Source organism: Artemia sp. Qi Xiang Cuo, chromosome 5, assembly GCF_049724085.1.
Source record: "Artemia sp. Qi Xiang Cuo chromosome 5, ASM4972408v1, whole genome shotgun sequence".
NCBI classification, from domain to species: Eukaryota; Metazoa; Arthropoda; class Branchiopoda; order Anostraca; family Artemiidae; genus Artemia; species Artemia sp. Qi Xiang Cuo.
Window position 1 is genome coordinate 50761656 of NC_142798.1, and position 72089 is coordinate 50833744.

Genomic DNA, 72089 nt, shown 5'->3' on the forward strand with positions numbered 1-72089 from the left:
AAATGGCTATCTCAAAATTTTGATTGGATGTGTTTGGGGAAATGGTGGGCGTGGAAGGGGTGATAGTTGCTTTCCAATCACTTCCGACTATTAAAAATGGCACAAGCCACTCCGCTCGAATGAGCCCTTTTCGAGGTTTCTACGACAACTCCTTCGATATATATATATATATATATATACATATATATATATATATATATATATATATATATATATATATATATATATATATATATATATATATCATCGTTGTGTCTCGCAATAGTTCTACCAAGAGATCTATTGGGTTACGAAAGATCCCATAATTTAAAGGTATGGGCAAGACGTTTTTTATTCTTCACTCTCCTTTTGACTCATAGTAAATTTCGCTACCGCGTATCTTTTAACCGCATATTTTTTTTGTTCTTCAATTTCATTTCTGAGTCGTTGTAACTGTCGTTTTCGCAAGTATTCTAACTACACACATCTTTATTCTTCAGTTTCGCTTATTAATATTTCGGACAATTTTCAATGCCCTTTGTCTTAGCTTCTCGAATTGGTTTTATCACATTTGATCGTCTACATTGTTCATTTTCACCTGCAAATTTAAATTTTTCAGACCGAACTCTTGATCTTGTCTCCTTTGATAGTCCAGTTTGTTCATTCTGAGCAATTGTTAATTTATATTTTTATCCTCTAGGTATTATGAAACTGCTTAAAACACCTTCTTTGTTCTTCACTTTCATTTTTTATTCGTTCTGATCCTCGTGGCCGCTTGTCTTGTAATCGCATATTTCTTTGTTCTTCAGTTTCATTTTTGACTCGCTGTAATTTTCACTGCCGCTTGTAATTTTTCATGCGTAATAGATACTAAAAACGATACAATCACTTTTGAGGCGGAAATGACGTATTTATGCTCTTGAAATGATCTCATATATATGCCGTTGCTCATATGAATTTTGTGTCCAAAATAAAGGGCCTTAACGGATTTTCTCGAACTCGTGAGCTATCTAATTCGTTTTTTCAGACCAGAAAATCCTAGGATGCCAATTTTTCACAGAAAAATAGGGAACCGTTTTTGAAAAAACGTTTTTGCATTAATGTTGCACCTAATAATACAATAATTTTTTAAATATATAATAAAACAGACGATTTTAATTTTGAAATAGTTAATTTTCCATTTCCTAAAAGTAATATACATTCGAATATAACATATTCATCGTATTTTTTCCAACTATTTAGGTATGCAAGAATTTTTACTAATTACATCGATTTTAAAAACAGAAGTAAATTACTTAGCAATAAGCTAATCGTAAGAGGTTTTTCCGCCAATAAACTTGCTTGGCAATTTAAAAAGCTTTGTTTTCAGTGCATTCAACTTTTACATAAGTATAATAAAAGTTATCGAGATATCTTGAACGATATTTTGCGGTATCCTTTCGGATGAATATCGTTTCTCTTCCCGGCAGTTTTGGGTTGGTTGCGACATATGTGTAAAGGCTAAAGTATGATATTTAGAATTTAATTCTTAGAATTTAATTGAAAGAGGAACTTTTCCGGGGGATGGCTGGTGCTATGTAATTATTTGGAGTTAAATTGGCTGAAGGTTTGGCTCTCAGTGTTAAATGAAGGTTGATTATGGATACTTGGAAAAAAAATGTTTTTGGGGTATTTTTTTATATTTTTGGGGTATTTTGAATTTTATTTATAGTTACTCCATAGGTGTCGCTACATAGGGGTATGCCAGATTATTGCATGGCGCGCTCGTTTTGCCTGGGTAATGAAATTTAAGCGCCGAAACCCATTTAGGCAATGAGTTTTCATCTGATGAGCCACGATATGTGGTGATCACCTGGGAAATATAATGTTTTTGTAGATTTAAGGTGCTATAGCTTGGTTTTGGAACATTGACCTATACTTATTGATGTTGATGTTGCTCTATTTTGGACTGGATTTTCGGATTATCGGATTGGATATACTGTTTGGTCCTAGGGAACTGGATGGATGAGTAAGGTCTATACCTTGTTCAAGTGCTCATTTATTTCAGTTGCTAAAGTATGAAGACAGTTTTTTTTTTTTCTTTAGCCAAGTAATTACCGTAATACATTATACATATATACTATCTTTATAAACGAGCATTAATTGCATAATTATGTCTGTATTTTTTCTCAACAACGCCTCCATAATGTTTTCGGAAAAATTGACATCTTAGGATATTCCGGCCTTAAAAATACGATCTAGATAGGTCAGAAGTTTGAGAAAATTCGTTAAAAGCCTTAATTCTGGAAAAAAATATTTATATGAGCGACGTCATTTTTATAAATCAGTATTGCAATGACATTGTCGAACTAGTCATACTCATGGGGAAAAATTGAAGATTTTCATGCATGGAGAAGTTTATATTAAATGGCTTAAAGAGCGAAAAACTTCAGCGACTTAAAGAGCGAATAATTGCAAAAAATATTTGCATATGTTTTAACAAGGGATTACAACAATTCAAAAACCTTAAAAAAGAAAATCGAAAGTTAGAAGCTTATTAGAAGTCTTTGTTAGAAATCGGACTTCCTGTAATAATCAAACATCTTTGAATGGACTTTGCATGTAAAAGATATTAAATTGCGTAAAGAGCAAAAAACTGGTAATTGCAAAAATATTAGAAGTTTATGTTAAATTGCTTAAATAGCAAAAAACTGTTATTTGCAAAAATATTTGCATATATTTTAACAAGGGATTAGAGCAATTCAAAAACCTTAAAAAAGAAAACCAAAAGTTTGAAGCTTAGTAGAAATCGTTGTTAGAAAAACATCATTACCGAATTTCTTTTCTTATAAGAATACAAAATTTCCCTTCAAATGAGCCACTAAGCTCTCTATGATGCTCCAGTGCCCTGCTAGCTGAGGAGGAAGAACGGGAAAAAAAGATACCTCTGATGCAGAAGCAACTTTTCCTGTTTTTCAAGCCAATAGATTTTCCTCGTTATTCAAGCCAAGGGACGGTAAGTTTCCTATATAAGGGTTTCGGACAAGGCGGTTCTAATAATTGTACTTCTTGTTTTGATCGGACACTATTTTCTATGATTTATGGGCTACTGCATTTTTTAATTTTGGACGTGATCGTCTCAAACTAGATTGCTAGCTACCGCTGCAATACAGATAAGCAATGTCTTTTCAAGACATGAAAAAATTGGAATTTTTTTTAAGTTGAGTTCAGAATCGCTAAAGTTATTATGTAAACTGCAAAAATATTTATGGTGCCTGAGCAATGGCTTTAATGCTTTAATTCAAAAAAGAGAAATACCTGAAAAGTTTAAAATTATTTTGTTTTTTTGTTAGACAAAATCAGCTCGCTACGCGATTAAGCTTATAGGTTTGAACGCGACTAGTTACATAATGTCAGTAGGAAGGCCCCAAAAACGAAAATTTGCAATTTTTACAAATGATGATTCTCTATTTTGACAAGGGATTATTTTGACAAACTTTTGGTTTAAAAAAGAAAACCAAAAGCTTGAAGCTTAGTACATATCGTTGTTAGAAATCGGACTAGCTTCAATAAATAAATATCTTTGAACAGACAGTAGTAGGAAAAGACATTAAATTGCGTAAAGAGCAAAAAACTGGTAATTGCAAAAATATTTGCATATATTTTAACAACGGCTTACAAGAATTCAAAAACCTTAAAAAAGGAAACCTTTTTGAGCGCAACCAGTTATATAATGTAAGTAAGAAGGCCCAAAAAATGAAACTGCGATTTTTACAAATGCTGATTCTCTATTTTGACAAGGGATTATTTTGACAAACTTTTGGTTTAAAAAAGAAAACCAAAAGCTTGAAGCTTAGTACATATCGTTGTTAGAAATCGGACTAGCTTCAATAAAGAAATATCTTTGAACAGACCGCAGTATAAAAAGACATTAAATAGCGTAAAGAGCAAAAAAACTGGTAATTGCAAAAATATTTATATATATTTTAACAAGGGATACAACTATTCAAATACCTTAAAAAAGAAAACCAAAAGTTTGAAGCTTGGTAGAAATCGTTGTTAGAAATTGGACTTGCTTTAATAATCAAATATCTTTGGAAAGACATTAGTATGAAAAGACACCAAATTGTCTGCGGTTAGAACTCGAGCGGGAATGAGAATCTATATATAGAAGCCTTTCGCGTGCCGAGTGCCGGAGCCCGGTGGCTGGAAATTGCAAAAATATTAGTATATATTTTAACAAGGGATACAACTATTCAAAAACCTTAAAAAAGAAAACTACAAGTTTGAACCTTAGTAGATATCGTTGTTAAAAGTCGAACCTGCTTTAACAATTAAATATCTTTGAAAAGGCCGCAGCAGGGAAAGACAGCAATTGGTCTCAAATTATCTGCGGTTAGAAGACAAGAGACAATGAGAATCCATATATAGAAGCCTGCCGCGTGCCAAATGCCGGGGCCCGGCGGTGAAGCTGCCGGGCTCCCTGTATTAAATAAATATATACATATAATTATTACTCGGTTGAAGAGGTAAGATATATATAGATTACTATCTCAATCAGTAGTAAAAAAATTCCAAATGGAAATACAAAATTATTATTCACTTTAACATCCAGAACATTGTTACCTTATAAGAAACGTTACCCAGGTTAAACATAAAACCAAGTAACCTAATACAAAAATAATTAGTAGGCTAAATTGAAGTTTAGAAGGTCTTTTAGTATCATAAGTCATCATCACCAATGTCATCGTAAACTGAATTGCCAAAACTAATCCGGTCGCGACTTTCATCTCGCTTGAAAGTTACTCTAGATGGTGTTGCATGATCATTTGTGTCATTAGCCTAAAAAATAGAACCATTTTATATCAGAATACTGTCTATGCTTCAGGAAATTCTTGAATCGGTTATAACTAAACATAAGTATGTGCAGAAAAATTAGTTTGAAGGAGGATGAGAGATATTTCAAGGGGGCATTCAAAAACGTATAAAACAAAGAAAAGAAAAATAATTAATGAAAAATAATATCAAATAGCCAAAAGAACGTGGGTAGTTGTCAGCCAAAGGACAATATCAAGTGAAAATAAGCAGATATTTCGATAAGGCCGAATCGTCTTCAGTGCTCCAAAAAAAAAATAATACTAAAATCTAACCTTTTGAAGTAAACCTCGCACAAGGAAAAAACACACTGAATCAAAACAGCCAAGATAAACAAAAGACCATTCACCAATTTGATTGAGCAAGAATTCTTTGCTTAGCAATAGATTTAGCGTGTCTGAAAACTCGATTTTTCTTAGATATGCAAACTGGTGGTTTTAAGTTAAACTGAGATATGCAAACTTCCCATGAACACGGGACTCACGGAACCCGGAAAGAAGATCTTTAAAACATAGAAAATTTCGGTGAAAATCAGAATTAATACACGATTTCGGAAGCGGTAAAACAAATGGTTTAGTAAGGTATATGAGGTATGCTTTTCATTATCCTTTCCCTTATCATTACCCAAGATTAGATCACGTAGATATTTCAAGAGTATTACATCATGCACTGGAGATGATTGTCGTGTTCTAAAAAAAAAAAAAACATTCGTGACATCAACTGATCACCTGAAAAATCTTACTTGGCAAAATCATGCGATAGTGTAAGAAAGTGAAATGTAAAACTAGTAAGAAAGTTGAAATGATCAAAGGACTTCTTCAAACTAATTCTGATTCAAAAAAGAGAGCTTAAAGTTTCTCAATAAATTCTATTTTCATTTATTTTCCTATTCATCTACAGGTAACATGTAAATACTATCATTCAATTTATTTTCACCAATATCATAGTACAATACGTCGTATTTCAGTCATTTTTGAACGTCGCTTAACCGTAGGTTTGGCCTTTAAACGCGTCATCCACGACACAGGGTTATCAAGAATCTTGTTGTTTGTTCTGTCAAATTGTGTTCTCTATAGTGGACAAGCAATTTTAGAAAAAAAATTGGTTCACACTTATTAACAGTTTTTATTATATTGCGAAATAGCACGTTGGCGCATTTTGGTTACTTAGTACTACCCTTTCCGTGTAATAAGAGACAAATGCACAAATTTAAAATTTACACAACAGCGCAAATAAATTTTGACGGTAGTTTCGCGCATTAAACTGTTCAGGAGAAAGACCCCTCTAATTTCTGCCAGTTTTCAACATTTAGTTGCAGGTATTCCAGGAACTTTACCTCAAGAAAAATAGCTTTGCATATTTCAATCTTTCTCATTCGAATAACTTTCGTGATTGCCAAACTCATACTATGGTCTACTGCTCTGAGACCCAGAGCAAAAAAGAGCAAACAAACCTTCCAATGACCTCCCAAATCATAAAAAAGGCACTAAAACTAGCCATTTATGCTTGAAAGAACGTTCATACAAAATTCTTTGACCATCGGTTCGATTTGATCAATCCTCAAAATCGTAGCTCTAAGGCTAACATGAAGACAAAGGTCATAGTCATTGAAGCTCACTAGACTATATTTATTCTCAATGTTCAAATCAAAATATTGCTTATCGCTCACCTTTCTCAAAAGCTTATCAACTAGCCCTTAAAGTTTATCAATTATATAATTTGGAGAGCAATACATTATTTAGGTACTTGGACAAATTAAGGCACTGGCATAATTTGTTCATTTCCACAAAAAAGGGGAGGGCCCTGGAATCTTGAAATTAATTCGGCTAAAATTTATGCGATCCAAACTCATACCTTCATTCTCACTTTTTTATTTATTTGAAAACCTGTTTGACGAGTTTAGAGAAGGATTTGAATGTCTTGCTGCGAAGTAAAATAGATCTAGACAACAGTTTCTATGCATGGGAGATTTTAATTTTTATTTGTTAAACACGCACGGAATTCAGATTCCTTAAGGCTGATGAGGTCAAATTTTGCCGTACCTGACCGTCAGTATTCCAACGACAATCATGGATCATTCGGAAACACTACTTGGTATTGTTTTCGTCCTTTTAGTATTTTAAATAAACTATGTTTTTCTACTGTGATAAGCCAAGTTTCTGACCATTTTTCAGTTGCACTAAATTCGAATTCTGAATTGAAGAAAAATAATAGACAGAATAAGACACTGGTGTGTGACCTGAAACAAGTTAATTTGAGAAATTTTAAGGAAAACATTAGTGTTATTAATTGAGAAACAGTATAGAGTAAAGATCAGCCGTCTGAAATATTTGAAAAATTTCATAAAATAATGTTAAATATTTATGATAGCACATGCCCGCTTAAAGAAATAAACTTAAGAAAGAATAAACCAAGAAAGCCATGGTGAGATGATGAATTGCTCAATTGGTTCAAAATGAAGAATATGGCATGTAAAGAGCATGTGAAGGATCCGCAGAATAATGATACAGATACAGATATATATATTTTTATTTATGAAATATACATAATGCTACAAATTACACCTGCGCACATGCCTGGTGGCACAATTGAGCGCATTAAAAATTACAACAAATTATTAAACACCGTTAGCAAATTAAATGAAAAAGCAACAAGCTTCTTGGACAACTGCCCAAATACAAACAAGGAAAATAAAACCAAAGTCAACCACCAGAGATAAACTTCCCCACCATTCTGCGAAACTGCTGGTAATCAGCACACTCTCTAATATCCTGGGGAATAGAATTCCACACCTTTGGACCAATATGCCTCAAACTAAATCTTGCTCTAGTTGGTCGCCTAAACTCCTGCAAGAAATTAAATCTGAGTGATGTTGGATATAAATGACGCTGTAAGTTAAGAAGAAATATTCCATGGAAATCTAATGCTAACTGACCAAAAACGTAATTGTGACATATCTGGGATATTGCAACGAAATGAAGTTTATGTAAAGAAAAAATCCCAGCTGATCCAAAAAGATGAGTAACAGAAGACCCATTATCAATCTGAAAAAGTATCCTTATCCCTTTATTTTGTAAAATTTGAAGGGGTTTATAAACTGAAGAAAAAGTTGAAGCGCACACAGAACCACAATATAGAAAAAAGGGTGGACCAGAGAAAAGTAAATTCATTTAAGCATATTAAACGGAAAAACATGGCGGAGACGGCACATAATCCCAACATTCCTAGAAACTTTTAACGATAGAGTTTTAACTTGTTCATGGAACGACAAATTTTTTTATTTATAATTATCCCAAGATATCTAAACTGTTGTACCTGTTTCAGTTCCACATTATTTAAATAAACAGAAAAAAACATCAGAATTGACTGAACCAACTCGTGAAAATAGAATATACTGGCATTTCCTTTCATTTAATAGAAGAAGGTTTCAACAATACCACTCTGAAGTAGTTGATAGAGTACTTTGGATGTTCAGGAACAGCTGTGTTAAATCTGAATGGGGAGAAAAAATCACATCATCTACAAACATAGCAATTTTGCAGATTGGAAGAAACTCAGGCAAATCATTAATAAAAAGAAGAAATAGGGTAGGACACAAAACAGAGCCCAGAGGAACCCCACAATTTACGAAAAATGACTTAGATCGGATTCCATTTTTACAATCATGGCATTCAATTTTTCTTTCAGCAAGGTAAGATGTAAAAAAATTTAAAGATTTTGAAGAAAATCCATTTTTTTTAGTTTATTTAGTAAAAGACGGTGATCAACCGAGTCGAACGCCTTGGCCACATCCAAGAATTTAGCCAAGGCGTTATGACCAGTGGCCAGCGCATTATTTATTTCAATTAAAAGCTGATGTATTGCTAGTTCTGCTGATTTTCCTTTAATGAATCCATACTGCGAAGGATGCAATATTTTATTATTACATAAATAATTTTGAAGTTATTTATGAGCAATTTTTTCCAAAATTTTACTAAAAACAGATAACAGTGAAACTCCTCTATAGTTTGAAGGGTCCGTAGAAGCATCACCTTTATACAAAGGTAATACATGGGCATTTATTAAAAGATCAGGAAAAACTCCATTTAGTAAAGACAAATTAAAAATATCTGCCAACAGTGGGGCTATATTAGGAGCTATTTGTTTCACAATTTGTATAGAGAACCCAAAACCATCCAATGAAAAACTTCGCTTTAGTTTCATTACAGGTTTTTTAACATCCTGAGATGCAATTTCAGAAAAATCAAATGAGTTTGGTGCTTCATCGTCAACAACAAAATCAGTAGACTGACTCTCTTGCCTATTTGTACTCGATACAATCCTAGACCCAATAGTACTGAAATGCTTGCCAAAAATATCCAAAATTTCTTTTGTATCCGCCACTTTTGAACCATCAAGTTCAAGAAAATTAACTCTAGAACTCGAACGATGATTGGGGCGGATTTTATCATTGATTACCTGCCATGTCTTTTTCATATTTGACTTATACTGTAAAAATTAATCGGAAAAATACTTTCTTTTAGCATATCTTATAATAGAATTCAGTTTATTTCTATAAGTTCTATATTCCTCATAAAATACATCAGATTTGGGCAGCCAGATACTGTCGATGTTTTTTCCTTTTCATCGTAAGTGACGTCAAAATACCACGCGTAATCCACGGGTCAAATTTTTTTGAAAACTTTCCGCGCAAAATTCTTGTCGATGTTGCTTGATCTCGGAGTTGTATCATATCATGGATAAATTTCGAAAAAGCATCATTAGCATCCATTTGAATCAAAAATGGGGGTCCAGTCATTATTATCAATCAATTCACGCAGAAGCTTAAAATCAATCAATTTTTTCTGTCGGTAAGAATTTTTATTTCCATGTTTTTTAAATGCAGGTTAAGATAAACTTTGGGCTAAATCTAAAACAACACTAACTGGAAAATGATCAGACATGTCACATATACTAACAGAAGCCTTTATCGCTTTAAAAGAAACACCACAAATGAAACTCAGAGAGGAAAGACAATAACAAAATGAAAAATAAAATAAACAAAAGGGTGAAAAAACGAGGATTTTGTCAGCCAGTGGCGAACCATGAAGACGAAGAAACAAGCAAATATTTCGACAAGGACCTCCGCTCAGTCGTCCTCAGTGCTAAACAAAAAAGAAAAAAAAAGAAAAAAGAAACCAACATAAAACGAACCTTTCGAAGTTTGCTTGACAACGATGAACTAAACTCTAACGAATAATCAGGTTGGAGCCAATGGAAAAGAAATTTACCAAGAAGATTTAGCAGTAGTTTAATTTTTTGATATAGCTTTACATGGTCTGTCAATTTGGTCTTTATTTCATGTGCTAATAGGTTTTCTCGAGTTAGATCGGGCGAAAATATTGATTGAGTCCTTCAAAATTAAATTGTTATAAATTGGGCTTAATAAAATATCTCCATTGTCTCTATTTATTGTTAAATTTTGGTTTATGTATTTTTTTATCTCAATTACCTCTTTAAAAGATTTTGGCAGACCATTTATACAAAATATTAAGGAAGCCTCGTCAAAAGGAACCAGATGTGTTGGATTTCCAAAAATATGCAGGGCCAGTGCCGAATCAAAGTTGTCATTTTTATTTTCAAATCTCAGGGACTTTCCAATCTATTGAAATGTTGTGTTTAGGAAAACGTTTACCTAGTTGTTGATGGGTCCTACCAATGTAAAATTTCCCACATGAACACGGGATTCTGTAGACACCACTACCCAGTACAGGGTCAGTTTTATCTTTTCCTGAGTTGAAAAAATGTTCAACTTTTTGTTCGGTTTTGAAAGAAACAGAGAGATTAAAACAGAGAGATTAATGTTTTGTTTAAAATTTTTCCAAGTTTATCGCTAAGTTTTGGGATGTGTGGTAAAGTGATGAAAGTATCTTTCTCAATTGCCGGGGTAACTGAATCAAGGGGAACGGGCTCCCTATTTTCTTGTTTTATCTTTTTTGATCGTCTATCTATGATATTTTCAATAAGTTTTATTGGGTAACCATTGCAGAATAGAATATATTTGATGTAGTTTAATTAAAAATTTATATGATTACGATAACAGATTTTTTTTAAACTCTGTCGACTAAAGAGATTATTACCCCTCTTTTCAAAGAAGGACGGTGAAATGAAGAGAAATTTAGATTTCGATCATTATGGGTCAGCTTTCTGTATATAGAAAATTCAAAGCTAGGAGCAGTTTTTATAATCAAAACATCCAAGAAAGGCAGCTTACCTGAATCTTCGAGTTCCAATGTGAACTGGAGATTCGAATCAAAAGAGTTCAAATGTGCCAAAAAATCTCATTAGAGAGTCTTTTCCATGTTCCCAAACAGAAAGGATATCATGAACGAATGTATAAAACGAATGGGTGGTCTTAGAATGTATAAAAGAAACACCAGAAAAGAAAATATTGTTCAGCAAAGTTGCAGTAGTCTTTGTTAGTCTCGTAGATAGCGAAATACTTGGAAAAAGCCCTGAACATAGCATAATGTTCAGAAACTCTTTATGAACAGCCACATCTAAATTCAACAAATCAAAATTGAAATCACCTGAAATTATTACTGGTTTTTTACATCCACCAAGTTTTACAACTAGGGGCACAAAATCTCAAAAAACCCTTTGGGGTTACTTGATGGCGGTCTATATACTGATCCAAAAATCCAAGGTTCACAGTCAATGGGGCGTAATTCAACAAATAGAGTCTCACATAAACCTTCTTCCCAAACTGAAAAAATCATCAGTATATTAACAGACCAATCCTGTCGGACATAGATTAATTGACCACCTTTCGCACTGTCAGACCTACACCTTGAAACAGACTTCATACTCGAAAGGGACAGCATAGACATGTCTTTGGGCAACGGGACATGAAAATTATCATTTACAAAGGCATAAAAACTTCTCCGACCTGTGCATACATAACTTACGAGCGCCATCCGTCTCCCGAACGAAAAGATCCATCTGAAGTTTAATGGATACATAGCTTAAGGCGAGAAGACTTCCCCAAGGACATTTTTGCTGAATCTTTCTAGTTAAGGCCTCAGTTTCAAAAATCTAGGATTGCTCGATCTATGAAACATTCAAGCCTGCTAGAACCTAAACTGCCAAGATCAATGATTTAACATTTCGCAAGTACTCTTTACACCTCTTCACAAACATCCGTTGGGTGGCTTTGACACTCAGAGAAAGAAACCCGAAATCACACAGTTTTAGTTGGGATCATCCTCCATTATGAATGCAAAACATGACCGATAACAAAGTAAATAGTTTTAAGCCGTTTGTGAACAGTTGCCTACGAAGCATACTTGTCATGTGTTTTTATCAACGGATGAAACGCTGAATTACGTCAAAGGAGCGCCATCAAAAGAGACCTTCTTTCCATATTAAAGCATAACGTTTCAAGTGGCTATCGTGTTAATTAGACTATAGACTAGACCAGGAAGTTCCAATGAAACAAGTAAAAGAAAAAAAGTTGAGAATTTGTAAATTCATCGCACAAGAGCATCATTCTGACGGTCAATGTATAGGAAACGGGGAAACCTTAACTATCTTGAACCAGACTAAACCTTACCAACAACATTCTTTGCTCAATAATTCCACGACAAACTTATAGTATCATAAAATAAAAGACTTTGTTTCGAAAAATACTCTTAGGTAAGTATCATCAATGCAACAACTTGATAGGACTTTATACGTGGTAAATATTGTTTAACTTAACATCAGTTGTCCTTCTACGTATTTCCAGTACGACAAATAATGCAACCAAACTAATATCATTCTTATTATTCAATATTAGAATCAAGCACAATATGTTGATATTATCACTCTAACAAAAGACCCGTATCGGCACTTACCAGAGATGAACTAGATGACGATATTTCTTGTTTGCTACCGTCCATGCGAATATAAGGCGAAGTGTTTCGTGTTACTATTTTACCAGCCTATAAGACACCATACGTGTGTAAATATAATTATTTACATAAACGATCAAAAAAAAAAAAACAACAAAGAAAGAAAAGAGAAACTATGGGCGAAAAACCCTAGTGATAAATTAGTAGTGACATATGTAAACTGGACATGCATATATGTATGTCCAGCTTTTTTTCCTGACGGAAGATGTTTTCAAGTAATATCCCGTTTATGCTATTTTAATGCTTTAAACAAGTTGAAAACCACAACAACATGAATATTTGTCTCAAAATGAACGCCGACGAGTAAATTATCCTTAAAGCAGAAGTACGTCAGAAATAGTTGATCATTCTATATAGCAAAAACCACGTAACTGAATTCTTAAGATTTTGATTTTGTTATATGTCAAGGTTTAATTTTTTCAATCTTAATTAAAGTAAATTAGATCCAAATAAAAGTCTCTCGGCTACCCTTTCAACAAGAAGATTTTTAAGGTAGTCCATCAAATTCAACAATTTAAATTCCGCTAGTACAGTACAGACAAAACCACAATCTCTGGTTACCACTATTTACAAGCTTAAAACGTCACTGAGCGAAAAGAAAAATATACTGCATAGACAGGGGGAGGGGAGACCAACAAAAGAAGCAAATTCAGCACGACACGGGAAATTATGAGAGGACCGTCCAGTTTCAGAACTTGCTTAAAGCTGTATAGAATGGTTAACAAAATCTAAGACACTTGACAAGGCTAAAAGAAGGGTACGACCATTATGGCAAGGTTTTAGAGGAAACATGCTGCTGCACATACATACAGACTAAAAAGCCTAGGACAAAGGGTACCGCAGATATCACAGGACAAATAGATCACCGGAAAACAAGAAAAATTTGTAGCAGAAAAAATTAATTGTAAATATTTCCGACATAATTACATACAAGGACATAGCAAAGTGATTGATAGTACAAGTTTAAGAATCTTTCTTAAGACCTGTAACAACCTTGTGTTATTTATATATACAGGAAAATTTGCTAGAACAAGTTAGCACCATGAGATATTAGCTGACAAACATTCACTAGGTAATATTAGCATTATTTGCTTAGTTAATAAAATGAGAAAACAATTTTTTTTTTTAAATAAAATTAATACAATTAAAATTAGTGGTTTTGAATTGTTTCTAAATTTATAATTTTAACATATGAAATATGTCCACGTATTGGATATATTTCAGCATAACATATCAGTGTAATATATCTATTTACAGATATATTATTTTCCGATTTCTGCCAGTTTCTCTCTATAAGCAACTTACGCTGAAGTACTTTCCTAAGCAGGATGAGCTGCTTACAGTTAGCTCAGTTAATTACTTAACTTACTTGTTTAACTCCCATCTGGCCCGGATGGTCAATTCGGGGCTTCTCTAATGGCATCATAGAAGTATTTTCTGGTATACCTCCCTGTTTGTCGGAGTCCCCAGCAGTACCGGGAAGTTGCTCTTAGGCGAGAGGCATTAATTCTTCCTTCAAACGCTATTTTGGGCAGTTGGACTAAGGACGGATAGGATAGACTGAACGAGTCCAAACCATCGAAGCTGTTGGAGATCGATGGTCTGCGTGATGGTTTGAGGGTAATCCAACGAGGACAGTAGTTGTTCCTTTTGTACTCAGTCAAGGTAAGCAATGCCGGTGAGCTTTCGGAGCGATTTAGTTTCAAATGCCACCAGTCAGTGCTTGTCATCGCCTTTTGGAGTCCATATCTCTGCATAATATGTTGCAGCTGGAACCACCAAGGCACTGAAAATTCAGTTTCTTCAGTTTTAAGGGCAGGTGTTGTTTATGTTTTCCAAATAGAGCGCAGTGACTTGGAGCATGCGAAGGCAAGGGCCAGGCGTCGTTTGATGTCTCTTGTTGAGTCATTTATGGATGTCAGCACACTCCCTAGGTAAATAAACTGATCGACTCAGTTAATTCTAACTTTTTTTTGTTACTATTCATTAGTGAGTTAATGTTTGGAGTCTAAAGCGGTTGATGGTACAGTTAGCATCGGAAGACATTCTCATAACCACTACTCGGTGCAAATTTAATTTTTGAACAGTTTAATTTTTGAGCAAACTTAATTTTTGAGCAAACTCAATTTTGAACAAAGTCATCAAACAATCATTTATGTCGCTAAGGTTGTTTATTGTAACATATATGGTTGATTTTCAAAATAATTCAAACCCCCCACATGTTCGATATTGTAGGTAGACGTGCTGCTTGTCCTGAAAAAAGTTCGCTTTTCACCACAGTTATTAAAAAGATGCATTACTCATCAACTTAAATCCAAGGTTAGGTTAAGAAGTAGTTTTATTTTCCAGATGTTTTGAAGATATATAGTTAAGTTTACAGGAAACTACTGAAGTCTGGATAAAATTTTTTAAGCCAAGTTCATATCTCTTCCTTTAGCTGTCCTTTAGGTAAAAATACTCTTTATAAATGCCACTTTAGTTTTACTAAGTGAAAATCTTAAAAAAAAATAGTGGAAAAACTGAAGTTTTCCTGGAATAATTGTAGAATCATTGTTTCCTTATGCTATTCGTACATTCGGATAACACAGAGTTGGGTCTCAGTATCACCATATATTTACCTTCAGCCAGGGATTTTCTTAAAGTAAGGAAAATGATTATCAATACCAATCCAGAAACTACAAGAACACTACTGGACTTGAAGTTAATTTACAGTTTGCCTATTTCTTTTCTCCAAGAACTGTTTTCCCAGCAAAGCAAAAAACATCATTTTGACGAGTGGGTACAAAGAAAGTACAAGAATCATACAGCTTTCTTTCCTTTCTAGTTAACAATATTAACAGTTATCTCAAAGAAAGTAGAAAAATGCATAGAAGGGAATCGATGGTGCTTTAATACGGGCATAACAAGAATTACAACTACAAGCACGACTGACAGAGCAGCAGCTATAAAACTCAGAACAACCTTAATCAAAATTCAAATTTAATTTACTGATATTCGAGTTTCAAAAAATAATCCAAAAAACGGACGGCAAAACCAAAGTAAAATCAGACCTTAAAGAAAGTCTTTTGTTCCCTTTTGGGGAACGTCAGCCTTTTACCAGTACCTGATGATGGAAGTAAGTCTTTTGGCAGCGCCAATATTACACAAATAAAAGAAACATATACAGTATATTTACTTTGTCTTTTAAGATGAGCTTGAGGATTTGGTTCGGCACTGCTAGATAGCACCTTTAACCAGAAATAAAGTTAAGGCAACCTCTCCTACCTCCTCGGCTATCCAGAATAGCGACTGGTCCTAACATTGCAAATATCGCCGTGGTATTTGATTAATACTTCTGAGAATGGATCAACTAGCTTAAGATTAATCAAGAGGTACTATGGACTGGACACATAATAGCTATCTCTTTTTTATATAATTTTTCGTTTTTTTGTAAGATGGCTAAATTTTGTTTAGTTTCTTTTTTCTGTAAGTATGTTTGTTTGGAAGAGTCTTGCCTGTTCAGATTTGTCCCCATTGGCTTTCTTCACAAGCTCTTCAACCATCTTTTGAAGGGTAAGAGACATGAGAACACCTTGACTACTTCGTACCGTAATCCATCGATGCTTATTTTTGCTCATCAGGTATTCAAAAGACAGTTCTAACTGTGCAGCATTACTTGAGTTTGTCCCATTTAATACATCCTAAAATTAATCAAATGAGCTAAACATAATTTTAAAATGAAGCTTTCTTCTTTATTTCAAAAAATTAATTGTATTGTTCAGAAACCTTTCAAGAAGTCTTAAAAAACGAAAATTTTTACTAAGAGAATTGACCATAATAAATTTGAACTCCAGATTAGAAACATTTACAACAATAAACATACATTTCCTTTCTGCAAAATAATCTTACAAAAACACAATTATTATATTAATATCAAGTTTTATTCTTTTCTTGCTTTTATGTATAGGTAGTTTTTCCCTAAGAAGAAAAGAATAATTTAACGGTTGAAATCCTCAACATTATTGGCAATACTTGTCCATTACAGTTGAACTCACTGATGCGAAGTATTGCGACAAATGGCAGCCATTAGTGCCATTTTTTCCCTCCAGCTTGTTGTTGCAACAATTCAGGAGTTGAGTCAGTTTTGAGAACAGTCATTATCCAATTTATTCTTCCAGTGTGTACCAAATATGGAAGTTGTCAGCCACTTGAAATTCTTAAAATAGCGTATCCTATGAACAAATTTCACACAAAAAAAGCTGACAAATATACATTTATCAGCTCTTCAGGAGTTTTAATCAACGTTAAACACAAAATTGTATCCCTTAGTTCAAAAGCTGATTTTCTTGCCGAGGGCCAACTTTCAAATATTACTACTGAGAAAGGAGCAAGCGGAGACCTTGAATTCCTTCTGCACAAAAGGAATGATACAGATGCCCAAACCACATATAAACTACTAAGCACAGACAGGCTCATGAACGTTCCAAAATAAATGTGTATAATGGTCCCCAAACAAGGTCATCAAACTTGTTATTTATAACTCTCCGACGAACTTTCCTACCCATGTGTTACTTCACGAGTTATTAAGTGGGAATAATTCTATTCCCCTATCCGACATCCGAAGACTAGAAAATCTCAATACTAGCAGGCAAATATCAAGCAAAACTTACCTCTTTCACTCTAAATGACAATAGAGATCCCACACAGCAACTCTTTCAATGCGCCACAAGAACGCACACGAGCCATGCAAAAGAAATCCTATTTAACATAAAAATTCTTGAAACAAGATTTTCATAGGATTTTGCAAAGATACAGCACCGAAAATCATCAAATTTGCCAAAAATACCACAGCCAACACACCATACACTAAGGTGCATCGAGGCAGTCTATAGCCTGAACTTAACTCGCTTTGCATTGAAGTTCCTTGCATGATTCCTGTTTAAACAAGCTGCAACATACCTACTTTTCAGCTAAAAAGTTAGCGGTTGAGGAGAATGGGGCCTGGAAGAGTCATAGACCCATTTTCACATCTAATCATGTACATTTCTACTACTTGCATGATGTTAGTTTCAACCAAGTACAACATGCCCACTTTTTCTACTAAACTCTGTCTGTAAAGGATTAAAAAACGCCTTTTTTTGGGAAACATTGTGTTTTGGGCTTAATTAGCTCTGCTCCCGGAAAATATTTGTTCGGCCTTTTCTTCTTCAGGGTGAAATGGCTGCTCATAAGTGTGATCCAATGGTATTATGGACTAAGAGGGTAATAAAGGACAAGAGATGGAGGTTGAGTCCTCTGATCAGTTTTTGCCAAGAAGAAGTGCACAAGATATTTTGGTTTCTGAGCGAATGAGCTCTCAAGTTGCTCACTACGAAATGACCACAAAAAAAAAAAAAAATAACATAGGAGACGAAGCGCTGTTTAACAAGTGAAGGTTACTGCGCTGAACTGTCATATCCCACTGAAATGAACCATTAAATACTGATGAAGGAAGGTATACCCTTGAAACTTGTCCCAGTAGTTTAAAAGGTTATACTGATTTATGCAATAGGCTTCGTAAAATTATTTTCGTCCGTTTACATGCTTGTATGCACCAAGACTCCTACCCATATTTGGAATCACCGTGATCGATTTAGTGTAAAAGCACTCTAACCGACTATTTTACATTAGTCAGATATTGTAAGACTCCAATTCACCTTCTTAAGTTTTAATGGACGTATACGTTATCAAGGGCGTCGTGCATACAAATTCCATCCATATCCAGAATCATTAGAGTCAATTTACCCGGAAACCACACCCACGGCCTCTGCCTCAAAATGTCCAACCTGCTGTCACATATTGGGCTCCTAGGGTTCAGATGAATAGGAAAATGTTTAAGATAGAATAGAAGTGCTTGTTGATACATCTTTATTTTAGGGCTTTGGGGGATATTTGTGAGGCTGAAATGAAAAGGGATTGCTGGTTGGGGTTCCTGTATTTAACATTAACACTACAATAGTTTTTACTTCAGAAATTTCGTTGGGACAATTTCTATGTTTACTGAATTTATACATTTTACACACACTATTGGTTCTCATATTTATTCGAGTTTATAAACAACACACAGTATATTTTAACACTTTTTGGACACATCCCAAACACCTGAATTCAAGCATAAATAAAAATTGAGTTCTTGCATAGGCCACCAACATATATGGTTCGTCTGATATAAAACAGCTTGTTTTCTTGGATACTTCTAATTTCTTAATGTCGATTCTAAATTAGAGGTCTTGATGTGTCTATGTGGAATCATCAAATCCTAATACGATCCTTTTTTCGTTTTCAGGCAGGTATTCTACCTCATGTGGTTAATTTTCGCGCTAAAAACTGGATATATTTTACTTACTTACTTGAACTTTTATCGGGATCAGACTTGAACGCCTTACCCGGCATCTAGAAGACTCCGTATGATTGACTCCCACTTGTCAAGATCTTGTGCCAGCTCTTCAGCAAACTGGAGCCAGCAGCTCTCCCACTTTCTGCCAAATTTCCGAAAACCAGCAATGGTATTAAGGTCGTTTTTGACAGTTGCTCACCAATTCTTCAATTAACCTCCAGGACGTCTACGCCAATCTGACAGAGGAGCAGCTAGAGGCACTTGCTTGATGATAGGGTCATTGGGTCTTCCCAGAACATGGCCAAGCCAAAGCAGTCTTCTCTTTTTGACAATCCTGGCTGTGGGTTGGATATTACAGTAGCGGTGACGCACATCAGCATTTGAGATTATGTTGGAGTATCGAATCATCATGATTTGTCGTAAACAGCGGTGGTCAAAGACTTCCATACCGTGGAGATGAAGCGCCTTCAGTGGCTAAATCTCAACTGCATAGAAGAGAACAAATCTACCAGCCGCTTTATAGACACAAATTTTTTCTTCAAACTGATATACCGTCGGTTCCACAAATGGCGGCGAGGCTTAGAGAATATGGACTGGGCTTTGTTGATTCTGTCCTATTCATCAAGGTCACAGCTTCCACGAGAGTCTATTAGCAAGCCAAAATAAGTGAAGCTATCGACTTTTTCCAATTCCTGTCCGTGAAGCACAAGCTGATAATCCGACTTTATATTCCGGTCCATGACTTTACTTTTGATTTTCCCTAGTTGGGTTTTATTCAATGTAGGTTTTCCTGGATATTTCTTTCTGTGTTTCACTTTAGAAAATAAGAGAGAGAGAGAAAGAGAAGAGAGAGAGAGAGAAAAAAAAAAGTCTAGTTAGTTTTATATATCGAGTGTACAGAATATGGCATTAGACCGAACAAAAAAGAGTACTCAAACGGGAAAGTTTCTTATTAAAAAAAAAGAAAAAAAAGTTATAGCTTACTCCTAATGTTGTTATACGCCAGCATCTAATCCTTGTAACCTTAAAGCACCATTCCTGAACTATGTCACCTGTGGCATCACAGATCTGAAAACACAACTCTTTGTTTCCAGCAGATACTATGGCCATAGAATTAGGTTCAGGAAAATCACAGCTACAGGGCATAAACTGAACGTAATTATAATGTTTCAGGTTTCGAGCAAATTCCAAAAACTAAAAGAGGAAAAGAACTTAAGTGAGCTTCAAACTGATATATAATGATACTGATTGTATTCCCTAATGTCACAAAATCACTTTTACGGTCACAGCCATACCAAATAAAATCACCGCATCCATCGTAAGTCAAAACTAAGATGGAAGATCTCCGGGTTTCAACCCAATATTTATTTTATTACATTTTTTTATTGTTTCCCAATGTGTAAGAGATTATGTAATCAGGCAAGAAATAATATTTTCGGTCCTCCCCAATACTTTTTTTGTAGCAAACTGAACCTTCCTAATGAAAATATGAGGCTTTTCCAAACCTAAATTATGGTAGGTGAGCCTCAGGAACTGTCTTCGACAGACACAGAGCTGATGCGATCTCTTTATTACTGCAAATATTATGTTTTTCTGGTTTTTTTCTTTAGCTAAAGTAAATACTTAAATTTTAGTATAAAAAAAGCTGTTGCTTCGGTGCTTTACTTATTCGTTCTGGAAAAAAAAGAGGAAACCAAGAACGACTTCCCCTTGTCGACTCTGCTATGAATCAGCTCAATCTTTTATATTCCTTCATCTTTCCACGCATTTCCCAACAAAGAGCCTCAACCACGCTTTGTAATAAGGCTAATCCCACACAGTTTTTTGAAATCTATGTTGTTTGTTTCAGCTCAAATGAAAATCAAAAATTCAAAATAAAATAAACAACGATTGTAGAATTAATTTTCGGATAATCGGATTGAATATAATGTTTTGTCCTAGGGAACTGGATGGATGAGTAAGGTCTAGACCTTGTTCAAGTGCTCATTTATTTCAGTTACTAAAGTAGGAAGACAGTTTTTTTTGTTTTTTTTTAGCCAAGTAATTACCGTAATACATTATGTATTTTTTATGAATGTTATGTCCAACATAAAGGCTACATTCCATATGAAATTTTAGCTCTATGGGAGACAAAAAGTGCCAAAACTATTTTGGGTCCCACCCCGCACAGTCGTTTTCAGATGTTCTTACGCATTAGTATCTCCTAGACAGAGATTATCTTCTATTAAAACTTCAGCTCTATGGGAGACAAAAATACCAACCTTCAAAATATTCTCCCTCGCGCCCCATCCCCCAAATTTCCCTCCGCACACCAAGAATTCAGTGTTCCCACAACATAAAGAACATATCCCAGAAAGAATGAAGCCGACCGGCCCATTGCCAAGGTCTAACTTTTTCTGCAAATAATGTTCTTTGATATTGAATAGTCCAAAAAACAACCACTCCATGTTACTTTGATAGACTCTTCACTTTGTACGTTCGCAAGAATATTCCCCTAAAAGTAAGTATCTATTTAAAAAAATACAAGAAAAATTTCAACAATCAAATGCTAAATCATTTTTTAGGAACCTAGACAGAATGCATACTAGAACGTACTTCAGCCCATTTTACATACCCAAAAAGACCAAGTAACTCGAAATCTGATCATTTTTTCTTTTCATTATTCTATTTACTCAGTCAATTTGGCCTTTCGATACTTCAAATAAAGTAAAGGTGAATCATGTGCATCTACCTTAAGCCGATCACCTCTTCCTTGATAAAGACGAAGCTTAATGTCCTGGTCTTCAGTTGCGTGAAGCCAACCATTCTCGAAGTCGGCAACAGTCTGAGCGTACAACAAATCTAAGGCCGAGGTATTTAATAAAAATCGTGCATCTGCCGAGAGGTCCCAGGTACTGTCAATAGAACAAAGATATTACCACTAAACATTACTATTATCATGTTTGGATAACTTAAATAAAAAGGATTACTGTTATTTATATTTTTACAGATAAAGCTCAATAAATATATGAATGAACTTTTATCATCTATCATATAGGTCTATACAGGAAAACGAAGTAATATACAAAAAAAGAGAAAAACTAAATCAACCGTAAATCACACAGTGCATATATGTCAAATGCATCGGCTTAAAATCAAGTCTTCCACGGATATCCAGACGGTTGGTTTAAAAACTGTGAATCACCCGCAAGGAGGGGCTTCACGATCCGAAAACGTCAAGCAACATAGAAATTCTTAAGCCAAATCGAGAGTTGGAGGAGATACTTAGCAAACTTACAATGCGATTTGCGCAATGAAGACTTATCAACATCCGAAAAATACCACCCAAAATTAGGCTAGGTAGGGGATATGGGACAGTGCCACAATATTGAACAACTTTGCTACAAGCTTGCGCTTTAAACTAGCTTGCGAATAAACAAAACGCATAGGAAACACATAGTTTATTTCCATGGTGCTTAATGAGTAGCTTTTTTGTATCCTTCAGGGAGGATCCGGTGGGTTGACCGAGAAAAGTCAGCTCTGACACCGGGTTGATCACCGACTTATAGTTGTAGACTTTCAGGGAACATACTGTTAGGGCATTTGAAAAATATCTCTTCCTGTTTAGCCGGGATAATGGGTAGACTTAGTCAACAGTAAACGACTGCCTGCTCATTAAAGTGAAGTCACAAACTTGCAATAGAACGGCACACATTCAGAAGTTCATCAACACAACAATGGAGTGGAAGGATGCTAGCTGATAGTGCTGAACTCTCAAAAGAAATGTACTTGGTGCAAATTATTCAAAAAAATCTTATTTGACAACCTTTCACAAACGCTTACTCTCTACTCGGGGGAGTATCATACAACGACCACAAAAATCTAACATTTTCATTTTAATGTCTCAAGAAAACCTTGCATGATAGGCATTTTATTTTGCACAAAAATAATAATAAATTCAGCCAATAAAACTAAAAAATCATGAGTTTTTTTTTTTAACCCAGCGTTATCAGCGATTTTCTCAGCTTTAGTATTTTCATTTCGACTAAGTTCGTACAGAGTTTATTATGCCCAACCTAGATTTTCCAGACTCAATGCACAGGCGCAACCACTCGGCGTTAGAGCCCGTCACAACCGAGATCGAATTACTGGACCAACCGCGTTTTTCTGTATTTCTCTGAACATTTTTCACCGATATAGCAGCTCTGTCAGAGCATTTCAACACATGCATAATTTGCTCACAGAATAGATTCATTAGTAATCGCTATTTACTTAGATTTGTTTATTTACAAGATTTATTTGAAGAAGAAGCGGAATTTTAATCTTATTCAGAATGTGGTCGCAAAGCACAACATAAACAATAATCCGTTAAAGAAAATTAAATTTCAAGATTGTGTTATAACCACTGACATCGATGCAAAATAAAGAAAACAAGAAGTCACGAATTGTGCGTAGAGATTGTCAAATCTTCCTCTTTTTTTTAATTCGCTAACCAAGTTATAGAGAATCGTAAAATCAGGAGAGTTAGATCATGAACTATCAAAAAAAGCCATACTTTTTTCTTTATGACAAAGAGAAAAAAATAAAAATAAAAACAACATTTTGATAGGTAAAAGATATTTATCAAGACCAGTAAACTCTACACTGCGGAGCATTTTTTGAACACTTCAAAAGCATAAATTGCCGAGTTTTACTTCAACAACTTGCATAGTAGCTTTTTAAAAGACTTCAGTGTACCCCAAGTCCCAACAATCTAGTGATCAAGATAAAAAGGTTTAGACGATGATTGAACACACTAGCCGACTTTATCAAGGAGGAACAAAGCGATTTCTAGTAGCCAGTTATATGGAGATGTGTTTTCACCCAGAAGGTTCACGAATTCAATTTTGGCGTTTTACCAGGATAAAAATAATTTTTACACTCAGTCAAGACTTGTTTTTACACTTCAGTCAAGACAGTCAAGCTCGTACTTACATCATATATGGATTTACCTTATTTTACACTGAATAAGGACCTAAGTCGTTCTCGTCCTGGGTCAAAACTTCAGCGTTTCTTACCCGCATCAGGACATAACGTGTTTTCACACAGGACTTCGCTAGTTTTTACACTGGGTGACCGATATTCTACAGCATAAATTTAGTTCGTTTTGCACCAAGTCTGGTTTCAGCTCGTTTTTGCAACAAATCAAGGCTTGGCTAATTTTCGTTTTGAACCAAGACTTAACTAATTTTCGCGCCAAGGATGGAAGTTGATCGATTTTTCACCACGTCACCAAAATTCTCCAGTTACACCTTTTCAGAACTTCAAGTCCCTGTGGCATCGAATCAGGGCTTGCCATGTTTTGGTACCTAGTCAAGTTTTGCGGCACCCAAAGTACAGGAGGAGGGTGCTAGGGATGGTTCATGAGCCCATTTGATACCTCTAATTATGCAAATGCAAGTTCTTTTCATGGTTCCGGGTTTGACAGGGTGCAACATTCCCAACTTTTCTATCAATATGTATTTGTGAAGGATGGGCTATTTACACAATCCGGGGCCTCTGCACTTGGCACTACGTGGGTTAAATTCCCCTGGAAAATATTTTGGTCCTTTCGATCATGCGAATTGAAATCATTAGCCAAAAAATCTTGACCTGATGCCATCGGAGTTTCTGGGGGTGTCCACGTTAAAAAATTATACTGAAGGGGGACTGGTCCCCCTTCAAACACCTTCAGCCCTTAAAAGGGTACTTTTTAGTAGCACCATACAGATCAGCAGAACGCAAAATCTAAGCTCGCAAGGGCAAGTTGCGAAAACAATGACAAAAAAAGAAGAAAATAATAATAAATAGAACAACTAAAACTTTCAATTTAAGATCCAGCGACCCCCGTGCCAATTTTCTACCACAGTCTCTTCTATGCAGTGGCCCAAAGAAAAAGAAAATATTTCGTAGGAGATAGATCGTTCTTCACTCAATCAACGCTGTTCCGTAGACTCTTCTCTGCAAGGAAGAAAACAGTGACATAAATCAGGGTCATTTCCTAAAACAAATCTAAAATAATTGTCAAAGATGGTTTGTATCTGGAAATTGTTACCAATATTAATTGTGATGTTAAATGTAAACCCCCTAAAAGGGTGGTGTTGAATGAGACTTTGCTGAAAACGGAATAGATAGCTTAAATGGATTTTTGTATTACGCTGATGGATCTTTTATACGTTTGATAGGGTTGGATTACAAAAAAAAAATATTTATGAAAATATATTGCATATAAGACTACTAAACTAAAGAGATGCAACATGTCAGTATGTACAATATTGGCAGACGAGGATATCTGACAGGGAACGGACTTAGGGGCACATTTGGCCCTCTACGCATACATATTGGAAATTTTATAGAAGCCATATTTCAACAAGGTGTGACAAGTCAACCATTTCTGAAATGCTGGATTTGACATCCTTTGATTTTTGACGTATATATTGCATTTTTTTCCAGGAAATGTATTCAGCAAGCTGAGAAATCCACAATATTGAGTTCGAGGGATATCAAACAAGATTTGCAAAATATTTATTAAGTGTGCTTTGGTTTAGGACACACGCATTGCGATCTTAATTGATTTTTGAAAAATTTATAATTATTTATTTAGGACCGCTTAAATTCTTTTTTAACTGTCTCATCTTGGAGTGTATATTTCTTATGCAAGCTAATCATGGCTGCTAGACAACGGGAAGAACTAGCAAGACTAGCACAGATATTTTTAAATTTTGAGAATTTCTAAGTCCACGTTACGATTATGCTTTTGGGCAATTATATTATTTTTGAATGGCTCATTTCTTATGCAAGTTATACGTTACATACACAACGAATTTTATACATTTTATCCTTATAACGTAAACACTACAATGACCGTTCTATGCCTGTTTTAAAGGCCTAGAGACAATCTTACCAGTGTCTTGACTTACCATAATTAAAAACTGGTAAGTTTTAAAAATAGGCTTAATATTAAGGCTAGCAATCAAATATTGTACTATTTTTCTATTCGAAAAACTCAGCAGTTTCCCTCACAATGAACATTCGAAAATTTTTAACAAAGAGACATGAAACGTCAGTTGGCGTATCTCCCCATGATTTTCAGAATTGGAGACGAAATTTCAATGAAACCACAGTCACAAGTCTAGCAAAGTATATGTGCTTAAATCCCGGGATTCCCTTACATTGTGACATAAGTGGATGGAAGTGAATGAGAATGAATAAATGAACTGCTTAGTTAAAAGCAAAGAAATTAGAAATTAACACTCACTATTTTCGAATGACTAAAAGTACAGCTCCAAAAACAGAACGAAGCGCTAGGTAAGGCGATTCAAAATCCTGCAGTTGCTTTACTAATGAAAAACTTCCATTATCTTCTCTTCGCAAGATAAAAAGGGATAAATCACCAAAAACTTCGGCTGGTATCCCAAGTTGCTCGCAGGCTTTCTACGGAAAAAAAAATTGCAATTCAAAATAGTCAATAACTAAATAATTTGGCAAATTAATCAATAAAGATACTATATTATCCATACCATATCAATTAATTATCTAACAAGTATCATCTAACATAGCAATAGACTAAGTTCGATTGTAAACATGGAGTGACCTCACAACATCTTTAAGTCATCTGGCACCAACAATTTATGTGGCGGGGAGCCACCAGTACCACTACTGATGGTACTAGAGTATGGTGTCACGGTCGGGACGGCGCCAAGGATTCTACAAGTCTGCCCTCGTTATGCTTAGTGCTGTGGGCTTGCCACAGCTGTAACCAGTAGGGATACGACAAGTGTATTTTCCGTGGTATGTATGTGCCATGGGCTGGGCCCACGGTATCATGCCCCAAATTATCCTTCTTAAATTCTTAATTTGCCTCAGCAATTAAATCTATATTAATACAAGACCCTCTCTCTGTACCAAAACCCTAACCTCTTGCTCTTTCTAGACTCTACCTAGACTAGTCGAAAAGAAGTCAAAAGTAAAAGTAGAAAAAAAAACTTACGATTCAGATCAAACTGACAAAACGAACTAAAACTAAAAATCAGCTCAAACGACCAAAGGCAATGAATAACCTCTTCAAATTGAAGTACAAAATTTACCCTCGGCGTTTCAAGCTATTTTTGTCTCCTGTACAAGTCACTCGTAGCCTGCATTTTTCAGAGGCTACCTAGTTAGCAAATTTTTAACACATGTCGTAATCAGTTAAACAAGAGAGTAATTTGCACTTTACTGAAAACAAAATACATTTTAAATATTTTACTTTTTTAACTTTAATAAATAAAATATTATTAGAATTTTAAGGAACAAATATCAGTATATGTATATTTAACTGATAATCCACGGTCATTTGTTTTTTTGTTGTTGTTTTTTTTTTTTTTGGTCAGTAAAGCGAAAATTATTTTCTGGTCTTGAGAAGGCATGGGGGTTCTCAGTCCTACTCATTTTAATTTTTGCTCGATTTGTTTTAATTCGGTTATTTACTGTAATTTCTATTCGTTTTTTGGTTTCATTTATCTATCGATGCTGATTTGTGGTAGTTTTACGCTTGGAAGATCATTTGACTTTATTTCTGTTCATTTTTGGCCTAATGGAGCTCTTTACTTTTGTTTGAAAAACGTGTTTTGTGCAAAAGTTTTTTTAAATTAATAACTGTTCGTTTTTTATTGACATAGTCTATTTCATGAAAAAAATAATATTTTATATTTTTCGTTTCTTTCTATAAGAATCCATAGTTTGGCTTACTATTTGTATGTCGGAGAAACTTCTCCAACAATTTTTAGTCCTGACACAGAGAGCATTGTTTAATTTAATTTTATACCACCTCAAGTTGACCTGAAAAATAAATCTTAATACCAATCACAAAAATTCTGTTGATGCTCTTTGATAACCTGGATACACTTTCACCCTTTTGATTTATTTGAATTGTAAAGGCAGAAGTAGTAATAATAGTAGCCCTAAAAGTTTCAACTTAATACCCCCAGTCGTTCTCGAGATATTGCTGGAGCGTATTATTGGCAACAAGCATACACACAGTGCCTTTTGATTAAGTTTTAAAGCAACATTTAGTTTTAAAGCATAACGGACAAATTGCATAACTGTGGGGATTGACATACCCAATATCCCAAGAGACATAGTTACTGGACCCTTCAACAATGCTGAACAAAATGGTTGTCTCAAATTTTGATTGAATGTGTTTGGTAAATGAATGGGGCTGGAAGGAGGGTCCTCCAATCACTTTTGACTTAAAAAAGGCGCTAGAACTTTTAAGTTCAAGTTGAATTAGCTCCTTTAAAAGTGTCAATGATATTACTAGCTATTATAGAGCGGCGCTGCCTATGATATTGCTTATATGCCCTTCAGAAAACCTGCATGCATATAGTTTTTTCGTCTAATTGAAACTCCCCTAAACATTTCCTTAACGTATCACCTTAACACCTTTGGCGTTATTAGTCACATTAACTGTTGTGGTAGTATTAAATTATACACATACTGCCTTCTGGCTAGTTCAAAACCCGCCGCAACTTACTCTTAAAGCTCTAGCTTAATAATGTAAGCCGTTCTTGAGATATTGCTTTGTCACCTTTTTGAAAATTTACATGCTCATAATTCGTTATGATATAGTTCATCATCAGCCTAAACATTCTTTGAAAGCTTCACATTAATACCCTTAGCTTGCGCAGTAGCAACAGTTGTAGTAGCAATAGTAAAATGCGCATAACACCTTTGGTTTCTTTAACATACCCTTCAATACATGCTGAAAGTTTCACCTTAATACCATCAACTATTCCTAAAACATTTCTGATACGTCCTCTTGACAGCCTGTCTGGGCATGATGTGTTTCGATTTAGTTCAATACAGTTTCAATATTTCCCAAATTGTTCACCTTAATACCATTAGCTTTAGTAGCAGTAATAATAGTAACAGCAGTAATAGTAGTAGCAGTAGAATTAATTTTAGTAGCCTTAGCTTTAGTGGCAGTAGTAGTAGTAGTAGTAATAGAAGTAGCAAAAATAGTAGCAGTAGTAGTAGTATGAGTAGAAGCAGTAGCATTAGGATGCAAATATTTTCTTCTGGCCAGTTCAACATCCCGCACAACAAGCCCTGTTAGTTTCAATTTCACACACCAAACTGTTCCTAAGATATTGCTGATACGCCCTTTTGACAACCTGCTGACAGACGGCGTGTTGTGATTCAGTTCACCTTCCCCCTCAAAATTCCCTAAAAGTATCACCTTCATACCTTCTGCATAGTTGTAGTAGTAGTCACAGTAGTAGTTTTAGTATCACTAGTAGTAGTATTAATAGTAATAGCAATAGAATTAGTAACAGCTGTAGTGTTAACGTATTGCCTTTTGGTCAGTTGAACATCCCTCTCATCAAGTCCTGGAAGTTTCAACTTTATATACTTAGCCGTTGCTATGAGATTGCTGATATGTCCTTTTGATAACTTGTATAATTATATACGTCTTGAAATTTTTACCTTAATGCTCTAAGCCTTACAAGTAATTGTTACACAGAAGTAGCAGTTGAAGTTGTAGTAGCAGTAAATGTAGTAGTGGTAGTAGTATTAGTAGTAGCGTGCACATATTGCCTTTTCGTGAATTGATCTTCCCCTTTAAGCATTCTCTGAAAACTCCAACTTAATACCCAAATCCATTCGAGATACACTCTGTTGACAATGTGCATGCACATAGCGTCTCTTGATTTAGTTCTAATTTCCCCTCAATATTGTGAGTGTAGTAGTGAGGTAGTAATAGTAGTGGTGGTAGCTGCAGTAGCAGTACTAGCGTGTAAATATTGCCTTTTCGGTCAATTGATCGCCTTTTGGTCAATTACCGCTAAATATTTTTGACTAATGAATATTCAGATATTGTTGTTTTTGGAAGTATTTTGCCAGTTTTTAGTTGTTGTATTTTTTATGATTTTGTTCGGAAAGGGGGGGGGGGGGGTATGCTATGACTCCGAAATGCGAATTCGGCCCTTCGGTGCTGGTGATAGAATTTTTTTAAATAAATATCTTACCTTATCCATTATCAGTTACTGAAAGTTCAAATTAATATACTCAGTCATTCCTGAGTCATCCTCTTTTGACAACGCGCATGCACATAACGTGTATTTGTGGTCAAATATGTCCACCTTTCTCAGTAACATATACTATATGTAAATAACTGACAGATTGCCTAAATGACGGCCCTTGCCCTGAGGACTCTGTGGGGGCGGGGGGGGGATAGGTACTGGACCTTAATAGGTACTGGACAAATATGCTGAACAAAACGACTATCTCAAAATTTTGATAGGACAAGTTTGGGGAATATACATAACATATTTTGATGTAGTTCAGCAGTCCCCTCAACATTCTCTGAAAGGCTCACCTGAATGCCCTTCGCCTTTTTAGAAAGTAAAGGTCAAACATATATACCTTTCTCAATGACATATACTATTTGTAAACAATTAACGAATTGCCTATCTTAGAGCCCTTGTCCTGAGGACTGTGGGGAGGTTGCCATCCCCATAGACATAATTACCAGACATTTCAACAATGCTGAACAAAATAACTCGTCGAAAAACAGGGCGTCTTGGGGGGGGGGGGGGTGGTTGCTAGTTTCCTTCCATCACTTTTGACTCTGAAAGGGAACTAGAACTTTACATTTCCAATCAAATGAGCCTCCACTAAAGTTTATACGACCACTCCTTCCATAAAAACCTTATATGCTCCCGGGCATAACCTAGAACGCTTGCCCCCGGACCTCTGAGGGGGGGGGGGTCCCAACCCCATAGGCCTTGTTAGGTGATCTGTGGAATATTATTTAGGATAATGGCTATCTCAAAATATCTATCGGATGCATTAGGGGAAAAGAAGACATGAGGGGGGGGGGGACGAGTTGCCCTCCGATCACCATGACTCTTAAAAAGGGCACTAGAACTTCTGATATCCAATTTAACCCCTCCTAAGTTTGTACAACCACCCTTCCATAAAAACCATATATGCACCCGGGGCATTACCTAAAACCCTTGCCCTGAGAGTTGTGGCGGGGGGGGGGGGTGTCATCCCTATAAACATAATTGCTGGAACTTTCAACTATGCTGAATAAAATAGCTAACTCAAAATTTTGATTGGATGTGTTTGGGGAAATGATGGGGATGGAAGTTCGTTTTAAGTTTTAATGTTGCTCCTTACTTTCAGTTGAAAAAAACTTTTTTATTTATTTAATTTCTGGTCGTCTTTTAAATAATACTGGTAAATCCGGCACCCCCTTCATAGAAACGCCCCTTCCCTCATGAAAATATCCTCCCACGTGATCCCCTCCCCCGACCCCCTACCATAAAAAATCACTCCTGAAAACGTCTGTATGCTTCTCAATATTCAATACTATATGTGAACAATGGGCAAAGTTCAAGACTTGCAGCCCTTCCCCCGGGAACTGGGGGGGATTAAGTCATCCTCAAAGACATATTTATTAAATTATCGACTAAGCTGAACAAAATGGCTATCTCAAAATTTTAATCAGGTGACCTCGGGAAAAAACTGAGCGTGGGAGAAGGTCTAGTTGCCCTGGAATTTTTTGATCACATAAAAAGGTTACTAGAACTTTTAATTTCCGTTCGAATGAGTCCTCTCACGATATTCTAGGACCACTGGATCGATATGATCACCTATGGAAAAAAAAAAACAACAAATAAACACGCATCCGTGATCTTTCTTCTGGCGAAAAATACAAAATTCCACATTTTTGCGGATAGGAGCTTGATACCTCTACAGTAGGGTTTTCTGATACACTTAATCTGATGGTGTGATTTTCATTAAGATTTTGCCACTTTTAGGGGGTTTCCCCCTTTTTTCGAAAATAAGGCAAATTTTTTCAGACTCGTAACTTTTGATGGGTAAGACTAAACTTGATGAAACTTATATATTTGAAATTAGCGTAAAAATCCAATTCTTCTGATTATCTACTGATATCAAAATTCCGTTTTTTAGAGTTACGAGTACTATTGAGCCGGGTCGCTCCTTACTTACATTTCGTTATCACAAACTGTTTAAAAAAGGGTACTACAACTTTCAATTTCCAATCGAATGAGCCCCTTTCGAAGTTTCTACGACAACTCCTTCTATACAAAGTGACCTGGTCTGAAAAACAAAATAGTGCGTTGTGCCCACATCGCTCTTTACTTTGGCTGCGCAACAGCGCTGCCTATGACTCAGGATCGAACATGGCCTTTTTTCCCTATAACCAACCTTAAATATAAACAACGGGCAACTTATATAACTTAGAAAATTTGCCCAAGGGAAGGTGGGGAGTTATGCCATCCTAGAAGTTATAGTTATTTGACTTTTCGACTATTTTAAAAAAGATAACTAATCAAAAATTTTGATCAGATCTTTGGAAGGAGGGCAGCTAAAAATGGAATGGGAGGGAAACTGTTTGACCTCTGACCACTTTTTAACATCCTCCTCAACATGCCCTGAAAGTTTAAACTTAATACCTTCAGCCGATCTTGAAATACTGCAGATACATGTTATTGATAAACCGGATGCACATAATATCTTTTGATTTATTTTAACATGCCCCTCAACATTTTCTGAAGTTCTATCTTAATACTCTTAGCCTTTCCAAAACGTGATGAAAGAAGGGAGCATCAAACAAGGGCAGAGGGGCTGGTTGTCCTCCAATAGCTCTTCAACATCCCCAGGAATTTTCAACTTAATACTCTTATCCGTTCCTTAGATATTACTGATAGGCCCTTCTGACAACCAGCATGCACACAGTATATTTTATTTTGTTTGGCACCCTTCTCAAAAGCTGCGGGGGATTATGTCATCCCCATAGACATAGTTATTTAACCTTTAGATTATTTGGACAAGATGACTATTTACAAATTTGGATCGAATGTTTTTGAGGAACGGTAACAAAAAAGAACATAGGAGGGGGCTAGCAGCCCTTCAACCAATTTTCGACACCCCCTCAATATGTCCTCAGAGTTAAGAAATGAACAGAAATTTTGTGTGGGGAGGGGATCTTTCGGGAGGAAAAAACATTTCGGGGGAAATATTCACGGGGAAATTTACGGGGAGGTGGAGGGAAGGGGATTTCCTGGCATGACTTGAAAGCGGTCAGAAATGAAATGAAAAAAATCGTCTGAAAGTAAGGGTCAACACTAAAACTTAAAACGAACAGAAATTATTCTGTAGATGAGAGGGACTACCCCTTCCTTGACCGTCGCTCTTTACGCTAAAGTTTAACTTTTTGTCACAATGCTTTAAGAGGACTGCTCAAACACTAGGGTCGTCGAAATTGAGGGAAAAGTGTTTTTAAATGACTTTAAGACTTTAGCGTAGAGAACGAGGGTTGTGGAAGGGGTCGTCTACAGCTAAACGGAAAGCAGGTCGTCCTGGTCTGGGGTGGAAGGACGTCATAAAGAAATATTTAAAGGAAATGGGAATTTCGTGGGAGGGTGTAAAAAGGGAGGCTTTGAATAGCTTGGGATGGAGGAGCGTGCGTAGGTGTGTTGGTCTCAGGCGGCTTGGTTCTGCGGTGAGATGTTAGCAGTAGTAGTAATAGTCCCGTCATATACGGAATAATTTCTATTAGTATTAAGTTTGAATATTGTTAATTGCTTTCAATCGAAAAACCTTGTTTTTTATTTAGTTATAACATCAAAACCCGTCGAAAAAAAAGTTCTATCGTTGCTAAATGTTTAACGTATATGCACCTATATTTGAAGCAATTTACTCACTAAAAGGACGGTCCGTGTTTGTTCGATTGATTGTACATCTACGAGTGTTTTTTGGCGGTCCATGAGGTAAATAGGTAGTTGTACTTTTTCAAGGTTGCCATTATGCGTTTCTTTCTGCGCTGACACAAGGAAGGTACAAAATGTTGTACTGCTTACAATAACAGGATTTCTTGTGACTGGAAAAAAATGGAAATGAAAAAATCATATTGTAGCAGAATAGCTGCAAATAACAAAACATGTCTTTCCTTGAGGATCCCTACCCCTAAATTCCGTACCTCCCCCCCCCCCAAAAAAACTCCTGAAATAGACCATTAAAGAGAGATATCAGAATATAAAACAATGTGTTTGAAGTATTACACACACTTCCAACATAAAAACATCAACTTCCTCCTTTAATTGCGGTTGTGTGTACCCGTGAAACGAGGCGACTAAGATTTTGTAGAATAATCTATCTATTTTCCAGAGCTAGGGAGTAGTCAACATTTTTTCCTCTTCCTCTTCCTCTTCCTATTCCTGACCAAGATTTTTTTTTTTTTTTTTTTTTTTTTTTTTTTTTTTTACTAAATGCCACCCGAGGTGGGTTTTACTTTTAGCTCTGAACTACTCTGAGCAATATTTTCCCGTTTTAAAAGACTAATATTAACTTGGGAGTTTAGGCCCTTGGAAAATGCAAAATCCTAGGAACGATGTCAGTTGCGCAATCAACTAATCTCTAACCAATGTCCAAGGTTAAATTGAGTTATCTAATAAAAAGTAAATAAACAAACTTAAAATACACTGCTTTGTGACATAAAGCACGTTGAGACCCATAAACATAAAAGACTCTTCACAAACATGCACTACGGCTCCCACTTTGCTCTTCGACAGTCACACGCCTTCTCAGTAAATAAGTAAAATAAAATAACCAAAAGCATTGGAGGCCCTTCCTCCTCCCCAAATGTACAACCACCTCACCTATTTAAGGGAACAATAAAAAATTATCACGGTTGCAGCAATAGCTGCAACCGAGCAAACCACAACCCATAGTAACCGAAAGTTCAAAAAAGGCAGCTTCAAATTATTATTTGAAGCTGATTCCGGAAGGTAACTTTTATATCGTTTAATTTTAATCGTAAAAGTTTATTACCCATATTTATGAGAATTTCAAAAAACAGCCTGAAACCCCTAGAAAATGGCGTTTGATAGAAATGAATAGTGTAGGCTATCGTTGGAATTACCATGGTTGAAAACACTGAAGAGAAGAATTACCTTAAACGACAAGGAAGTGGTGCAAGTTGTGATGTGTCTCTATTTTCTTTTTTTGGCCAGGGGCGATCGTATCGTGCCCGTGGTCATAGAATATTGGTAGACAGCTCATTTTAACATAAATTGCAGTATCCAATGCCCTTTTCGCAATGGGTTTCGTGTTTATTTTATTCGTAAATATCTAGTTTATAAAGACATGAATGCTGCCGTGATTATCGCGGTTTTGCATTTCCTGCCATTTTTGCGACAAGACTTCAATTTTGGTCCAAGAGGATCCGAGTAATGCATATTCTAATATAGATGGTTAATTTTTTCAGGGTCTTAAACAATCACCTGAATTCCTTAATGCCCCTGTCATGAAAAACGAGAAAAATCGTGTTATTGCATCGTTAGCATGCGTCTCACTAGTTATTTCCAATTCTTTTTTTTTCTACCGGGGTAAGCAGGTAACCGCCAGACCAAACAAAGATGCTAAATGGATCTCTTAAACGCTACTGCTTCTCTCTACGTGCCTCTTATAAATTTGTCTTAATAACTACCACGAATATGAGGAGGACTACGGTCTACTTAACCTTCCAAAGCCTACAGTAAACCCTTAAACCAGCTTTTTTTGCACGTTAGGGTACTCTGGAACCACAGACTTATTGAATATAAATGTTAAGCTATTCGTAAGAGAAAGTTCTTTGGTCCTTTTCGGCACCATTTTCAGGCAAAAAATTTTTCCTTTTTTTTTTTTTTTTTTTTTGCACTAGAGTCCCCTTGGCCAAAGACTTGTATATGCCAACTTATAGAAAATTAAGTTTTTGGCCCACTTTCGTGTGAGGCACGGCCTCCTAAAACTGCAGCCGAAAATGGTACAAAAATTATTTTCTTTTTGCTTGAAACTGTATTACCTTGGACCAAGGGGACCTCAATCCACAGAAAAAAAAATGAAAAAAAGACTGAATTGCCCAAAAAGAGGTTTAAAGAAGGTCCGAAAAAACTTTTTTTTTTCTAAACGGCTTGAAACTTAATCCGTTCATTGACTAAGGGGACCACAATACAAAAAAAAATGGCTTATGGCAAGGGATTCGAATAAGGGCCCATAAACCCTTTTCTTTGGTCCCCTTGAAACTTATCTCCGTGAGTCTTGCCCAAGAGGATCCCAATGCACAATGAAAATTGGGAAATTTATAGGTTTACCTGACAATTGGGTCTCCTGAGGGAAGCAATGAGAAAATCTCTGGATAGGACGGAGTATAGGAGGTTTGCGCGCGTCTATGTTGGCTTAAAACGGCTTAATTCTGTGATGAGTTGGCATTCATAGCAATATTGCTCCTTCTAATAACTCAAATACACAATAAAAAGTTCCAACCGTACTCTTGTTTGAGGAAACATCCATTAATACTCCCAAAGAAGTTGAGAGGTCACCCAGAAATTGATCAGAGTTAAAATTGGGAGCTGCTTCCTGCTCATATTTTACTCCACAATAAAAAGCATGGAATATTTACCAAATGTCTTGAACCTGATTATATGGTGTTTCAATCATGATTAAGACATGAGATAACCATAGCTAGATATCTGACTTTTTGATGTTTTTTAATAGTAATTTAAAACAAGAGAGCCATGTAAAATGAGAATTATATATTCGTTTCGAGTTTGTTGGGAAATAATGACAGGAATCAGGAGCAAGAAAAATTACGATTTACTCCTTACTCTTCTTAATACTAATAATAATAGAATGTATTTGAGAGCCCGTCTAATACACCAAGTGTACAATAACAGAGTACAAATGAAAAAATGAACAAAAAACGACAAACTGAAATAAAAAGATAAGGCACATAAATATAAAATACACCCAAAAATAATAGCATTAATAAAAAAACTAAAAGAACTCAATAACTTCTAAAAAGAAAAACGAAAGAGAGAAAAAAAACCTATGCAAGCAGATTTCCCCATTCATGCGCAATAGCTACTGGCTATTGATCGGCTGTTAAATCTATCAAGAGTTAAATTTGGGTCAGCGCCAAATTGGTTATTGCGCCGGACTACGAACCTAGTTCGTGTCCTTTGTGGCAATTTTGGAATAAAATTGGCCAATCGAGAAAATAAGACGCAGATTTTAGACTAATCACGATATTAAGCTTTTAGACTTGTCAGGAATTTCCTAAATGGGAGTGTGTATAATATGGGGCAAAGATAAAGTGCTGTAGATACTTCCCAAGAGTATATGGTTCAATGGTATAGTAGCTTTAACGATCAGACTCTAGGAGCTGGAAATTCGATATCCAATAGGAACAAGTCCATTACCCCCTAATAGTAGTCCCACCCAATAGCCCTGTTTTTAGACCATCAATTTAATTCATTGCAGAAGATATTTTTAAACCATGAAAATATAAAAACCTATATTAATACAAGAATAATAAATAATAACAAAGAAAATCGTTACCTTAGGAGTACTTCAAGGAATACCAAAATTACAATACTCCAAGAGCTTAACAAATACACTTTTTTCCGAGAATAACCAAATAAACAAGATAGTATATCAATCCATCAGGTTCACTCATATTTTTAAGATATCCCGCCTTTGGGAGGGGAGGGGAATCGATTTTACAAGGCTTCCCACAACTTTATTAGTTCCCAAATCTAGCATCTAATCCATAAACTTAGGACACATCAAAACAGGATCCTATCAGTTGTTATGTATCAACCATATAAACATTCAGAACTGACCAGACAGGAGCATTTCCTAAGAAGAAAATATGGAAGACTTTAAAAACCTTGCGTATTCAAGATTTTTGATATTTCTTGTAGTACGCAATTATATCCACTAGCATGGCGAGACACAATACGGAAGGTAAACAATCCATGAAATCCTCAGTATAGGTGGGTTAGGTGGAACGTAGAGGTGGACCAAACCCCCCCCGCCCCCACCCATACCATTACTTGACCATATCAGAGGCAACGCTATAGCGTTGCCTATAGCAAAGGCCACACGGCTCCGATGTTTTATTATTTATTTATTTTTCCCAGAGGCACTTCATATGGAAGGGGTCGTCGTATAAAATTCAAAGGGGGCTGATTCGATTGGAAATCGAGAGTTCTATTGTCCTTTTTAAGGGTCAAAAGTGATTGGAAGGCAACTAAAACCCTTTCAACGCCCACCATTTCCCCAAACACATCCAACCAAAACTTTGAGAAAGCCATTTTGTTCTATGTAGTTGATTTCCAGATAGAAATTATGTTTTTGAGGAGGACACTCCCCCCACGGCCCTAAGGGCACGGGTTGGAAGTTTTGCCCTGGGGGCATGGTTTTTATAGAAGGCTTTGTCGTAGAAACTTCAAAAAGGACTCATTCGATTGGAAATTCAAAGGGCTAGTGCCTTTTTTACTTGTCGGAAGTGATTGGAAGGCAGCTATTCCCCCTCTCACGCCCACCTTTTCCCCAAACACATCCAATCAAAATTTTGAGATACCGTAGCCATTTTGTTCAACGGCGTTGAAAGTTCTGGAAATTATATCTTTGAGCAGGACACTCCCCCACAGTCTTCAGGGCAAGAGTTATAAGTTATGCCCTGGGGGCATATATGGTTCTTATGGAAGGAATGCTCGTATAAACTTCAGAGTGGGCTCATTTGATTGGAAAGTGGAAGTTCTAGTTCACTTTTTAAGCGTCAAAAGATATCGGAGGGTAAACAGTCCCCCCACGACCTTTTTTCCCAAATGCATCCGATAAAAATTTTGAGATTGAAGATCATATAACAAAAACTCCGGTGCCGACACAAACCCCCAGGGCCCGGGGACAGGCGTTGTAAGTTATGCCCTGGGAGCATATATGGTTCTTATGGAAGGGATGCTCGTATAAACTTCAAAGAGGGCACCTTTGATTGGAAATTGGAAGTTCTAGTTCACTTTTTAAGAGTCAAAAGAGATTGGAGGCACCTAGCCCCCCCCCCGCTATGCCCTTTTTTCCTCAAACCCATCCGATAAGAACTTTGGGATAGCCATTTTTTTAAATAATTCAAAGACCATATAGCGGAAACTCCGGGGCGGACAAAGTCCCCCGGGGCCCAAGGGCAGGCGTTGTAAATTACGGTATGCCCTGGGGGAATATATGGTTCTTATGGAAGGGACACTCGTAAAAACTTCAGAGAGGTCTCATTTGATAGGAAAATGAAAGTTCTAGTTTCAGTTTTTGAGAGTCAAAATGAGATTGGAGGGCAACTAGTCCCCCCACGCACCTTTTTCCCCAAACGCATACAATACAAATTTTGAGATAGCCATTAAGTTGAAAATTATTCAAAAGTCAGATAACAAAAACTCAGGTGTCGACACAACCCCCCAGGGCCCGGGAGCAGGCGCTTTAAGTTATGCCCTGGGACATGTATGGTTCTTATGAAAGGGACGCTCGTATAAGCTTCAGAGTGGGCTCATTTGAGTGAAAATTGAAAGTTCGAGCTCACTTTTTAATATTAAAAAGAAATCCGGGGGCCACTAGCCCCCCCCCCAACGTCTTCTTTTTCAAAACCCATCTGATGAAAATTTTGAGATTGACATTTTGTTAAAAATAGTTCAAAAGTCGGATAAGAAAAACTTTGGTGTTAATACAACCCCACAGGGCCCGGGGGAAGGCGTTGTAAGTTATGCTCTAAAGGCATGTATGGTTCTTATGAAAGGGATGCTCGTATAAACTTCATAGAGGGCTCATTTGATTGGAAATTAAAAGTTCTAGTTCACTTCTTAAGAGTCAAGAGATTTAAGGGCAACTAGGCCCCCCCACGCCCTTGTGCCCCCAAACCCCTCCGCTACAAATTTTGAGATAGCCAGTTTTTTGAAGATTGTTCAAAAATTAGATAACAAAACTCTGGGGCGGACAAAGCCTCCCAAGGCACAGGGGGTAGGCGTCGTAAGTGTCGTCTTGGGGGCGTATATGGTTCTTATGAAAGGGATGCTCGTATAAACTTCAGAGAGGGCTCATTTGATTGGAAATTGAAAGTTCTAGTCCACTTTTAAAGAGTCAAGATATCCGATGGCAACTAGCCCCCCCCCCCACACACACACCCTTTTTCCCAAAAACCATCCGATACAAATTTTGAGATAGCCATTTTTTAAATAGTTCAAAAGTCAGATAACAAAAACTCTGGTGTCGACACAACCCCCCAGGGCCCGGCATTGTAAGCTATGTCCTGGGGCCGTATATGGTTCTTATGAAAGGGATGCTCGTATAAACTTCAGAGGGCTCATTTGAATGGAAATTAAAAGTTCTAGTTCATTTTCTCAGAGTAAAAAAAAGATCAGAGGGCAACTAGCCACTCCCGCCATCCACGCCTTTCAGTTTATTGGATGGATAAACCCATCCGATAAAAATTTGAGGTGACCATTTTGTTAAAAATAGTTCAAACATCAGATATTAAACTCCGGGTCGACACAACCCTCCAGGGCCCAGGAACAGGCGTTGTAAGTTATACTCTGGGGGTATATACAGTTTTTATAGAGGAAAAGATCATATAAACTTCAGAGAGGGCTCATTTGATTGAAAATAGAAAGTTCTAGTTCATTTTTAAAGAGACAAAAGAGACCGAAGGGCAATTAGCCCCCCCCCCCCCTCACGCCCTTTTTTCGCCAGATACATCCGACAAAAGTTTTGAGATAGCCATTGTGTTAAAAATAGTTCAAACATCAGATAATTAAAACTCCAAGGTTGACACAAACCCATTTTTTCCCTTTGATATTGTTACTTTGATACCAGTTTTGATACTTTGATGAATATTTGATTTTTTTTTTTTTTAAGTTTGATTTTCAAATAAGTAATTTTTAAAAATTTGAAACTTTTTGCAATAAAAAACGAACAAAAGCTAATTAAAAAAAAAACTTTCCGAAAAAGAAGTTTTTCGAAAAAAGTAAAGGCCATTTTAAACTAAAGCTCAGCAGATACAAATACCTGTTAAAATTAAAACTCAAAACGACCAGAAATTACTATTAAAGAATAAATGAAACCCAAAACGAACAGAAATTAAATAAACAATCATGGCAAAAACATTCAACAAGTAATAATATAAATGAATAAATAGATCTTAAAGCGAGTAATGCTTAGATTGAATATGAAAATCAAGCTTAAAACAAACAAAAAATATTTTGCTATTGACGTATAAATGAAACTTAAAACGAGCAGAAATTAAATAAACAATCAATGCACACAAACATATAATATATATTAATGTAAATGAATAAATAAATCTTAAAACGAGTGAAACTTAAATTGAATATGCAAATCAAGCTTGAAATGAACAAAAATCACTACAAACAAGAGTTAGGGTATCGCCTCCTTCTCTCACTGTAAAAGTATAAAACCTACTGCGTCATTGGCGCTTTACTGAAAACTATATGCGTCTTGAACAGTCTTGGAAAGTATAAACAACATCAAACTGAATATTTGATGTATAATGATATTAATTGTTGAAAGACCCATCAGTTCAAGAATTTATTTCTCTGTAATTTTACTTTTATTTTCAATGCTGTAAGAACAGGAAAAGACAATATGTGTAATATAATTCCTTTTCAGTTAACCGTCAATGACGCAGTAGGCTTTTGGTTTTTATTTACAGTTAAGGAAGGGGGGAGTATCCAAAAACTTGTTTGTAGTGAAACTATATTCGTCCTGAACAACTTTAGAAAGAACTAATAAATTAAACTGAATATTTGATGTATAACAATATTAATTGCTGAAAGCTCATCAGTTAAAAATTTTACTATAATTTTAATGTTTATTTTCAATATTAAGTACAAAAGAAAATATTTGTAATAAAATGTCTTTCAGTAAAGCGGCAATGACGCGGTAGGTTTTAGACTTGTACTTTGAGAGAAGCAGGCGATACCCAAACTCATGTTTGTAGTGATTTCTGTTCGTTTCAAGCTTGATTTGCATATTCAATTTAAGTTTCACTCGTTTTAAGGTGTAGTTATTCATTTACATTAATATATATTGTATGATTGTTTGCATCGATTGTTTATTTAGTTTCTGTTCGTTTTAAGTTTCATTTATACTTCAATAGCAAAATATTTTTTTTTTTTCGTTTTAAGCTTGATTTTCATATTCAATCTAAGCATTATTCACTTTAAGATCTACTTATTCATTTATATTATTACTTATTGTATGTTTCTTGCTATGATTGTTTATTTAATTTCTGTTCGTTTTGGGTTTCATTTATTCTTTAATAGTAATTTCTGGTTGTTTGAGTTTGAATTTTAACATGTATTTGTATCTGCTGAGCTTAAGTTTAAAATGGCCTTTACTTTTTTTTGAAAAACTTCTTTTTCGGAAAGTTTTTTTTAATTAATTCATAGCAACGACCTGCTCTTAAGCCCCTCACTCTCCTATTTATTCCTCTATGTATATTACAGGTAAGTATAATCAGAACTTACTTTTTTGCAAATAATTTTCAAGTTGAACTCTTCTTTCTTCAATTTGTTTCTCTGAAAGCTTCAAAAGTTGTCTTGGTGGAAATGGACAAAGTGCTGCAGAGCCAAATTCTTGTTTTAGAAGTGAATGTAAATGACGAATTTGTTTATATCGTAAGGTACAATGATGAACTCCATTAACATGAATATGGAAACCCTGAAAAGGTTAGATTTTTTATAGGCTAGTCTGTAATTGAAAACGCATGGGGAACATTCCCATACACAGAGAATCCTTCAAGAAATGTCAGAAGACCACTACCACTCGATTAAAATTTTGGGGATAACTGAACACAATATCTTGGATATCAGGATATGCAAGGACATTTTATTAATTCGACCCGCACCTCTTCTCTGGCAAAATTGCTGTGACCAGGGTCGTTACTAGGCCAAATGTTTTTATTGGGGGGGGGGGGGGGCAAGCGATTTTACCGACTGGCTGGTCATTTTTACCGATTTTTTTGTCAATAATTAACATAATGTCCGTTTCGAATACAATACGTAAAATCACTGCACGAGTCGGTAAAACCGCTCCATTTACCAACCGAAATTTAGATTTCGGTACCTATTATGTCACTATTTTAATGCTGTTTATTTAACCAAATGGAAAATTGTGGCAACATCTGTAAAACCACGGTAGGAGTCGGTAAAACTGCTGCGTTTACAGACCAAGTTCGAAATTTCTGTAGATGACATGTCAGTATTTTCGTGGTCTTCATTGAACCGAACAAAGAATTTTAGCGTCGTCGGGAATTTTACCGACTACTTTTTTTACCAAGTGACCAAAAATATTGGGAGGGGGCATCCCCCTCCCCCCCCCCCCCATACATGACGGCCCTGGCTGTGACATACATTTTGTATTCAGCAAAACTATGTAGTCCTGGGCCTATGAAGTCCAACAGTCCTGGGCATTTGTCCCAGAGCCAACCAAATATAGAGACTTAGGGCCAGTTGCATGGGACATTATTTTTTGAGAAGGAGAAACATAACAGGAGATCAGAAAATTAAAAAGAGGTAAGCTGTATGAAATGAAATAGGGAGATTCTGGGAAAACTTGCAAAAACATCAAGACTTTGACCCCTCGCATGTATACGTGTCTGGAAACGCATGTACATTTGACATCTTAGACATATTTGAAATGCTCTGCATGGACCAAGGGTGCTTCTAGGTTAGTACCTTTTTGCTAAAAAGACAGTCGTGCTTGAATAGGAAACATTATGAAGAAGCCAGAAATACAATTTGTCATCCAAGTAGACAGGGGGAGCAGAGCTACTTCCATCCAGGGTACCCTACAATGACAAGATTCTCGCCTTTGGATGGACAGGGAAGCACTAGAGCCTTTAGAAATTTTAGGGAGCGGTAGCCCACTCTTATTTGTGGTAATTTCTTGTCGTTTAAATTTTTAAGTTTCTGTTTCTTTTAAGTTAGACTTATAAAATGATTAATTTAAAAAAAAAGTTTCTGAACGAAAAGTAAAGAATCTTATTAAAACTTAGAAGCGAAAATAAAGTCCTATTATAAATTCAGCTTAGGACAAACAGACATTACTATAAATGAATAAATGAAAGTCAAAACGAACAAAAATTAAAATGATTAATCATGACAAATATAAAGATAACAGACACTACAATACATTAAAAAATAAATTGCAAAGGTACAGAAATTAAAATGAATAATCAACTGAAGCTTAAAGCGAACAGGCTATCAAACAGGAGCAAGGCTGCCACCCCCTAACCTTCCTAAAGGTCATAGTGTCATTCATGCTATAGCCTACTGAAAACAAAATATATTTTAAAACATTTCCTCTTTTACAATTATTGCTTTGAAAAAACAGAATTCTTAGATTCCTAGGAATTAATGTAATTATTTATTTAACAGTCAGTCTACTTTCATCAGTTCTTTCCAGTCATCTTCTTTATTATGGTGATCTTATCTATTTTTATATTTCTGTTGATTTTTTTTTTTTTATTAAAAAAAAGTAAAAAAAGAACACATTGTTTGAAATACACATTGTCATAGGGAGCGCAAAATGGCGCGGCCAAAGTAAAGAGCAAAGTGGAAACACTGTATGATTTGTTTTCTAACCGAGGCACTTTGTATGGAAGGAGCTGTTGTAGAAACTTAAAGATGCTCATTAAATTGAATATTGAAAGTTCTAGTGCCCTTTTTACGAGTCAAAAGTGATTGGAGAACATTCAGCCCCCCCAAGCCCTTCATTTCCCCAAACATGTCCTATCAAAAATCCTGAAATAGCCATTTTGTTCAGCAAAGTTGAAAGGTTCAGTAATTAAGTCTTTGGGGATGTCCCAAAGACTTATTTATATGTCTTTGGGGATTTATATTAATTATATGTCTTTGGGGATGTCCCCCCGCCAGAGCCCTCTAGGCAAGGGCTATAAGTTAGGCAATTTGTCTCAAATTTACATGTAGTAGGCTAAATGTTACTGAGAAAGGTGGGCATGTTTGACCAAAAATACATGTTATGTGTGTACAGGTGGTCAAAAGAGCATAACTCAGAAATGACTGAGTATATTGATTTGGAACTTTCAGGAAAGGATAAGGGAGATGATCAATTGACCAAAAAGGCAATATTTACATGCTACTACTGCTACTACAACTGATACTACTGGTTCCACTACTACTACCACTAAAACTACTGCTTCTGTAGCAAGTACTATCAAGGCTGAGGATATTGAAATGAACATATGAGGAAATGATGAGGGGAAAGTTGATGATGAGGGGAAACATACTATGTGCATACAGATTGTCAAAAGGGCATATCAGCAATAATTTTGGAACAGCTTACCATATCAAGCTCCCAGAGCATCATGAGGGGGGGTTTTCAACTCACCAAAAGGCAACATGTACACAATATTGCTGCTATTAATACTGCTGCTGCTACTAGTAATACAGCACTATTACTGCTACAATTGCTCCTACTACTACCACTACTGCTATGATACTAGTACTACTAAATCTAAGCATTGGATCAAAAGAGCATTTGATCCTTGCAAAAAATATTTTTATATTTAAAAATGGTATTTTCAGACAAAATCTGCCAACAAATTTGAAAACTGCAAAGTAGCATTGCTACTTTACTGCCCCACTTTTTGCACAGCAGATTAAAGCTAATGTGTAAATAATATGCAATTTGCATAATTTATATCCCTTGCTCATGGGTTGTGGCATGTCATCCCAGGAGGCAAATTTTGCAGACATTACAGCTATTTTAGACAAAATGTCAATCTTAAATGAGCCCACTCCCAAGTTTCTTTGACCACCCTTCCATAGTTCCATCAGAAGTGGTTGAAGAAAAAAACTTTCTTGCCCACTTTTGGGGCCACCAAATTTTTTAGATTTGTTCTTCTGTATTGAGGTTCCCTTAGTCCAAAGACATAATGATATGAGTTTCAAACCAACCTGGAAATAAAGGTTTTTTGGCATTTTTAGGCCCATTTTGGGAGGGGGGATTTACATTAGGCTCTCTGTGCCTGTGTATTTTGTGCATTAGGCTCCTTTTGGCCCAAGACTTATGGTTGTAAGTTTAAAACTGATCTGGGACAATACGTTTCTGGCCCATTTCCAGGCATCCAACCCCCCAATACAAAGGAATTGACACTTTTGACCTGGAAGACAATCCCTGAAAGTTCCAAACTAAATGCACACCAAACAACAAGCAATTCCTCTCCTCCTTTTAGATTATGAAATGTATATTCAAACAATTGCCATTTTACATTATTTACAACCCTCACCCTGGGGTCTCTGAAGGGGTTATGCCATCTATGGAGGCAGATTGCATTTAAAGCTGAATAAAACATAGATTTAGAAAAATGCTGAACCAGTCTCGTAGCTACAGGGCAAACCTAAGACAGCAATTTTACACTATAGTTCTCAGGGACCTCTGTATTTCATCCAATTTGAACTTATTTTACAAACCAAATTTAATTTCACAGTAATTTTACAATGTTCCTCTGAGAGTTTTGGGCCTCCTGAGAAAAATAATGCTTGGCCTGATTTAGACTGTCAAAATTGATTTGAGTCCACCTTTTCTCCTTAATTTGCAGATACACCATTTTAACAGCTTCATTTCCCAAGTCAAGTGAAAATAACAGTGAAAACTGAAAAATGAGCTATATAGTACCGTAAAGGCAAAGGTATAATGAAGAAAACTACTCTGCTTTGTGGATGCTTGAATTATTTAGTCCTATCTTAGTTTTGAAAAGATTTTTGAACATGTTAAATTTCAGCTAGGGGGGGCAGTTGCCCTCCCCCCCTGTACCATAGCAAATTACGCCCCTGCTTGCACTCCCATAGAAACACTAAATTATTTTAATTAAAAAGTTTCTTTTACTTCAAATATGGTTTATTAAATTAATAAAATAAAGATATAAAAGAAAACATAACATCTTCAGTTTGGTTGATTAAGACATATTTTCTGATGAGAAATCAAATTCAAAGTAAAAGCTTTGAAGCACTCTACTGGTTCCTCTACAGGATAAAGGTTTTGGCAGACTACAGAGATTATCAGAAAAATCCACACTTGTAACATCTTCTAACTCAGGGAAGACAAACTTTTTCCTTCTCTTGTGCATGAAACTAATTGCAGCTTCCTTTTCTGCAATAGCCTGTCCTGGACTCAGCCAACAAAGCAGTGGGTTGACTTCTTTAGCTGGAACTTGACAAGAATATTATCTCTTACTGACAAGGAAGATGGACTTAACAGCTGGTCAAACCATAAGCTTCAAATTCAAGATAAGTGGAGCCACACACTAAGGAAAGCCACTTAAAATGACACTTAGGATAAATATAAGTAGAAAATAACCCACAAAGAATAGGGAAAATGTCTTTATCTCACAAGATTGGCTTATAATACTATGTTAAATTTTCACACCACCAAGTTGCTGTTGTCAAGATATTCCATGATAATCATCATTGTTGTCTTTTTTCATCAGGAAGTAATGGCGCACCAGATAAATCATGCAGCTTGATATCCAACATGGAATTTTTTTATGTTGTTTTTCTCTCCCTTTCCAGACTGTTTTACCTAAATTTCTTGCTTTATAGGGGTGTTGGTGAGTATCCTGGTTTTTGTGCTGCTTAGGAGACCTTGCATGAATGCTTTCCATTCATGGGAAAGGTCTAGTCATATCTGGGGTTATTCTGGCAAACTGACCTTGCAGGTTGATGGCCTGGGAGCAGGACTGGCAGTATTTGATTGTCCAGGAGTAGAAATATCATCATTGGCCTCATACTACCAAATTGTATCATGTTCCATTTGCCTGATTTGAGCTTACTTGATCTAGAACACTGTAGAGAAATATAAAGAGTGTAACCATCTCCTATCTCAAGCTCGACTGGGATGATGCTCCTCTAGAGAACATATAAACCAAGAGAAACATAAGCAACATTAGTTTTTTTTCATGGGTAGACCTGCATGTGGCATCAACATTCACAGCCTGGAGAACAGGAAAAGATATAACATGAATCAAGCATCTAGGGGATAAGGAAGAATGCAATACACTAAAGAGACAAAAAAGAAAATAATTTGTCTGGGTGCAATAATGCAAAAGTAAAGATAACATTAGTTTGAGAATGGAAAGAAAAACAAAGAATGAATTTATAAGGATAATTAAGTTTTATTTGAACAATACCATAATATAATGACATTTGATTAAAAAATTTGGCACTTTGCATTGATATTTCTGTTCCATAGTTTTATCAGTTTTTTCTCAAAGGGAAATTATGTGGTCAGCATGAATGCAGACTCGCAGCTAAATTAAATTTAACTGTTCCCTTTTTTCACATATGTTTATTGATATTGATTTTTATTGTCTGTAGTACTGAGGAGCTCATTAAGGAGATAATGAAATACTAGTTTTTAAAAAATTTTGCCTCTTAGTTGAAAAAAGGAGATAATAAACTTTTGCATCTGCAAAAGTTTAATATGCTATGTCATATTAAAGCTTATAATTAGGCTACAGCAAATTATGTAAGTAAGGCCCATTGGTGGATCTGGTGAGGGGTCATACCCCCTCCCTCTGGCTCCAAACATGCCATAGACAAAAAAAAAAGTTTGATTAGCAACTGACAATAAACTTGGTAACTAGTGATTAAATAATTTTAAATAATCTTAACACAATTCTGAAACATTCCAAGTTTTATACCAAACTTGCACGTAACCCAAAGCTGGAAAGATAATGAAAAGAATCATGATAAAACTTATGAGGGATTAACTTATTGAGTCATAAACAAAATGCTTTCTGATGAGAAGTTTTATGTAGTATGCAAGTTCGTGGCAGAATATTTACAACAATGTTAACAACTAGCACTACTTTATATTCTTCTTATAATACAAATACAATTCTTTTGATGTCCTTCAATTTTCTGAAAACTCACTAATAATTTCACAAAAAAAAAACAGTTCTTAACAGATATTTGGTATTTTCTTGGATAGGGCTATTCCACCAGTTATTAGAAGAAAAACAAAGGTCACATCAAATCTTGAAGGACATTTTTATGGTCCAAAAAAAAAGGAAAATATCAAGGAATATTTTTCCTTACCCAAAAGAAAAATGTTTTGATGCTCCATGGTGCAATATTACTATCTAAAACCACAGATTACTGTAGAACTAACAGATAATCTGTGCTAAAACTATTAGGTTGCCTTTGTGGCAAATTTCAAATATTCCTGCAACTTCTGTTCTGGCTATTTCCCTGTTGCAGTCTTGATTAGAAGTTAGCACTGGAAATTTCCATATTTTTGCTAAAATTTAATCCAAACCCCCCTTTTAGAAATCATGGATATGCCACTCAAGTCATACATGTGAGATTGGACAGTAGTGAACCACTTTGCCAGCTCACCCCCTTTGTTTCTGCTTTTGCAATAATAAATAATACAGGTTTGCACCATTGTCCAAAGCTGATTCAGGAACTGAGAAATATACAATGGATAGCTTAAACAAAGGAAATGGGAGGAGCTTTTATACACACTGAGACTGTAGTAGGCATATATTTTTAAGGGTGACTGTACAGTTTATATTTCTCTACAGTGATTTAGAATAAGATGGTCCCTCACTTTGGACCTCCTGGGAAAAATTATGCTTGGCCCAATTTAGACTGTCAAAAGTGATTTGAGTCTACCTTTTGTCAAAATGATTTATAGTGGCTCACAGCACAAACCATTTAGAAAGATTGGGAGAAGAAAAAGCTAATCCCCTTCCCACTCTCCCCTTCTCTCTAAGTCAAAATTAAGGTCTGCTTGGCATCTCCATCACCCCTTGAGAATTCAGCCTATTGGATTCAGTCCTTATATTCCAAATTTCACAGGGGCTCTTGCTAAAATTGAGGTCTGCTATGCTTGTCTAGCACCCCTTGAGAATCCAAACTCAATCCACCAAGTCATTTTCAAGATACTTCAGAAATACTATTTTGAAAACCTGGGTATACATAGTGTTTCCTGATTTACCTATTGGCTCCAGTCCTTATATTCTAAATTTTACAGGGGCTCATAAGCCAAAACACTAAAGAGGGATTGGAGCCAAAGAATTATACCCCCCCCCCCTTAAGACAAAGTTTGGGATTCACTTGAGCATTCCAACACTTCCTGAAAATTTGAACTCAATTTTCCTAGCCATTCCCAAAATATTAAAGAGACGCTACATTGGTTACCTTGCTATTCATAATTTACAAACAGTTTAGATAAATCAAACACAAAAAATTTGGTGTCCTTATCTGTTCTCCTTAAATGCAAAATCTTAGGTCACCTTACCCCTTCCAGTACTCTTAAAAGTTCCAACATGATCCCTCAAGCTATTTACAAGATATTGCAGATATGCCATTTTAACATCCTGGATACTTGACCTATTGAATTGAGTAGGTGAGGTCAGGGTTGAACCAGACAAAATTGGGTGATTGACAAATATCTTATTTTTTATGAATGGAGAAGAAAATTTGGTGTTCTCTAGATACCTCTCAGGATAAGGAATGCTTGACATTTTTTCCAGAATTCTTGTTCTTTGAATCTCCTCAGAAGAGTATAATTGGAGACAGTTTTCCCAAGTCTAGTGAAAATGAGAGTGAAAAATGAGCCATATAGTACCATAAAGGCAAAGGTATACTCAAGAAAACTACTCTGTTTTGTGGATGCTTGAATTATGTATGCCTATCTTAGTTTTGACAAGATTTCTGAAGATGTTAAATTTCAGCTAAGCAACTGTGGTGGATTTCCTGCACAGGGGAAATTCACCACACTAAGCACATTTCAGTAAAAAGACCAGATTTCAGTATTTTTGAAAGAAAAAGTGATATAAACTAGAAAAAAAAAACTTTTATAGGTTGGGCATAAGACAAAGCCAAGCCACATGGCAAATACTTTGTCCAGGATTCAACAGGAGCCATTCATTGAACTTTAGCAGCTCAAATTATATATTTTCCTTGCAAAGAGACCATATGTCAGTCTTTTCTTCAAATGGATTTAACAAAAACAAAACAACATCAATGAAATTAAGAGATGGAAAAATGCAAAGATCATTTGGGCTACATATTTGCACATTAGGGGGGGGGGGGGTAAAGTAAATTAAAGTGCTGTTTTGAATGACAAGTAGCACAAGTATTTCAGAATTTTTTCAAAGGTGTTTTCAAAATTTCATAGTGTTTCCTTCTGAGTAGACCTAGCTATAGTAAATTTGCAGCATAATTTAGATGGGACAAAAGTGAATATACCACTTGATGCCTTTTTTATGCTGTTTCACAGTTCAATAATTGCTTCTGGGGCAAATTGCTTCTCAAGCCCTTAAAGGGACCAAAAGATATCTTATTTTTGTAACCACACAAAAAAGTAATTATCAACACTAGTAAAGGTAATAGAAAGTGGTTAAAAACATACCATTAGTTTATAAGTAAATTATTAAAAAGTAATATACTCCTAAGATAGGCTACCAATTTATAATAATAAATATCCAAATTCAATAAGCAATTCTATTCTATTATATGTTCTTTATATAAACTGCAAGATACAAACTACTATGTGCAAACTGCTAGAAAACAACCTCTCAAGTCAAGTTTTCTCCACATCCCTTGCAAGTACAACAAGAGGTCACACAAAGAAGCTGCAAGTCCCCCATTGCCATTGATATGAGTGTCAGCATTTCTTCTCTGTGTGCGCTGGCCCTCACTGGAACAGCCTCTCTGAAGCCACCGTCCAGTCCCAAACCATAGATATGTTCAAGAAAGGAGTTGATTAGGAGAGGGCCAGTGTAGAGTGTAGGCTAACCTGGGATGACAAACAATAGTCATGTCACACCACCAGCAAGATTTTCCACAATAGGCTCATCACCACCTTATCTTGCAGAACATGTGATTTATGGTAATTTTTAAGATAACATTTTCATTTTTCCCATGATAAACTTTGCTGTCAAGTAACACTAGCACTGAATTTGTTGGAAACCATCTGAATTTGGGCTGTTGTGGAGTTTACTTTTGAATCCCTAGCAATTATAAAGACAAAACAATGAACAAAGCTATGTTTTTCATTGCAGAGAATACTTTTAATTCAAAGCAAGTACAAGATTACCTGGACATTTCTAATCATTTATTTACTGAAATGCCTAAAAACTGAAAATTATTTAATAGTAGAATTAATTATAGCCTACAGGGTCATTACCACAATTTACAGAGTTTTACCTATGTTTTAATGAAATACAATCCATAGAGTATCCATTGACATACCCCTCATAAGAAATATTTTGTGTATTATCTAGAAGTCTAGAATTTCTACATAAACTTATTGAAAATAAGAGCCTTGGAAATACTTCTGATTTATGATTCAAGTTTTTTTCTTCAATTTGTCTGCTGTTGAGCTATTATGTGGTTATTTAACTGCTGTGTATTAGATTGTGAGTTAACAATACAAAAATCTTACCTTTGGGGTGCAAGTGTACCTCCTGAATTAGTATATTTAAAATAGATAATGGTTTCAGTTTATCCAGGGACTATCCTTCTGAAATTTTATGAAAGATCTACCCTTAACTGGTTGCATAGGGTATAAAATTACTCTATATACTATTATTTTTGAAATTTCTCATGTAGGCCTACCCCTTGGGGCTATGCTATTATGGTTCCATGCAATCTTGTTAACCCTACTCAGTTGGTAAATTTTTTTCATTTCATATTATTGGCTTACAAATAAAGTAAACATACCATTCAATACCCTTTTTTATGCTCTTTCCAAATATAATAATCATTTTTGCTGCAAATAAATTTCACTCCCACCCCTATATATACCAATTCAGGGTATATATTTACACATCAGGGGGGGGGGGGGGTTAAGTTTAAACCTACCTCTCATTTGCATCAGAAATTAATTTTACCCCCACCCTCTAATGTGCAAATATATACCCTGAATTGGTATATAGCCTATAGAGGTGGGTGTAAAATTCTTTTGTAACAAAAATGATAATTATATTTGAAAAGAGCATAAAAAAGGCCTTAAGTGGTATGTTTACTTTATTTGTAACTCAATAATATGAACTGCAAAAAAATTACCACTCAGTCAAGGTGATGAATCAACTTGCTCAAAGCAAGGCCATACCCAGAGGGAGGGGGGTTGAACTGCTCCCCTCCAAAATGTTTGTCTGACTTGTAAAAACATAACAAAAATAGATATAAACTAATTTCAAAGCGATGAAAGACTTAAGGGCCTAGTTAGAGCCAAGCCAAGACAGAATCCATGTAAGAGGGAAAACTGGCATAACTTTTTCAAAGTTAAAAAAAAAAATCATCATTTTCACTTTTTGATGATAGTTTATCATCCTAAGGCAGAACTAAATCAGATAGTCATAGGCTATCCTACAGTGAGGGTAGTTTAGATAGTCTATCAAATTACTATTTCTGGCTTACCTGAGCTTATACCTATAATGTTTGTGTTTTGCACTGAAGAGATCAAAGTTACTATTTTGTTATTTTTGGGCTTATACAACACAATAGTGTCCTTCTTAGAAAATCCCAAGATTAAGGAAGCAGGGTCAAAATCCTTGTATGGAAGAAATGCTGCTGGGAGCTTGCAAATGTTTACACTGGGAGTTACCACTACCCTGGATGGCCAAGAATGCCATGCATCTCTGAGGGTTGGTAATAGGCTTAAAATTGAATTTCCAAGTAAAGCAATTATTATATTTGGAAAGAGCATAAAAAATGCACCAAGTGATAGCCTATGTTCACCTTATTTGTGGGGTAGTAATATAAAATGCAGTAAATATTTACCAAATCATATTATTGACTTATGAATAAAGTAAACATACCACTCGATGCCTTTTTTATGCTCTTTCCAAATATAATAATAATTTTTGTTGGAAATGAATTTTACCCCCACCCTTATTTAAACCAATTCAGGGTATATATTTGCACATTAGGGGGGTGGGGGTTAATTTTATTTCCAATATAAATGAGAGGTAAGATTAAACTTTCCCTCCACCCCCCTAATGTGCAAATATATACCGTGAAATGGTATATATAGGGCCTAGGGGTTTGGGCTAAAATTCATTTCCAACAAAAATGATTAGCCTATTAAATAGCGACGAAGACCACACTGCCTTTCCATCACAAACAACAAAAGTACGAAGAACAAAAGGGAAATCTTTTTGTAAGACAGTGGAATAATTGCAAGATTCCAAGAATTTTTGCTGGTTAATGATATTAGCATGTTTTTTGCCTAAATTAATAAAGTAAAAGATATCATTGGTCAATTGCTCCCCATAAGCAAGACGAAAATAGCGACGAAGACCACACTGCCTTTTGTTGTTTGTGATTAGCCTATTATATTTGTAAAGAGCATAAAAAAAGGCATCAAGTGGTATATTCACTTTATTCATAAGTCAATAAAATGATTTGGTAAAAATTTACCTAAAATGCCCCAAAATTTAATAGCCTACCCTTCAATCCAGTGTTTTTCAGGTCAGATGCTTGAAGTGCAAGAATAGAAATAGGCTAACATGCCTAGGTTACCTTAAAGGGTTCACATAAACCTATAATATGAATGCATTGAAAATAGAATAGTTTATTTGATACTAACAACAAAAGAGGTTCCACTGGAATCCTGAAGGACTTCAGTGTCTGGAATAGAAAAATGCATGAAGTTATTTAAGTGCTTTTTTCTTCTTTTTCTTCTAGCGCTTAGCTTTCTTGGAGTTGTGTTTGCCAACTTAAATAATTTTTACGAGTTTTCTAATAATGACCCCAACACCATTTGTATTAGCACGATGGAAACAGAATTTTTAGCCAACAAAATTTGTTGATAATTTGCAGAAATTTATTAATTGGCGAGGATATCAAAATACAAGCTTGGAAATAAAACTTGAAAGTTACAGGACTTTTGTTGGTCCAAGAGGATATTAGAGTTTAGAGATGTTAGTCTTTAGCAAAGTATAAACACATACTGAACAAGTACTGACAAAACCTATCCTCTCCCCACAAAAAAAGTGACCCTTTGCCCGCGTCTCCGGAGACGATTCCATACCTATGCGAACCTGGCGAATAAATCACAAGTTCCGTAGGTGATTATACTTGTTCCGTAAAAGCTGTATTAAATTTAATTTATTGGCTCGGAGCGGTTAATTAGTACAACATTTACCCTCTAGTGGCGCTTAGGTACGCGGGGTCACTTTTGGAGAGCTTTGATTGTACTTATTCAGTAGATGATTATGCTTCGGTCTTTAGAGGACTTATAAAAGACCTACTATAAAAACACAATGTTTTGTTTTTTCTGTTTAGAGGACTTCAGTTATTAAAGATGTATGTCGGCCTAAAAGCCCTCAAATCATCAAAAAATTATTGAACACGTGGAATAAGTCATAATAGCCGAAATTGTCTCCAATTTGTCAAATAAAAATATGTCCCATTTTGTCCAATTTTTTTTTTCAAAAAGTATTAGCAGCCCTGTATACTCTATTAAAATAATAAGTATAAAAACTAGTCATCCTGCTTTGCTGCATTATCTGGTACTTCAATATGGCGCTAAAAAATTATCCCACAATTTACTTCAACAATGATTTGATGGTAAATTTTTAGGTGGCCCTATAATTTAGCTAGGATTAAAGTAAAAACATCATTTGATGCCTTTTTGTGCTCTTTCATAATAGAATAATTGCCTCTGTCGCAAATTGCATCTTGAGCCATTAAAGGGGCCCCAAAGGTATTTTATATGGATTATGAAACAGCAAAAAAAACATCAAATGGTGTTTTTACTTACATTCTAGCTAAATTATATTGCCCGCTGCAAATTTAATATGAACTTCACCCCCCACCCTCCTAATATGCAAATATATACCCTGAATTGGAATATACCCTGAAATGTCGATGGCAAAGTTTCGAATCGCAAAATTCAGCGCTATTTTTGTCGACAGCATTTGAAAACCTTGAAACTGTAGGAAAACGGTTTGAATTGAAAATCAAGTATTTTGCAGGTTAGGTTAAGCTATAACCTCTTTGTGTGGTTAAAAATAAAATACTCTGGGGCTCTTTTAAGGGCTCAAGATACAATTTGCGAAAGAAGCGATTATTGTATTATAAATGATCATAAGAAAGGCATCAAATGATGTTTTCACTTTCATCCTAGCTAGATTATAGGGCCACCTAGAAGTTTACCGATTTTATTTGTTAAAAAACATAGGTACTGTTCTATTAGCTGGGAACCACGCGAGAAGTGAAGTTTGGTTAATGCTAATGATATAAAACAAAAATAGGATAAAAATAAATTAATTTTAGAAACAAGTTTCGGCTATATATTTGCACATAAAGGGGATAGGGGAGGGGGTGTAAAGCATAGCATATATTAAATACGTAACCTAACATAACCTAGGTACCTTTTTTGCCCCTAACCCCCCCCCCCCCCCCGAAAAAAAAAGTTTAAATATTGTAAACGCAGTGATAAATCACTTTTTGCAATCCTCAGCATATGAATTGTCCGTTGAAAGACTATAGCATGTTTGTTGTGCAGTATATCGCGTGGTTCCACCCAATAGAACAGTACCGAAAATTAGAAATAACTTTGGCAACGTTTGTTAACAGTCTTTGTTTCCATGGCTGACACCAGGGGCGCCAATTAGGGGGGGGGGGCAAGGGGGGCATGCCCCCCTAGAGTTTGAAAATTACCTTCTTATTTATATTTCACAGCTATTTTCTATTTTAGCTATGTGCTATATTAAACCAGCAACTGTTCTAATAAACACGACCAACAAACTGGTGCCTTAATTCTATCATTAGGAGACAATCTTGTTTTGAAATGTAAAATGTCAAAGAGCGCGTCTCTATTCACGCATCTACACTATTTTATACGTGAGTAGGGTTCATTCAAAACTAAGCTTCATATGGTCAGTATTTCTATATTTTTCTTGTGAAGAATTCGCTGTAAACTATGAGTGTTGTATATTGCCTTTTTTAGTAGCTGAGAAATGAAATGTGTTCTAGGGTTTCAAGGGGGTTTTGGTCAGCAGATTCTTGACGATGCTGAATAATATATGGGACTGTCGTGTATGGGACTGTATGGGACTGTCGTGAACAGGAAATGTAAGTGGTTGGTTTATGGGGTTTCTAAGCGGGGTATTTTCACCATGGAGTATGGGAGTGATTTTCTAAGTGAGTCTCTACGTGTTTCTTCAGTTCTTCTCTTGCCGTGTCTGAGTGAAGTCCTTGTCTACTACTCGTTTAAATTCATCTATCTTAAACTACTGTACATAAACTTAGTACAATAAAACACATAGTTTATAGTGAAAGAGACTCTTCTGCCTCCTCCACGAGAACCCATAACTCTGAATGATTCGGCTACGCTTACCAAAACGCTTATCAAAGTAAACCCTATATCAGCAGAAAGCAAGGTTTACATCGTAATCAAACTATGAGTAAAAAGCGACAACAAACTTTGGATTTTTTTCGGTGAAAATGCGGAAGAAAAATGAAGAAACTTTAGTGCAAGAAACTGGCAATAGTGTCAGCGTCCAAGGTTTCGGGTTAGTTGGGATAAATTCCCCCACCTGTGACAGAATTTCGGAAACAAGCGGAACAATAAATGGCTCAGGTCAACATGAAAGTCTGGTCTGCATTGTTGAACCCCTTGCGGGTTCCAGTAGCAGTCAACAAACTCTCTCAGATACCTCTAGGACGTGTCACGACAAACCAGCTCAACCTATTTTTGAGAGATATCCGACTTCCACTTCTAACGGAAGGAAACTCAGTGCACATTACTATAAGACTTATGAATGGATTGAATACTAAAAAAACTTGAATTCCGTGTTTTGTTTTGCTTGCCGCCATTTTTCTATGGGGACTCTAAGCGCTGGAGAAACTTCTGGAAAAAGGGCTTTCATTAAGTCAGGATTCTGCAATTGGAACGACAGTTCTGCTCTATTAAAGCAACATAATGGTTTGAAAGACATAGGCATTGTATGTCAGCATGGAGGGAATTTAAGATAATGAGTACTGATACTTCGAAATCTATAGCGAATGCCTTAATTCAATCCAAATCTCAAGAGGTTGAGGAAAATAGAGATCATGTGAAGTACATTTTTTGCGGTATTTGCTTTCTTGGCCACCAGGGTCTTGCTTTGAGGGGTCATGACGAATCAGAAACATCTACAAACCGGGGTAATTTGGTTGAATTGATGGAGAAAATGTCTAAAGTCGACGAAAAGCTGATAACCAAGTTACAGCGCCGATATGGTCACTATTGCAGTCATCAGTACCAAAATGACGCAGTTACACTGATAGGAAATGCCTTGCGCCTAGATATTATTTCATAAGTAAAATCAGCTAATTACCTTGCTATTCTTGTCGACGAGACAAAAGACGTCTCTAGAAAAGAACAATTAGTGATCCTACTCAGGTACATATCAAATGGAAAAGTAGTAGAGCGACCAATTGGCTGATATCACATGCACAAATTAGATGCCGAAAGCTTATCCACCTCGATTTGTGAAACTATAGAATAGCTTGGTGTAGATTCGATGCTGTGTATTGCCCAATGTTATGACGGCGCATCCGTTATGAGTGGGGAATTTAACAGAGTTCAAGCAAAGTTTAGGGAGAAGGTGCCTCATGCAGTTTATGTATACCGTCACGCCCACAGATTAAACTTGGTTTTGACTGACTGCCTAAAAAATATCAGCGAAGTTTCTGAATTTTTCTCTGTGGTGTAAAGACTTTACGCATTTATATAATGCAGCAATACTCGTCAAGAGGTATTTGTGGAATCCCACCGTATTAGCGGACAAAAAGTCTTGGAGCTTGAGAGGACCGTCCAGACTCGCTGGTTTTACGCAGTCCACTCTATTTTGAAGGTGAAGGCCAGATTTGATTGTATTGTTACTTTGCTTGCCGCAGTCTCTGATAGTTCCAATGGCGAAGCAGCGTGTGAAGCAAAAGGACTACTGGACAAAATCAACTCTGCCTCTTTTGTTTTAACTTTGCACATAATACAAAAAGTATTAGTCATTGTAAATTGTTTATCAGAGCAACTTCAATCCGGAAGTTTGTTGATTTATAAGGCACTTGCACTGATTTCTGGGACATATGAGACACTCCAAAAGCTGAGAAATGATAACGAATGGAACAACTTAAGCAAAAACATATCTGAATTCTTGGCTTTAAACGATATCCAGGAATCGAAATCTCCACAATCTAAAACCAGTGCTCGAAGCAAGAGAAGTCAAGCCATTTCCATTCGTCTCAAAGACTTTCTTCGAAACTCAACAACCGGTAAACGCAACACCAGTCAGCCAGTTGAATCAGCCTGCGATAAACTTCTGTACTTTGAGGTAATAGACCGTTTCACGAGTGAGATTGACCAACGTTTCATGCAAAATATGCCTCTGCTCGACGCTTTATCTGCCTTCGACCCCTCAAGTTCCAATTTTCTCGAATTTTCGAAAGTGGAAAGAGTTATGTGTCATTATCCAGAGATTCTCGGTGTCGATGACCATGCCATAGAATCCCAGCTTTCTCTTGCAAAGCTGCATCTTTCAAAAAGTGATATTCCAAAAATGGATCTTCTTCGAGCTATCGAAATCTTATTCGACCTCCCAATTGCCTATTTTGCAGTGCTAAAACTGATGAAGCTAGTTGCTACTTTGCCTGTGACCACTGCCAGTAATGAACGATTCTTCTCGGCATTAGAGCGTGTGAAAGACTATCTGCGATCGACGATGGGAAACGACAGACTCAATGATCTCATGATAATGACCGTTGAAAAAGAGGAGGTAAAGAAACTGGATTTGGATAGATTAGTCGACGATTTTGCCAAGCAGCGACCTTGCCGCTAACCCCTGTTTTAGGTGTGTTTGCTCAATGCTGTTCTTTTTTTGCATCTTAATTAAAAAAAATCGAAAAAAAATCCTTGCCCCCCCCCGACATTTTCGTGAATTGGTGCCACTGGCTGACACACAGCTGTTGGGCAATTTGTTAGCTAACAGCTTCTGTTTGGACAGCGTCAAATGGCTTAAAATTTTACCACGAGATATTGAAGATTAAATACAGGTAATACAGAAGATAAAAAGTTTACCACTCGCGCTGCTTTGTGACGCTCAACGGTGGTTAAGTTTAATTGATTTTTCTGAGAACTAATAAAGATCTCGGTGTCAATGGCAAGAAGAATTTTAAACCCAAGGGAATAACAGTCTCCTTGCTTGAAATATAAGGAAAACTTCTATAAGTTTTATCAGCTAAACGCAATAGCAGCCACAAATCACCAAAAGCATTTCAGAAGAAGTTTTCAATAATGTTTTCTGAAGACGTTCTCGAAGCTGATTGCTAGCGTTTATGTTTTCTTGAAATTTTGGGTATTAAGACGAATAATGGATAAAGTAAGAATTCTAATAAAAACTAATATCTTGAACTAGTGCTCACATCCAGTGTCAATAAAAAGCGACACAAACTATAAATAAAACATACAAGCAATCACGCCATGAAAGTGGCTAATACCCCAAGTTCACATGGCTCCATAGATCAGGACACCCGACAGTGCACCATCTGCAAGTTACAAATCCTCTTAAATAAGTTATTCGTTGTATCTATGAAGCAAAGTTAAATTAATTTAACGGAATGTTTCTTCTTGTAGCGCGTATTTTTTATCCCTTTTCACAGTTTTTGCACTTTAAATGCAGAATTAAGTTCAACGAGAGTTTCCAATTCTTTTAGACACTCTTTTTCGTATTAAGAAACCCGGTCAAGGCAGTGAAATTGAGTTTGATCTCTATTGCTTATTTTTCTCGATTGATAGGTGACAAAGTTCACTCAGCAGCTACGGAAGCATAAAAGAAAACAAAAAGGCTTAAAATGAAATGCTCGTGCAGAAGAGAACGCTATGGTTCGCTAACATATTTCTGCCTGCAGACTCTAGTCCAAATCACCGATGGATCTGAGTCAATCCGAATACCAGGCACAGGGCATAAGGTTAGTCGCTTCCACTTTTGAACGGTATCTTTCAGGTCATTGTCGCTCAGTAAATTTATAAACTGAACCAGAATGACTGAAGAGAATATAACTTAGTGTATATCAGCCTGATGGAACTAGATTGATATAATAAAATATAATCACATTAAGTTCGAGACCTTTCGTTAATCTATGTATTTCTCAATGATATAATTATAAAAGAGAAATTACTTAAATATATATTGCTTTCAGTAAAGTGCGAATTACACTCACACTGCAATAAGGGTGCAAGGGGGAAGACTTCCTAGTTCAAATATCTAGTAATTTCTGTTCGTTTTAAGTTTGAGTTGATATCAGTTTTATTTTTGGTACATTATAAGACCATTAATAGTTTGATTTCTTATTAATTTTAGTATCAGTTTCCTTTAAATTTTAGTTCATTGTTCATTAAAATTACTGGTAGTTTTATTTTGCTTTTCTCACGACATAGCTTCGCTCTTTACTTTTCTTAAAAAAAAACTTTTTTTATTTAATCTTTGTTCGTTTTAATTCATTTCTGTAAAAATGAAAAATAAAAAATAAAAAAGAAGAACTAAAAACTGTCTTGAAGATAATGCTTAAGTAACTTATGATTCAATTCGAAGGCCCCAATTGAACGAGCCAAAAATATTGAGCTTTCGCTAAAGGCCCAAATTAAAACAAAATAAAATCTGAACTTATGCAAAGAGAAGATTTCCGAATGTATACTTTTCTTAAAGTACCTCGTAAGCAAAGAGTAAATGAATAAAATCTTTTAATATTTTTTAAAATTTATATTTTGGGACGCTGTTACTCCAAGAAATACTTAAACATTCTTTTTGTCACTGTATTGTCACAGTCGTCAAATAGACTACAGATTAAGTTCGAATTTAATTCCTCGTTATTCAGAGTAGTGCGCTCTAGATGGTTTTTAATAGTGACTATAAACGAATTTCTTGGTGTCAAAACATTACAATTTTCCCAATCTTTTAAAATAAAAACAATTTAAAATTACAGTTTACAGCTTTTTGTATTAAACTTGTTGAATATTCATAATCATCATTAAGATCAAGACAAAACAACAGATTATTAGGTATTTAAATGTCTTTCTAACTTCAACATAAGATACTAGATAATATTGTTAATTAGAATGAACTGAATTGAAATTTACCCTAGTTTAAATTATAATTGAAATTCAAATTTGCCTGTAATTTTCATACCTCAAGAATTTTGTAATAGAGAACTAAAAAATGCCTAGAAGAAAGTGGCTGTCCATCATATACTAAATATTTCTCCTACTCCATATCCAAGTCCTCCATATCTCTTTACCAAAAATGTATGGCAAACAAGTAAATGCTATATGAAATACTATATGATATATAACATGTGATAACTTTTTTGATCAGCTTCCTTTAAATATAATCATGTCCAATAATTATGATTACATTTGAATATAGCGGAGAGAGTCCTTTTGCTGATATCCTTTTGTAGCAAATACGTTATTACTAAGTACTAATACGTTAGTACTAAGGAAACGAATAAGAGAGTCATATTTACTCCCGCCATTTACTCGTCTCATTTACATATTTTTGCCTCTCAATTACTCGGACTATCTGTCTTGTCTTTTTTCTATAATTAGCCATGTCTTGATTCCTACTGTAAAATATTTGATTTTCAATTCAATTGTCATTTAAACATTTTTCCCTCTCAATTACTCGGACTATCTGTCTTGTCTTTTTCTACAATTAGCCATGTCTTGATGCCTACTGTAAGATATTTGATTTTCAATTCAATTGCCATTTAAACATTTTTGCCTCTCAATTACTCGGACTATCTGTCTTGTCTTTTTTCTACAATTAGCCATGTCTTGATGCCTACTGTAAAATATTTGATTTTCAATTCAATTGCCATTTAAACATTTTTGCTTCTCAATTACTCGGACTATCTATCTTGTATTTTTTCTACAATTAGCCATGTCTTGATGCCTACTGTAAGATATTTGATTTTCAATTCAATTGCCATTTAAACATTTTTGCCTCTCAATTACTCGGACTATCTGTCTTGTCTTTTTTCTACAATTAGCCATGTCTTGATGCCTACTGCAAGGTACTTGATTTTCAATTCAAAATCAAAGGACTCGGTCGAGGCCTTAGGCCAACACTTTATTATACATTTCATTTTTATAGTAAACAAAATAGTGTAGCATTTTTATTTTAATACCAATTCAATCTTCAATAGCACTTGATTAATTTCCTAACTAATTTGTCTTCTTTTTCCAAAGACTGCAGGTAGTTATGTAAGCCATATTTCTTTTTAGATGTTTTAGGGTACAAAGTTTAGACACAGATTTTTCTATCTGCCCTTGCTCAACATTTTCCTTCCGTGTTAGTCAGCGATAATGGAGGCATAAAATACTTTCACACTTCAAACACTCATATGCTGGACTTTTCTTTCACAATAATCTTTTCAAAACTTTACATTTTTCTTTGTCTTAAACTAATTTAACACTGACGTCTCTGGTCTAGATTCCGGCAACGCTTCATATGGTGGAGGGGCTTCGACATCACTGTTATTCTCTACTTGTCTTACGTGGGGCTCAGCCAAACCTGCTTCTATTTCTTTTAGAGTTGGAGGGAGCTCCCATGCCCTTATGCCTCTTTGGGGAGCTTCTCCCGTATCGTTTTCATATAGAAATGAGACTGAAATCCTTCTCTGTAAAAGAAAAAAAAACAATTATTCTAGATTCACCAAAGCCTTAAATGGATTAAGAGAACTTTCATCAAAGCTTTGTATTGTAGCCAAATAAACAGTTCCAAGCTTTAGATTTTGTCAACTGGCACTCTAAGCTTTAGTAAACACTGATTAGTCACTTTGGTGTCTTATTATATAAGTACAATTAGGCTTATACATTTTTCTCTTTTTTGTATAGCACCGGAGAAACCTTTTGCTGAGGAGTAAAAATTAACTATTTTCTGATTTGCTTTTCACCATAATTTTGCAAGTAATTTTTGATGAATTTTACAATGTAGCAATATTCATACTCATAAAACAAATGATATTTATTTCCATTTTTATTTTTTTTTGTAATTTTCCTCTTATTTTCGATCCTAAGCCTTGTAATACTATTAGTAATAAGGTAATAATTTAATCTCATGGGGTTCTTTTGAAAATGCTTGAAATTTTTATTTATTAACACATTCCTTGTGACTCTTTGCTATCCCTTTGTCGATCACACATGATGAACTCCTACCATTCTCATATTTTTGCTAGTTTGGGTAGGATAATTTTTCTCCGTGATTTTTTAAACTGGAATGTCACTGGCTCATATTTTAAATCCTTTAAATCTACCTTCAGTTCTTCCATATCCAATAGAGCTACCGTATTTTAGCTCATCTGGTAGTTTAGATATTTAATAAAATAAAATAAAAAAAATTATTTCAACTGAAAGTAAGGAGTGACATTAAAACTTAAAACGAACATAAATTCTTCCATCTATGAAAGAGACTGCCCTAACCTCAGCATTTTGCTCTTTAAGCTAAAGTTTAACTCTTTGTCACAACTCTAGTTTTTAAAGTAATAAGAAAATGTAACGTAAAGAGTGAGGTGTGGAGGAGCGGGTAGCCCCTTCAAATACAGAATAATTTCTGCTCGTTTTAATCTCGCTCTTTACTTTCAGTTGAAAAAACCTGTTTTCTTTTATTTAATTTCTGATGTAGGTAATATCGAAGACCACACTGTCTTTCTGTGACGATAAATAACAGTTCGAATAGGGAAAAAATCCTTTTATTCGACAGTGGAGAAAAAAATAAAAAAATATACTGGATATTTTTATCACATGTACAGTGATCGTCATCAGCAGAAATACTAAAATAAAACAATTAATACCGATGACATTTATAGAAAATAATTACATATTGTTTATTGGTCTTATTCTTTTCAATACAATACTGAAAACAATTCCTCTTGACCTCCTACGTTTCAGTTCGTCAGCTTTAATTGAACCTACAGGTGGGCAGAGTTCTAACTCATTGGAATAAATGAACCTTACTTTTGTCTTACTTCAGTAAATTATCATAAATAGAGTTCAAGCCAAATTCACCAGCATATCTATTCAAAGCTAGGTTCTTGAATAAATTTTTTTTAATGTCAGTCATTTTCCTGACAGTTTGCTTTAAACCCTGGAAATCAAAGAGAAATTATCAAACAAGATAAAATAATCAGAATAATCAAAAATGTGATCCGATAGAGCTGAAGCAAACCTTCAGGTTTGAATTTTTCCTTTAAAGCCGATGATACAGATATTCAAACTTCAAACTTCAGCGTAAAGAGTAAGAAATTGAGGAGGGGACAGCCCCAGTCATATTCAAAACAATTTTTGTTCGTTTTAAGTTTTCATGCTGCTACTTACTTTCAGCTGAAAAAAACCCTTTTTTTATTTAATTTCTGATCGTTTTTCCAATAAGGCCAGCAATTTTTTCCATGGAAAATTCCTTCCCCCACAGAGAGCTACCCTCCAGTCTTTGTGGTCATTTAGAAAGAGCGTTATAACTTTTAATTTCCGTTTAAATGAGCCCTGTACCGATGTTCTAGGACCATTGGCCGGATATGATTCCCCTTATATCACCATAATTGCGTAACTTACAGCTCTTTCCCCAGGGACTATGGAGGGTCAAATCCGTAGGAAAGGACACCACAGCTACATACAAGTACACTCCACATAAAATACCTACATACACTAATAAAGTTGTGTTAATTTCAAATGAAATTTTAAATTATTGATAGCTCAGCTTACCAAAAACCTTGACACACAAGCACCAAGAAGGCTCCAAGAGGACCAAAATTTAGTTCAGTTTTAAATATATCAGTGAACATTCATAACATATATTTTTACATATGAATAAAATTTCTGGATGGTTCATCAGGACTACTTCTGATAGAGAATTCATTTTTAAAATATGTCGAATTAAGAAAACTCCTGTCAAATAGATTTAAAGGGGATCAATTGAACTCATCGTGGTGAATTAGAAGAAGCAAAATCTGACGAAGGAGGATCTCTACCCTGAAAAATATAACTGTTGAGGAGCTAAAGAATATGGGGCAAGATGAAAGTGTTACAGCCGGCCGGCACTATGCATCCATTGGGGGGGGGGGAGAAAAGTCTAGCAATTAAATCTATCATATACAAAAAATTAGTGAAGTTTTCACCCTAAATGATGTTCCAGTGCAAGAAGAAGATTTTGAATTACCTATTAGTCAGAAGAAAACTCAAAAACCAATCAAAAACTCAGGTAAAGGAGGCCTTATTGAGTAGAATAAGCTAAAGGACTTTCTCTGTATTCTTATTTATCTAGGCATATGAGATTTCATAAAGGAGTTTTTTCGTACTTCACATATATCCACACATATAACAAATCATAAAGGAAAGAAACATTGTAAATTAAAGATATTCGATAAACTGTATTTCAATTGAGTTTTATTTATGTGGATCAAGACTTTACATCATCTGCGCAAAAAAATTTTTTAGAGACCTTATTTATCCAACTATATGAAAGCTCATACATAATACAGAAAGGCTTAAAAATGCAAGGTGTGCATTAAAGATTTTTTTTTACTTCCACTTTATCCTCGCACATGAGATTTGACTTACTTGACTTAAGTCCCATCCATTGTTGGAGGTTGGTTTGGGACTTATTCTTTCGCCATTCTATTGATATAACTTTTGCATGCACTTCTATTTTCTGTGATGCAGAGAAGGTGCGTTAGGTAAAGTGATGAGAAGTTGTCCTTCCAATCTCTTTTGGGGGCACCTCCTAGGTCGGGAACCATGTACCTGGCCTTAAAAGGCTATCTTTGGGAGATCAGTGCTATCCGTGTTTTATATATGCCCTAGCCATCTAAGCCGCGTCAGTTTTATTCTGTTGAGGAAGATTAGTTTGACTTTGAGATTAAGGAGAAGCTTGATGTTGGAAATTATTTCATAATATGTTATACTGGCAATGCATCTCAGTGATTTTGTTTCGAAGGCAGCAAGGCAATACTTACCATCTGTTTTAGAGTCCAGGACTCCCAAGAATAAATGGCAACAGGGATAATAAGCAAGTTAAATAGTCTCAGTTTAAGAGTTGTTGGTAAGTTCTTGTTCCTCCAGGTGGGCATCAGAATTTTAAAGTTGGAATTCGCAAGTGCCAGCCACCTCTTGATATCTTTGGAGCGGTTATTGTTGGAGGTAAGTAAGCTACCATGGTAGGTAAATTCATCGACTCACTCTATATTTTGATGGAGGATCTAGCTGGATGTTAGAGTTTACCTAAGAATCAGGTTTACGTCAGCATTGCATGGCCATCATTTTCAAGATGTTGATAATCATCCCAAAGAGTTTGGTTTTTGTATGGACGATGTCAGTCCAGGATTGAACATCACAGGGGGACTCAGAAATTAGGGTTATATCGTCAGTATAAGCAAGTTTTGCTTTTTTTCTTCGTTAGCATAAGTAGAAATGACCCTATAACTCCGAAAAGCACACCATATATGGGAATAGACTCCGAACCCCACACCAAATATGGGCATAGACTCCGAACCCCACACCAAATATGGGCATAGAACTCCGAACAGCACACCAAATATGGGCATAGCCTCCCTAGGGAGAACACGTGGTTAATGGGGTCAATGACCTCTTTCTCCATGGTCTCTTTCTCCAGGTGTGTTTTGGGCACGCTCGCAGCGAATGCTATGCCGTCCAGGAATTTGGAACAGCTGTGATGTCGACCTCAATTCACCTATCGTGAATCAATAATTCCCCTTAGAAACAACAAATTAATTCCCCTTTCTTGACAGATCAATCAACTAATGACATCATCTGTCAGACTTTCAAAATTTCCGCCTAGAAACGATTCTCCAGGAATAGATCCAAGTCATTAATGTCTTTGCCTCGGAAACAACTCTTTTGGTCGAACTCCAAAGGATATTAATAGCCAAAGGCCATGGAAACAATTCTCCAAGAAACATCTTAGCGATGAATTGTTTTAGCGCGGGAATCAGGTTTCTTGTTAATTTGAAATGCATTAGCGCAGAGATGCCAAAAACAAAAGGAACACGCTGAATTACATTTAGGGATTATTTGGGCGAAACTGTTTTAGACAGGTTATGGGACTATTTCGGCGAAACAGTTAGAGACATTTTAAAAGATGATTTTTGAAGAGATTTTAGAAGAGAATTTAATGGTGAAACTCTGTGGTCGTTATAATACACAAGTTCCATATGAACAGTGTTGCGAGGTCCTCTACCCCAACCCCAAAGGGTTCCGATCCTCCTACCCCCAACCCAAAGGACGCCCCCGGGCCTCCCAGGGCCCCCAACCACTCCCCGCGCCCCCGGGGCCCCCCAAGGCCCACCCCAGACCCCCAACTGCCCACCCCGGACCCCCAAAGGTGCCCCCCAGACCCCCAAAGGGCCTCCCTGTGCCCCAGAGGCCCTCCCCTGGCCCCCAAAGGTCCCCTGGGCCAGAGAAGTGCCGCCGGGATGCGCCGCGGGCCAGGAAAGCGCCGCAGGATGCGCCGCAGGGATGCGCCGGGGGTCAGGCAAGAGCCACAGGGGCTGCGCCACAGGGGTGCGCCACAGGAAAGCGCCGCAGGATGCACCGCCGGGGTGCGCCGCAAAAAAAAAGTAAACTAAAAATTAAAAATTTCGAAATGTTATCCCCCAAACGCCCTCCTCAGACACCCAAAGGCCCTCCTCGGGTCCTCAAAGGGCCCCGGACCCCCCCCGGGCCTCCCGGCCCCCCAATTCCCTCCCCCAGGCCTCCCCGGTCCCCCCGGCCCCCCCCGTGCCACAGGGCCGGCAAGCGCCGCATGGGGATGTACTAGAGGGGGATGCGCCGCGGGTCGGGGGAAGCGCCGCAGGGATGTGCCGCAGGGATGAGCCGCTGGGATGTGCCACAGGAATGCGCCGCAGGGATGCGCCGCAGGAATGCGCCGCGAAATTTAGAACTGAACTTTAAATTTTTTATGTCTTGGTCAACTTAAAACTGAAGTGGAAGCTTTTTATTTTCTCTGGAGAAATTAGAATTGAATTATGTTCTTTGGTAAAATTCAGATGAGAACTTGAACTTTTCTATCTTGTAAGAAAAATTTGGAACAATATTTTAAATTTTATCATATCTTTGAGAAAAATATGAATTGAAATGTAAAATTTTATGTTATTTTAGGAAAATATATTTGATCAATAACTTATTTCATTTTCATTGAGAAAATTCAGAATCGAAGTTGAACTTTTCTTCGTCCGGGAAAATATTTGGAACAGAACTTTAAATTTTTTTATCTCATTGAGAAAGGTCGGAATTGAATTTAAGAAAATTTAGAATTAAAGTGAAATTTTTTATCTTTATGTAAAATAATCTGTGTTAGCTTTTTATTTCCTCTGGAGAAATTAGAATTGAATTGTGTTCTTTGGTAAAATTAAGAAGAGAAATTGAACTTTTCTATTTTCTATGTAAAATTTCGAACATTATTTTAAATTTTTTCACCTCTTTGAGAAAAATCTGAACTGAAGTGGAAACTTTTTATATTATTTTGGGAAAATAGAATTGATCAATAAATTATTTCATTTTCATTGAGAAAATTCAGAATCGTAGTTGAACTTTTCTTCTTCCGTGACAATATTTGGAACAGAACTTTAAATTTTTTTATCTCTTTGAGAAAGGTCGGAAATGAATTTAAGAAAATTAAGAATTAAAGTGAAACTTTTTATCTTCATGGAAAATAATCAGAATCATAGTATAACTTTTCCTATCTTCTACGGAAATATTTAGAAGTGAACTTTAAATTTTTCATGTCTTGGTGTAATTAAAATTGAAGTAGAAGGCTTTTATTTTATATGGAGAAATTATAATTGAATTATGTTCTTTTGTAGAATTCAGAAGGGAACTTGAACTTTTCAATCTTCAATGAAAAATTTAGAACACTATTTTAAATTCTTTCATCTGTTTGAGAAAAATCTGAATTGAAGTTGAAATTCTTATATTATTTTAGGAAAATAGAATTGATATGGGTACACACATACAAAAAAACACACACACACAAAAAAACTTTAAAAAAAACAAACTAATAACATCACACAAAAACTTAAAAAGAAACAAAAACTTACACACACACAAAAACTTACACACACACAAACAAACTTACACACATAAGCTTAGGAACAAAAACACAAACTTAAAAACATACAAAAACTAAAACTCACAAAAAGAAAATTACACACACATAAAAACTAACACAAAAACAAACAATTGAAACTAAAAACAACCCTTACACACACACAAAAACTTACAAACATATAAAATACAAAACGCATAAACTTACACACACATGTGAACATACACACACACACAAAAACTAACAAGCACAAATAAGATTACACACACACACAAAAACTAAAACACACACAAACTATTACACACACACACAAAATATATAAACCGCCACCAAAAACTAAAAAAAAAAAAAAAAATATTACACACACACATAAAAATACACACACACACAAAAACCTTACACACACACACAAAAACTAACATATAACAACACAAATTACAAAAACAAAAAAAAATACAACAACACACAAAATAATAAGCAATCGAAATTACACACACACAAAAACTAGAAAACAAACAAAAACTTACAACCAAACAAAAACTTACACACACACACAAAAACTTACATACACACACAAAAAATAAAACGAACACAAAAAAAATTACAAAACAACAGAAAATTACACACGCAAGATAACTTACACACGCACAAAAACTAACAAAAAACCAAAAATTTAACCACAAAAATTATGAACATACAAAAATTTACGCACACACACAAAAAAACTTACACACACAAAAACTTACACACACACAAAAACTTACACACACATAAACTTACACACACACAATGACTTAAACACACACAATGACTTACACACACACCAAAAACGAAACAAACACACACAAAAACTTACACACACACACAAAAACTTACACACACACACAAAAACTTACACACACACACAAAAACTTACGCAAAAAAAAACAAGTACACACACACAAAAACTTAAAATAAAACACAACCACATACACACACACAAAAACAAACAAACACACAAAAAATAACACACAAACAAAAACTAACACACACACACAAAAACCTTACACACACAAAAACTTACACACACAAAAACTTACACACACACACACACACAAAAACTACCAAAATCATATTAAAAATAAATTGAACTAAAAAACTTACACACACACACACACACACAAAAACTAACACACACACACGACAAAAAAAACACACACAAAATCTTCGACACATAAACACTGACACACACACACACACACAAAAACTTACACCCAGACGCAAAAACTTACATGCACACAAAAACTAAAATGCACTGACAAAATTACACACAAACTAAAAATTACACAAATTCACAAAAAATTAAAAAAACTCAAAAACTTACACACACACACGACCAAATACTCAAAAGAAAAAACAAAACAAAACAAAAAAAAAAAACTTTAAAAATCCAACGAAAAAATAAATGAACATAAAAACTTACATGCACACACAATATAACAAACACGCACAAAATATAACACTCAAAAAAACAAAATATAACACACACATACTAACACTACCACACACTCACGAAAACAAAAACACACACACAATAAAACTTACACACACACATGAAAACAAGCAAACACACACGATAACTTACACACACACTAACAAAATAACACAAACCCAAAAAATTACACACACACACACACAAACAAACTAACACACACACAAGAAAACAAAAATGTACACGCACAATAAAATTCAAAAACCCTAATAAAAAACAAAAATATAACTAACACAAATCTCACACACACACACACACGAAAACTTACACATACACAAAAAAACGTGCACACATAAAAAAACTTACACACACACAAAAACTTACACACACACGAAAACTTACATGCACACGAAAACTTACATGCACACAAAAACTCACACACACACACACAAACACACACACACTCACACACACACACGGACAAAAACTTACACACACACGCCAAAACTTACACACACACAA

General features: G+C 35.6%; 2 protein-coding genes across 3 annotated transcripts in view; both read right to left on the reverse strand.

Moving 5' to 3' along the window:
- Positions 1-3977: 3977 nt before the first annotated feature.
- Snx17 (sorting nexin 17) lies at positions 3978-54701 on the reverse strand. Of its 2 annotated transcripts, XM_089089687.1 has the most exons (9): positions 54583-54701; positions 42483-42675; positions 33837-34012; positions 26375-26550; positions 21851-22013; positions 20104-20313; positions 16259-16444; positions 12708-12794; positions 3980-4800 (listed from the first exon to the last, which is right to left on the reverse strand). In XM_089089687.1, exons 1-9 carry the CDS (start codon positions 54640-54642, stop codon positions 4681-4683), a joined length of 1371 nt encoding a protein of 456 aa, XP_088945813.1. In that variant the 5' UTR covers positions 54643-54701; the 3' UTR covers positions 3980-4680. The 2 variants fall into 2 exon arrangements, with proteins under 2 accessions (XP_088945814.1, XP_088945813.1); XM_089089688.1 differs by lacking the exon at positions 12708-12794 and having other exon boundaries at positions 3978-4800.
- An 8383-nt stretch (positions 54702-63084) lies between these two features.
- LOC148952236 (uncharacterized) overlaps positions 63085-72089 on the reverse strand; it is a 182655-nt gene continuing 173650 nt past the window's right edge. Inside the window, exon 6 of the mRNA XM_089089689.1 lies at positions 63085-63659. Coding sequence (XP_088945815.1) covers positions 63444-63659 — 216 coding nt within the window. The 3' untranslated portion in view covers positions 63085-63443. The remainder of the gene's footprint in view (positions 63660-72089) is intronic.

Excerpts from the sequence above, each read along its gene's own strand:
- Snx17 (XM_089089687.1), bottom strand. The coding sequence starts at position 54,642 with ATGCATTTTTCTATTCCAGACACTGAAGTCCTTCAGGATTCCAGTGGA. Across the intron at positions 34,013-42,482 it reads TGAAAATTATTTGCAAAAAA|TCACAAGAAATCCTGTTATT; the intron begins GTAAGTTCTGAT and ends ATTTTTTTCCAG. Across the intron at positions 20,314-21,850 it reads GAAGAGGTGATCGGCTTAAG|TTTTTGGAATTTGCTCGAAA; the intron begins GTAGATGCACAT and ends TTCCTCTTTTAG.